General features: G+C 41.9%; 1 long non-coding RNA gene across 1 annotated transcript; it reads left to right on the top strand.

Moving 5' to 3' along the window:
- The first annotated feature begins 18,919 nt into the window (after positions 1 to 18,919).
- LOC138759918 (uncharacterized) lies at positions 18,920 to 57,400 on the top strand. Its single transcript, XR_011355224.1, has 3 exons — positions 18,920 to 19,094; positions 42,487 to 42,624; positions 56,500 to 57,400. It is a non-coding gene; the product is annotated as an uncharacterized lncRNA (long non-coding RNA).
- Positions 57,401 to 72,089: the final 14,689 nt, after the last annotated feature.

Below are 72,089 nucleotides of genomic sequence, written 5' to 3'. Positions count from 1 at the left end.
TGCTGTTGTGCTGTGGTGGGTGCTCCTGCTGGTGGCAGGTCCCTGGTTGAGATGGTGTCCACCCTGCCGCTGCTGAACCTAACATAGTCATAGTTATAGATTGTGAGTAGGAGGAACACCTGCTTGACCAGGGGTTCAGCCTTGTGGGCCTGCGTGTGTCTACGCAGGAGCACCGGTCCCGGGGACGCGAGCCATGCTGGGAGTGATGTTCCCATCGCCGATCCGTGCACAGGAGTGACCTGATGGCATGGAGCACCTTGGGAAGGGCACCTACCAGTACTCTACGGACCACCCCATAGACTTAAAGGCCAGGAGGACTGCCTTCCAGATTACCCTGTTTTTGCACTCCACCTGTCCATTACCTCGTGTGACTAGTTACAATGCCCCTTGCTGTAAGGTTCTGGTGCAGTTCCTCACGAAGCTAGACCCCCCGGTCACTCTGGATGTATGCAGGTTAGCCGAACATGGTGAATATCTGCGTCAGTGCCCTGATGACGGTGGCCTTGGAGGTGACTGGGCATGGGATAGTGAAAGGGAAGTGGGAGAACTTGTCTATGACCATGAGGAAATAGACATTCTGATTTGTGGAAGGCAGGGGGCCCTTGAAGTCTATGCTGAGGTGCTCGAAGGGTCGAGTGGCCTTTATGACATGGTCCTGTGGCGGGCAGAAGAAGCGCGGCCTGCATTCCGTGTAGACATGCCTCGGCCATGGTCTTGACATCCCTGACAGTGTACGGGAGGTTTTGAGACTTGATAAAGTGGTATAAGCGGGTGACGCCCTGGTGGCAGAGGGACTCATGCAATGCCTGCAGCTGGTCATCGTGGAGCAATGTGCAGGTCCGGGAGAGGGCATCAGGGGAGTCATTAAAGTTCCCCGGACAGTACTGGATGTCGTAGGTGTAATTGCCATCTTGACTCTCCAGTCCAAGATCTTATCGTTCTTGATTTTGCCTTTGTGGGTGGTGTTGAACATGAATGCCACTGCACGCTGGTAAGGAGGGTGTATCTCCTGCCGGCAAGGTAGTGGCTCGCTTCCACGATCACCTGGGCCTTCTTTTCAATGCCAGAGTGGCCTAGCTCGGATATTTGGAGGGTCCTGGAGAAGAAGACTGGTTAAGGGTAGCTGCAAGCGCCACATCGGAGGCATTGCTCTCCACATGGAAGGGGGAGTCCTTGTCCACGGGATTCATTGTGGTGTCTGTGATATCCTGTCTGATGTGTGTGAAGGCTGCCTGTGCCTTGGGTAGGAGAGGAAAAGTTGTGGCCTGGGCAAATGGGTGACCTTGTTCGAGAAGCGGGGAACCCACTGTGAGTAGTAGAAGAAAAGGCCAAGGCATGTGTAGAGGGCCTTGAGCATGTGGTGAAAGGGCAGCTCCATTAATGGGCGCATCCAATCCGGGCCGATGACACCATGTGCTAAGATGTATCCAAGGATACAACTTCTCTGTTGTAAGTGAAGTTCAGCTCCTCGGCCATCAGAGAAATTTCTCTAGGTTGGCATCATGGTCCTACTGGTTGTGGCCACAGATGGTGACATTATCCAGGTACGGGAAAGTCACCTTTAGCTTGTGCAGGTCTACTATGTGATCCATCTCCTGCTGGAAGACAGAGACCCCGTTTGTGACCCCAAATAGAATTTGGTAGAACTGGTAGAGTTGCCCGTCCACCTCAAAGGCAGTGTAAGGCTTGTCCTGTGGGTGGATGGGGTGTTGGTGATAGGTGGTCAATCGTGGAGAAGACCTGGTAGCGTGCTATCTCGTTAACCATGTTGGTTATCCTCAGTAAGGGGTAGGTGTCCAGCTGGGTGTACCAGTTGATGGTCTGGCTGTAATCCATGACCATCCTTGGCTTGCTTCCCCCCTTGACCACCAGGACCTGGGCTCTCCATGGGCTGTTGCTGGGTTCTATGACACTTTCTGCCAGAAGCCGCTGCACCTCTGCCCTGATGAAGTCTCTGTCTGTGGTGCAATAGCGCCTACGTATGGTGGCTATCAGCTTGCAGTCTGGCATGAGGTGTGAGAAGAGGGTGGGAGGGGTGATGCGCAGCATGGAGAGGCCACAGGTTGGCCGGGGCTTGATGGACAGTGCACTGTGGGAGTAGGAGCCCTGAAGGCGAGGGTGATGCTCTGCAGGTGAAATTGGAAGTCTAAGCCCAGGAGGACTGGGGAGCAGAGTTTGGGCATGACCAGGAGCCTGAACCCAGTGTACGTCTCTCCCTCCCCCACAGTCAGATCAGCAGAGCAGCGCCCGAGGGTATTAATAGTCCAGTCCTGGGCGGTGAAGGCGATAGAGAAGGTGCTGGGGTGGATTTTGAGTTTTAGGGAACAGGCCACGCTTAGGTGAATAAAGCTCTCAGTGCTGCTACTGTTGATTAGGCACTTTGTTACATGCGCATTGGTTTTGATGTCCATCATGGAGTGCCCAAGGCCACAAGGGATGCCCCTGGTCAGTATGGTGGCCGCTAGGACCATCTCGGGGTCCGAGTCATCATTCCCCAACAGCGAAGTCGAGTTGCAGCAGGCAGCATCCTCTGTAGGCGTGGGATGCAGCGTGAGAGGTGAGTGTTGGCTGGTGCCATGGAGTGCGGTGGACGGCGATCAGCTGTGTCCGGAGCTATGGGATGCATCGGGTGGTGATTGGCGGCATCTGGAGGTATGAGGTGCATTGATAGGGTGGTCTGGTCAGCGCCCGTGTTGACTACATCATCGTCGTCGTCGGTGCTGTTCTCGTTGTAGGCCTGGGAGGGCCCGGGTGGCTGTGGCACCCGCACCTTCCTCCCCAGCTGAGCCGGTTGCACCGGGGGAAGTGACGACTTGCTGTTGGTCATCGGTGCTGGTGACGACATCATGGGCTGCAGAAGTGACGCCACTCTGTGGACCAGAAGTGACATCATTGTAGTCTGCGGACATAGACCAGAAGTGACATCCTTGCAGTCCGTGGGCATGGCGTCTTAGCGGGGTGGCGATGGCGAGGGTAAGGGCTGGTCCGGGCGCATGGCGTGCATGAGGCGATCATTGCCTGCGGGGCTGGAAGTAGGTCTGCCGATGTTGGGGAGGTCAGAAGTAGCTGCAGGGGCAATGGCGTCACCTGGCAATCACATGTGGCCGTGACTGGGTGGGAGGGGGGCTGGTTGGAGAGGGCTGCTGAGCTGCCGGCACGCTTTGAAAGGCATACTTTAGCGAAATGGCCTTTCTTGCCACATTTTGAACAGTACCGGTATCTGGCTGGACAGTTTTGGCACAATCGTCGATCTGACCCACACCAGATCCCACAGTACTTACAAGGGTGTGGGGCACCCGCAGCAGCGATGTTCTCATCCACCGTCTAGTTTTGGGCCACAGCTGCGGTCTGTGTTAACCACGTGGAGACCTGGAGAAGGCTGGAGTCGAAGGCTTCAGTGTGTAGGGCTGCTGCCTCCAGGGTTTGGACTACCTCCACTGTTTTGGCCAGGGAGTAGATATTGTCCTCCAGCAGCTTCTACCTGACGGCTCTCGAGTGTAGTCCCCAGATGTAGGCGTCCCCGATCAACCTTTTGACCTCCCTTTCATTCACCCCGGGTGCTGCCAGGCACACTCGGGCTAACTCACGTAGGAATCCCAGGTAGGACTCGGCTGTCTCTCCGGACAGCTGGGCACAAATACTCAGAACGCACCTTATGCAGACCACATTTGTGGGAGGGTTGTACATGGTTTCTAGGGTGTTCATTGCTTCAGAGTTCCCGGTGCAGTCATTGAGGGCCTGGAAAGCTCAGGGACCCAGGTTCGAGTGGAGCAGGAACGTCGGCGTGTGCCTCGATGATTGCTTCGACTGTGTGCTTCCAAATTTCGAAGTGTGCCTGTGCTCCTGGATGGCGTGGGTCGACTTCAAGGCTCCCGGCTCTCAGGAGCTTCTCCATTCAGCTTCAAAATTTTATGTAGAATAAATCCAGCAGAAAGCAGACAGAAAACATAAAGTCTGCTCAACAGGCTTTATTCTACATGAACTTCCACAGAACTGGCTGTGAGAGTGCTGTGCAAAGCTCTGAGACTGACCTCGAGGGGCCGAATCATACTTATATCCCGGAGGGTGATTGGTAGCCAACCAGGTGGGCCTTGGTCCATTCAGGTCGGCAGATTGACAGCCGGCCAGGTGTTGCCTTGTCCTCCAGTGCTCTTCTGCAGGTACACAGGTTGCCCCCTGCAGTAGGCTAGTGGTGTATCACCACAATGTTCTCCCATGCCTGCATGAGTTTGACCCAATTTTCTCCCACCCTTCAAAATGAACCGGGGTTGTCAATCAATTGGGTGTAATTCAAAGACCCAGGCTCATGGGCTAGAAGGGCCTGTTACCGTGCTGTATGTCTAAATTTAAAAAAAAATTAAGACCTAGATATTGATCTACAAAGAGAAGCAAATATTTTGTTCACAGCTCTAGAGCGCAACAGTGAATGTCATGTTGAAAAATGAAGTTAATCTCTGTTTGACTCAATTGCTTGGATAGACTGATTGTCCAACAGGGTTTATTAGATAGCAATCAAGAGAAGGCACACTTACCAACATTCTTTATAGACATACAGCCCGGTAACAGACTATTTTGGCCCATAAGCCCGTGCTGCTCAATTACACCCAATTAAACTACAACCCCCGGTATGTCTTGAGGGCGGGGGGTGGGTGAGGAGTGAAACCAGTGTCCCCAGAGGAGGAAACGCACGCAGACAGGGGTAGAACATACAGACAACATGGGATTCGAACCTCATTCCCGATCACTGGTACTGTAACAGCATTGCACTAACTGCTACCTTATCCATGCTGCCCCTAACTTCTTAGCCAAGAGTGCTAAGGCCAATTGCATTACTCTCATCACCACCTCAGCTAGGATATGCTAAATCAGCACCATTAGGGACAATCAGTCCTGGGGCCTTTTCTCTGTTAAGCCGATTAAAATATCTAGGCATGACGATGCTTCAAGTGTTTTGTTACACATTTTTACCATTTTCCTTGAAAAAGATATTACCAGAAAGTCAAGCAATCAGAGCATTTACATTGTCAAGTCAAGACTATTGCCATCTGTTTGCATAAGTACAACCCGACAGAACAGCGTTCTCTGGTCTTTCATACAAAACACAGACACACATCCAGACAAACAATACATATGCAGGACAAGTATTCATACATACAGATAAATGAATAGATATTGTTTTGTAAATATGAGTGTTTCAGATAGTTAGTGTGATCAGTTCCTGTACAATGTATATGACAATAACTCATTATCATTAATGAGACAGAGATTTCTCTCAGCAAGTGAATTAGACAGTAAATCTGTTGCAGGATGAGCTCAAGACAATATTGATGCCAATGTATTGAGGGCAGAATAATGCTCACAAAGAACTTTTTGTTGCATGGGAGTGTGTGGCAAGAACACAGCAAATAAATTATGTTTTGGTCTTTAACTTAATACAGAAGTAATCAGCTTTCGAAGTGAGAAAGCACGTTGATGAAGTAAGACTACATGTCGTATTGCACCTGCCTCAATAGGACAAAATACATTTCCTTCAGTATATATTTCTCCAGGACTTATTTTTTTCCTCTATCGCTGCCAAAAGTTTAAATCTAAAATTATTTCTACATTTATAAAATGCTTTTGATCTATCAGTTAAGGTATTTAGTGGGAGGGAGGGATGAGTTAACTGTATTATAAGAGGGTGTTGGGAGAAAACATCATACCAACGACTAAACAGCAGATATATGGCACAGATAGAAACAGGAATGGAGAGCAAAAATCAGGAAGACACCACAGAGAAAAGAAGGGCCTGCACCTGGCTTATCTTAAAAGCCATACTCAAATATTATTTCACATTTTATAGACTTCGCATCTGCTTCTTGATTTTTAATGATGTTGATTAACTTGTTATCTTTTGCAAGTTATAAAACTGTTACAAACCTAAACCAAGATGCTAAAAGTCGCAAATGGATTTCTAAAACCATACCTTGAAAAGATTAATAAAGCGTTGACTTCTGCCTACCTAGTAGTTCTGGTGAAAATGACAGCATCAATTATTTAAAGAAAATATCAAGAACAAATGTATGAAGGCTCAGAAAAGTTAAAATACAATTATTGCCCCAATTTCTGAGAGCACATATTTACATTTTTTTAAATGTAGATTTGCAGCACAATAACAGACCCTTCCAAGCCCAAGCCCACGCCGCCCAAATGCCTGAATTAATCTTCAACATCTGTATGCTTTGAAGCGTGGGAGGAAACAAGAGCACCTGGAAGAAACACGTGCAGGCACAGGGAGAATGTACAAACTCGTTACAGACAGCGTCAGATTTGATCCCTGATCAACTTTGCGTTGAACACTATGCTAACTGTGATACCCTGGAATAGCTCGTGATGAAGAGTCTGCTCTCAAATTGGCATGATCAGGAATTTGACCTTCTTTTCAGACACTGGAGTGTGAGGTTTCACAATATTTTCTGGTCAAAAATAAAATAAAAGTCGGAACAAATTTAATCCTAGCTACAGTCTATAAAACTGATCCCATCAAAGTGCCTTTCATTTGTTTACTGACCTAGCAGGTGGTTTATAAAGGTGTATCACCTGCCTGATGGAATACTGGAATCATTAACTCCTGTGGTACGCCTAGTGGAGTGGCTCATTGTATTCTTCCAAATGCATTATCAATAGCTCTTTGGGTGGCATGGTTAGGGCAATGCTACTACACCATCAACAACCAGGAGTTTGTACGTTCTCCAGTATCTGCGTGGGTTTTCCCCAGGTGATCTAGTTTCCTCCTACCCTACAAAAGTTGTAGGTAGATTGGTAGTATTTGGGCAAAATGGGCTCATTGGCTGGAAGGACCTGTAACAGTGCTGTACATCTAATTTTAAATTTTGAAACCGTCTGCAGCATAGGTACATGCAAGGGTTTCTTCAAGGGTCCTTGACAGGCCAATGCCCAACCTCGGACGCATCTCTGACATTGATTCGGCTCCATTCTTCAAAGAGAGTCTGATTTCAATTTCATCTTCAAATAGTGAGATGATTTGGCTCGATGACTTGGTGGGGTGTTAGTGAAGAGAGTTTGGGGGGTGACTGGTGGGAGTGGCACGTCACAGGTATTGGAAAGTCAGTAATTATCCAGTGTAAATTTGAAACAATCTGTCATGAATTGGCAGCCTACTTTGCTCCATAATTTGTGGTAGCTTTCCTCAAGACCATACCCCAGATTTTGGATCCAGGAAGGGAGGGACAGGGAAAGCCCACCCCTTAAAATATCTTGAGTACTGCGGTGAGTGGTAGGCCCTGAGGTGTCAAAGGGGTGAGCAACTGTTCAGTTCCATAAAGAAGGGCCATGAGGTAATTTCCACAATTTCAGGTCCCTGATATTGAAGGAGGTGCAGGATAACCTTTAGGGTTTTTTGGCTTGAAAGAGACTTAACTGTGGATGTGAATCCAGTCCCGACTGAAAGAGGTCAAAGGCTTGCACTCATATAATTGTCTTTCATAACTTCAGATTTGAGAGCACTTTTATCATGTACAACAGAAAAATAATATTTACACTGAAGTCACTGTTAAGGAATAGGAAATGAGATGACAGTTGAATGTACAGAAATTCTTGTTGCAGCCAAATAGTTATGCAAATAGTCCAACTTCAATAGTATAAATTAAATTACCATAATATGTCAAGGCAGAAAACAAGATACTGGATAAAACAAAATGAATAAATGTTGACAGTTTCAAGAAAAGTAATATTTCATTCATGGAGGCAGATCTCTTGGTGGTCTTGGAGTCATTTGTAGTTAGATTCAAGAGCCTAATAGCTGCTGGAAAAGAAATATAGTTAAACATGGAGGTCATTTATTTTTTAAATTTTCATTTAATTTAGAGTTTCAGCATGGTTGCGGGCTCTTCTGGCCCATGAGCACGTGCAGACTTCAGGCTAAATGCTAAATGCAGCAACTAACTTGTACCAAGCAAGCAGATAAACAGTTTTAGTGATGTTGATTGAGGGATAAATATTGGCAAGGATTCTCAGAAATACTACGGTGGATTCTCCTCTATCCATCCGTGCAAGCAAATGGAGCTGTGGTTTCTAACCTCTGATCTGAACGACAGCAAAAACATCTGCAATAATAGACCCAAGCATGGCTTAAACCCACAATCTCTGTCTTGGAGGCACGTTGCGTGCCATCTTAAAAGGGCACTGAGCTGCAGAAATTGTTCCGCTCTACATTTCAGTTCTGCAAAGTGTTTTCCTTAATAACAAAAGGCATCTTTAGATAATGACAAAGGACTAAATACCTGTGTTACACAATTACTCAAGATAGAACGGGTATAAATTTGGGAGTTTTTGCTCCATTCTCTGTATGCTACCATACCACTATTATAATATATCATAATTAAAGCATCTGCCCAGCAGAAGCTCATAAAGGTTTCACAACTCAACCATGGTGAATTATTAACTTTTATTCCACCCAAAGCAACCTGGAAAAGGCCAAGATTACCAATTAAATACGAGTGGAAATTCTCTCCATTTTCAACTGGCAATCATATAATTTTATAACCGGTAAAGCACAGAGAACAATCTACTAATAAAACCTGACACATACACATGGGCACACTGTCCATTTACTTCCAAGCTGTTAAAAGCTGGAGGTGCTCAGCAGAGACAAAGGGCACTAAAATATGCAGTCACACTGAGGTAAGGAAGAGATAAGATAGAGAAAAAGAGAGCTGGACCGAATTAGCAAATAGGTATACAGCACAAGGTCCTTGTTTCTACTTGCTATGACCGCTAAATGGCATCAAGCAAGTATGTTGGCAATGTTTAACAAGCCATTCATCTCTTGCCTGTTCCCATTAAACAGGATCCCTTGTTTGAGCCACGGACCCATTAGGCTTATTTGCAGACTGTTATCAGAGAGATTAATCTCCTTATCAGAACCATATTAAATTCATAATAAAGACTATTTTATATTTACATTTAAAACGAAAGTCTGAAGCCAGGTGAGGTTATCTTGATCTGAAACAATTTAACCTGAATTATTTTTCAGCACAGTTTTTACTTATTCATGGACTGATTTGGTTGATTGTGCAAATATGCTTCCTCAGAATGATAATACAGTTGAAACCACTGGGATGTTGCTTTCAGGTTATACCACATGAAAAGTTAGTTATAACAAATTTTCTGTGGATTGTAGCCGAAATACATAATCCATTAAAAATTAACATCCCTAATTAGCAAGTCAAAGTTAATGTCTAAAGAACCAACCAGTGATCAAAACTTAAGAAAAAGGTTAAGGTAAATGGCTTGCATAAATAGAAATATTAATGTATAGCAAGGGACTTCATGAGAACATAATCAGGCAAAATCTGGCACTGAGCCACACAAACAGATAAAGGCACAGTTCAGTCAAAGACAGACACCGGGAATTAATGTGGCAAAGAAAAATTGGGTGCATCATCAAGTTTCATGGCATCTAGAATGCTTTGTCCTTTGGGAATGAACTGAGGGGATATTTTTTTATCAGGACATAAGAACAGATAAGAGGAAAATACACCGGTGGTTTTCACTCTGGCCATGATCAGAACCACATTGGAGATTGCATGGACTTGTGCATAAAGACACATGCATGCATTCTTTTGTGATGTGATTGCTTCACCAGTCAAAATTCAGTCTTGCTCCATCTTAAAGGCATGCAGAAAGAAAACACCCACCACTCCACCAAAATAAACTCTCCTGTCAGTGAAAAGTAAATCCTGGAGTGCTTTGATGGACAAGGAATCAGACGAAGGAAAGGTCAAAAAGAAAGCAAAGGAAACCTTGCGTACCTGCTCTGCAAATGGCCTGTAAAACCCTGTGCCATTAAATTCTCTTCGAGGTGTCCCAAGGTGCTTTTCAGCAGGCATTCTCAACGGGGGCCTACAGGCTCCCTGGGGGGCACAGCATATTTAAGTAACAGCCTTGTTTATTTTTCCCCTCTCGTATCATAATTTTTAAAATGATTTTTATGTAATTGGTAGGAGAGAAGTACAGAAGAAACTCAAACCTGACATCTTCGCAGGGAAGGGAGCCCGTAAACGTTGACCAGAATCTTAAGGAGGCCATACCCACAAAAAAAATGTCTGTTTTAGAGCCACTGAATCTCTTTTGAAATTTAGCCGCAGTTGTGATGCAAGGAATTGAGTTTGGGAAGGATGAAGCTGAGAAAGAATTTGAACTGCAATAGGAGAATTAAAAGGTGGAAGCATCTCTAGAACAAAGTCTGAAGATAATTAATGCTGATTAGGTCTCATGACAATTTAAGAGAGAAACATGATGATGACCCACTAATATGCCACTAGTTGACAAGTTGACATAGAAAGGTCTTTGGGGTGCCTACTATTGTCAATGTTGCTATATAAATACATTACCAAATTAGATTTCTCCACCACCATTTTGGTTATTTTACTGATATTGCTTCCAGCAGATTGCTTTTTGCCTCACCTCTGATTTCAATACCTGCACTTTAATTGAATTTCCTTTGTTCATTGCCACCCCACTTTGTTTAAAAGTCTAATTAATTTTAGAATGATCTGTTGTCATTGTACCATCTCTCATCCAAATCTTATCATCCGTAATTTGTTCTTTTAACTGCCATGCCTTTCAATTGACCTGCAGGTAACAACACATTTTTCACTATGAATTTAAAAGTGACTCTTATACTTATCCACAATTGTTGTTCAATAAGGTATATGTAGAGAGAAGATCAAATTTGGTTTTAAGTTCAACTCTTCTTTTGTAAAGCTCTGGATCTTTAATTTGAGCAAATGGTGTATCAATTTGTTTAATCTGGTTAATTAATTCCAACCTTTCTTTATTAGACTTTTTCTCAATATTATCTGTTAACAATGTGTTGATCTCACATTGATCAGGACCAGTCTAATGCCAAAGCAAAGGCTTTGTGGGAAAGGAATACAGTCTAGGGTCCATCGGCAATTGGGCTTTGATGGGTCTGAGACCAGTGGGATACCCCTCAATAAACTGAAGGGGTGCAAACATTTTTCACCGTTTCCTTTGTAAATATTTTCATTGTGAATAAAGTTTATTTTTGGAAAAAAAAAATTAGTGAACCATTGCTTGGTGATTAAGCATACAGTGTGATAGTTACACAGATAGGGTAAGTGTGAACCAGGATTGATATTTGGTGTGTTCTGAGTTTGTCAATCTAACCAGAGAGTAGCAGGAGTGCTAAACCAAACTTTAATCAGCACAGAAACACATGGTGTCCCTCTCCAAGTGACCTCCTGTTGGAATATTTTGTGAATGCGAGTGGATTGATGAAAGAATAAATCTCAAGACTAATGCCCCTCAATGGATTGATAGGGAATAGAATCAATAATTTGTGTTATAAAATATATTTCACAATAAAAGAACAAGTTGTGTTGGAAAATAACGCCATTCAATATTAAAATACAACTTGGCCAACTAGTTCGGTGAAGGAGATCTGTGACATGAATTGTAAACCTCCAAATCCTACTGATGGGGGCATTTCACACAAATGTTATTCCAAGATTCAAGATTCAAGATTCAATTTATTATCATAGTAATAAAACAGTGTCCTATTACATGAAATTTCTTTATCCCTGCTGTAAGGCAGACAGATTCGTCACTGGCAGGAATTGCCTAAGCGCCTCTTACAGTCAGAGAGAAAGAAGCAAAAAGGAAACCCTCCAGAGTCACCGAGAGTCCGTAGATTCGTCTCCTGTGCCTCTGCAGTCCATCCAGCCACACAGAGTCCAATCCAAACCACTGGTAACCCGAGCTCCAGATCTGAACCTCCGACACGGTCAGGAACTCTTCAGTGCCTTTGGCATTTCCTCGCATCTCAGTTTCAATACCTGATACCCCTCCAGTCAGTTTAAGCCAGCCTCCAGCAGTCCACAGGCCAGCGTGAGTCTCCTGACAGCGGTCTTCAGTTACCCACAGCTTCCATAGATTCCTTGCCCCGAGTCTCAACCAGCCCACCACATGCACTGGTCTTTCAGATCCAGATCCCCATCACTGGTTCATCACTGTGGTTACCATCCCTGCAGGTCATCTCCTCCAGTTCTCCTTCTCAGATGGGGCATAATTTTACTGCCCTCTGCTGCCCTGCTCTAGTCCTCTGCTTCCCCGGAGTCATAAGAACATAAGAAATAGGAGCAAGAATAGGCCATCCGGCCTGTTGATCCTGATTCACCATTCAATAAGATTATGTTGATCTGATCATTGATTCAACCCCACCTACCTGGCTTTTCCCCATATCACTTAAGTCCTTTTGTTTATAAATAAAAATATATCTAACTGATGCTTAAATATGTTTAATGAAGTAGTCTCAACTGCTTCCCTCGATAGAGAATTCCACAGATTCACTATTCTCTGGGAAAAACTGTTTTTCCTCATCTCGGTCTTAAATCTACTCCCCTGAATCTTGAGGCTGTGTCCCCTAGTTCTGGTCTCACCTACCAGTGAAAACAATTTTCCTACCTCTATCTTATCTATCCTGTTCATAAATTTATGTTTCTATAAGATTTCCTCTCATTCTTGTGAATTTGAGTGAGTATAATCACAGACAATTTAGTCTCTCCTCATAGGTCAACCCCCCTCATCTTCAGGATCAACCTGATGAACCTCCTCTGGACGGTCTCCAAGGATAGTATATCTTTGTTGCAGTATGGAGACCAGAACTGTGCACAGTACTCCAGGAGCAGCCTCACCAGTACCTTGTATAGTTGCAGCATGACCTCTTCGCTCTAGAATTCAATTCCTCTAGCAATAAAGGACACCATTCCATTTTCCTTCTTAATAACCTGTTGTACCTGCAACCCAACCTTTTGCAATACATGCCAACCACTCCTAAGTCCTTCTGCACTACAACATGCTCCAGTTTTTCATCATTTAAATAATAATCTGCTCTTCTATATTTCCTACCAAAGTGGATGACCTTATATTTACTAACATGGTACTCCATCTGCCAGTCCTTTGCCCGCTCACTAACTTAACTATATCCTTCTGCAGCCTCTCCACATCCTCTGTACAATTTGCTTTTCCACTCAATTTAGTATCATCCACAAAGTTGGCTACACTACACCCTGTTCCCTCTTCCAAATCGTCAATGCAAAAGGTGAATAGCTGTGGGCCCAGCACTGACCCATGCAGCATCCCACTTACCACTGTCTGACAATCAGAAAAACACCCATTTATCCCAACTCTCTGCCTTCTGTCAGTTAACCAATCCTCAGTTGATGCCAATATACTTCCCCCGACTCCATTCATCTGTATCTTATTGATAGGTCTCTTGTGCAGCACCTTATCAAACTCCTCCTGGAAATCTGTTCCCCTCTATCTACTCCACCCATTATATCATCAAAGAACTCCAGCAAGATTGTCAAACAAGACCTGGCCTTTCTGAGCCTATGCTGCATCTGCCTGATGGAACTCCTTCGTTCTGAATGTCTCACTATTTAATGAATAGCTTCAAGCATTTTCCCGACTTCAGATGGCTGATAGCTACCTGGCTTCTGTTTGCATCCCTTTTTAAAAAGTGTTGTGACATTTGCTGTCTTCCAATCTGCCAGGACCTGCCCAGAATCCAGAGTATTTTGTTAAATGATGACTATAACTCCGACCATTTTCTTCAGTACCTTGGGATGCCTCCCATCGGGACCTGGGGATTTGTCCAACTTCAATCCCATTACTTTGCTCATCACTCTCTCTCTTGTAACAATTATTTTATCGAGGCCTTCACTTCCCTTTGCATCCCTATCACCACTCTTTGGAGTGCTGGATGTGTCTACAACTGACACAAAATATTTGTTCAATACCTGGGCCATTTCCTCATTACTCAATATCAATCTCCCTTTCTCATCTTCCAAGGGACCTACGCTAACTCTAGCCACCCTCTTCAATGTTGTATATATTTTTGCTATCTGTTTTTCTATTTTGTGCTAACTTACCTTCATAATCCTTCTTCCCTTTCCTTATTTCTTGTTTACTTGTCCATTGTTGCCTTTTAAAGTTTTCGCTATTCTTCAGTTTCCCACTACTCCTGATGACTTTGTACATGAGCTTTAAATTTTATACTTCCCTTTATTTCCTTAGTTAACTAAGGCTGACTCTTCCCTCTCTTTCTGCCCTCATTTTTAATGGGAATATATTTTTGTTCAGAACTGTGAAATGTCTTTGAAAGTCTTCCACCGTTCCTCATCTGTTCTGCCAACTATTATGAACTCCCAGTCCAGGCTGACCAATTCCTCCCACATCCTGTTGTAGTTGCCCCTGTTCAAGCATTATTCATTAGTTTTAGATCTAACTATTGCACCCTCCATCTGTATGAGAAATTCAATCATACTATGATCATTTTATCCAAGAGGGTCCCTAACTATTAAATTGTTAATTTTACCTGTCTTATTGCACAATATTAGATCTTAAATTGGATTCTCCCTTGTTGGTTTTTTAACATGTGGCATAAGAAAGCTATCACAGATGCATTCTATCAAGTCATCCTCTAGACTCCCTCAACCAACCTGATTTTCCCAATCTATGTGGAAGTTAAAGTCCCCCACGACCCTGCCATTCCGTTCTTCAGCTTTCTCTTGGTTATTTGCCTGAACCACTGTGCTATTGATATTTGGTGAGTGTTAGACAACTCCCACCAGTGATTTTTTTTCTCCCTTTTTCTATTCATCATCTCTACCCAGATGGACTCAAAATTTTGCGCCTCGGATCTTATAATGTCTCTCACTATTGCCCTGATCTCATTATTCCACTACCCCACCACATTTACCATCCTGTCTATCTTTTTGTACTGCCTGATACATTGAAAGTTTAATTCTCAATCATGCCCATCTTGCAACCATGTTTCTGTGATGGCCACTAAATCATATGCCTGGGTATTGATTTGCATCTCAGGTTCACTAACCTTGTTTCTAATACAATGGGCATTCAGATAATGTGCCCTTATGCTCATTGTCCTTTAAAAATCTAGTGACCTCGGCATCCTTTGTTTTTGACTTTTATACCCTCTATTTTTCCTTTTCTCTTTTCTAACTCTAGCTTTGGTTTCTGTACCACCTTCCTCACTCTTTGTAGGTTCCCATCCCCCTGCCATATGAGTTTAACCTTTTTCCAACAGCACTGGCAAACAATATCCCTAAAAGATTGATCCCGGCCCTGCCCAGACATAGACCGGGCAGTTTGTACTGGGCGCATCTGCCCCAGAACCAGTTCCAATGTCCCAAGAAACTGAAACATTCCTTCTTGCACCACCCAAGCCACATATTCATTCTAATTATTGTGCTATTTCTACTCTGGCTAGCTCGTGACACCAGTAATAATCCTGAGATTATTACTTTTGAGGGCCTACTCCTTAATTTATCTCCTAGCTCCCTAAATTCAGCTTGTAGGACCTCATCCTGTTTTTTTCCTATATCGTTGTTACCAATATGGACCATGGCAGCTGGCTGTTCACCCTCCCCTTTCAGAATGTCCTGCAGCTGCTCCGAGACATCCCTGACCCTTACACCCATGTGGCAACACACCATTTGGGAGTCCTGTGTGTGGCCATAGAAGCTCCTGCCTGTTCCCCTTACTATAGAATCTCCTCTACCTATTGCTCTACCACTCTTCCTCCCTCCCTCTTGCACAGCAGAGACACTCATGGTGGCATGATCTTGACTTCTGCTGCCTTCTCCTGATGGGCCATCTCCCCCAACAAAATCCAAAGCGGTATATCTGGAGAGTGATGACCGCAGGAGACTCCTGCACTACCTTCCTTTTTCTGCTCTTGCTGTTGGTCACCCAGTCCCTCTCTTTCTCTACTCTCTTAAGCTGCGGTGTGACCAGCTCACTAAAAGTGCTATCCACCACATTCTCTGGATCCTGGATGCTCCAAAGTGAGTCCACGCACAGCTTCAGTGCCATCATGTGGTCTATCAGGAGTTGCAGCTGGACACACTTCCTGCACATGTAGTTCTCAGGGACTCTGTCAGCCTCCCTGAGTTCTCACATGGCACAGGTGGAGCATGACATGGTCGGAGTTCACCTGCCATACCTGAAATTAACTCAGTGATTATATTAAATGAAAAAAAAAGTACCTATTTTATCCGTGCCTTAGCCTCTCTGCACCGAAGCCTCTCAAGCCAAAGCCTCAATGCTCTACTCTTTCTCTGTGCCACTCACTCGTTGGGTTGCTCCTTGCTTGCTGCTCCTTGACCTTCCCCTCCTTTTATTGGCCCTTACCAATTAATCCTGTTGCCCTCGCTCCTTCTCCTCTCTGCTCCTTTGTCTCTTGCCTGAGCTAAGCCTGAGACTGGTAAATACGCCCTTTTTACCTGTCATCCCTGTCGCTCGGTCCTCAATCCTCCTCCTTGCTGCTCCTTCTCCTCTCGCCCGAACTAGGCCCAAGATCAGTGAGTATGCTCCTTTTACCTACCGGCCCTGTTTCTTGCTCCTCACTCCTCCTCCTCACTACTCCTTTGCCTCTCGCCTCTCATCTGAACTAGGCCCGGGAGCGGTAAGTGTGGCCTTTTACCTACCAGACCTATCGCTCGCCCTCGCTCCTCCTCCTCACTGGTCCTTCGACTCTCGCTTCTTGGCTGAACCCGGGAGTGATGGACTAGAATCTACAGCTCATGGCTGCTGCTGATTGATAGGCGCCGCCATCTTGGGCGTAGACCCACGATCTAAAAACTCCCGTTGGCTCCCTTAATTTTAATTTAGAGATACAGCATGGTAACGAGCCCCTCTGGCCCACGAGTCCATGCCACACAAATACAGCCATGTAACCGATTAACCTATTGACCCTGTATGTCGTTGGAAAGTGGGAAGGAAATCCACATGGACACAGTGAGAACATGCAAATTACACATAGATTTGAACAAAGGTTCTGACACTGAAGTGACATTGTCCATTCAGTAAATTATGACTGAGTAATATTGTCCACAATGTAATCATAGGAGCATTGTAAGCAGTTTGGGCTCCTCGTTTAGGAAAGAATGTACTGCCGTCGGAGATAGTACAGAAAAGATTTACAGGGATGATTCCAAGAATAAAAGGGATATCATATGAGCAACATTTGATGGCTCTTCGCCTGTACCCAATGGAATTTAAGAGAATGGGAGGGGATCTCATGGACAGAGAGGATGTAGAAAGGTTGTTTCCCATGGTGGGAGAGTCTACGACAAGAGGGCAGAACAGGATGAAGGGAGTTCACTTAGAACAGAGATGGAGAGAAATTTATTTGGCCAGAGGGTGGTGAAACTGCAGAATTTGTTGCCACAGGCAGTTGTGGAGACCAGGTCATTTGGTGTATTTAAGGCAGAGGTTAATATGTTCTTGATTAGCCAGGGCATCAAAGGTTATAGGGAGAAAGCTTTGGATGTGGGGCTGAGTGGGAGAATGGATCAGCTCAGGATTGAATGGTGGGGCAGACTTGATAGGCTGAATGGCTTATTTCTACTCCTTTGCCTAAGGTCTTGTTGCTCTTGTTAATACAATTCTGATCAGCTTCTAACATGAGAAACAAAACCATTTCGATCATCAAATCTCAGTCTGTCTGACTGAGATGAGATGAGATTTTATTGTAACATTTCATGAGTACTACAAATAAACACACTGGCATTCTTGTTTGCTGCAGCCAAACAACTACTTCAAGAAAAAAACAACCACAATAGCATAATTAAATTCAATTAAATTATAAAGAGATAATAAATGCAGAAGATAGGTAATAAATGTTCAAAGTAACAATCAGTGCAGGTAAAAATAAAAGTGGTGTTACAATAGTACAGACAATCCTTCTGTGGTATAGGACCAGTCCATGATCAGTGTAACAAGTGGTGATGTCCTGCTACAGTAAATTTTCAATTTTACATTAATTCATATTTTTCATTTCATAAATCTTGGCCCTCCCGTCGTTCTCTTGGTGACTGTGTACAAACAAGACCAGGAGCAAGCTGACACGATTGTCATGTGTCAAATATTGATTCAGAAAGCATCTTCTTGCTTGGGAGGTGAAGATGAATCAAAACCAGTGGATTAGAGCAACCAATGGCTCCTATTGGAAAGGTTAAGTACAGAATTTCAAGAGTCTGACAGCCTTTGGGTAGACAAAGAGATAATAAATGTAAAAAGGTTGAATGAAGAAATAATTATTCACAGTTGCATTTATTGCAGTGGTTCTCAACCTTTTTCTTTCCACTCACATACCGCTTTAAGTAATCCCTAAGCCATCCGTGCTCTGTGATTAGTAAGGTATTGCTTAAGGTGGTATGCGAGTGGGAAGGGAAGATTGAGAATCATTGCTCTAGACTCAATTGTTACTGAAATATTGTGCTTGAGAAAAATTGTCATTGGCCCATTTCCTTTGGAGTTATGAAACCGTACACATAACGAGTCAATTAGGTACAATTAAAACAGTGGTTTTCAAACCTTCTTCTTTTCACACACATACCACCTTAAGTAATCTCTTACTAATCACAGAGCATTTATGGCATAGGGAATATGTAAAGTGGGATGTGAATGGAAAGAAGAAGGTTGGGAATCACTGATTTAGTGCAAAAAATGTAGAATTCCTGTGGTGTGGAGAGATCTTTTAGTGGTTCTGGAGTAGGTTACATTAGTTGGGGGAGGTTCTGGAAAATGACAGCTGTTGAAAAGAAACTGTTCTTGAACCTGGCAGTGAATTGTGAGAACATAAAAAATTGAAAACAAAGTTACATGGTTCTTTTTTTTTAAACTATACCTGCCATTTCTTGATCGTTATAAAACATTTCTCTCCATTTTGTTATTCTGTCACTACCCTTGACAATGATTTCATTTCTCCATTCTTCATTTTCATTTGTTGAGAGGATGTGCCCTTTGTCCTGCATTTAATGATTGATATATTCACATTGCAATGGAAATTTACAATGTAACTTGCCATGTTTTAAAGACATTTCAATATGGATGGGACACGTTCAGATGGATATGGGCCAAATGCAGGGAAATGGGACGAGCTTTGGCAGAGTATTTGGACAGGTTGGAACAAAGGGTCCGTTTCCATTTGTAAAACTCCATAACTGCGTTGCTGGTGCTTCAAGAACATGCACTGGAAGGTACGTGCAAAAACATTATGACATGTTTACATAGACATTTTCTATTGCTAATCTGGATGTTACAATGGAATTAATTACTTGGAAGACACATGTTTCAAAATAATAACATTAAATATTAAAATATAAAAACCATGGCAATATTACATCTCTATGTTTTCAATTTTCCATTATTTCATATTTTTCATTCCAACAATCTTGGTCTTTTTGTGGATCTCTTGACTGTGTATACACAAGAACAAGAATGAGCTGACACCATTGTCACCAAACTCAAATTTTGATTCCAAACACACCTTCTTGTCTGAATGGTGAAGATGAAACAAAGCCAATCGATTACAGCATCCAATAGGTCCTTTTGGAAAGCAAGGATGCATTCCTTAGGATGTGCTTTACTGACTATGGTTCAGCATGTAACATCGTCATCCTCTCAAAACTGATCAGCAAACTCCAAGACCTGGGACTCAACACCCCACTGTGTAATTGGATCCTGGATTTCCTCATCTCCAGACCACAATCAGTGAGGACTGGCAAGAACATCTCCTCCACAATCTCCATCAGCACTGGAGCACCACAAGGCTGCGTTTTTAGCCCCCTGCTCTACTTACTCTACACATACGACTGTGTGGCTCAGTATGACAATAGCACCATCTACAAATTCACTGATGATACCACAGCAGTGGGTTGTACAAAGGTACAACATACAGGAGGGAGATTGAAAATTTGGCTGAATGGTGCACCGACAAAAACCTTGCACTCAACATCGCCAAAACTAAGGAGCTGATTTTGACTTCAGGAAGGGAAAGCCAGAGGTAATCAATCCAGTATTCATTGGGGGATCAGAGATGGAGAGGGTAAGCAAATTTAAGTTCTTGGGAGGATCTCAGAGGATCTTTCCTGTACCCCACAAACTGATGGCATCGTGAAGAAAGCACATCAGTGCCACTACTTCTTCAGGAGTTTGCAGAGGTTTGGTATGACATCAGAAACCTCCTAAAATTTCTTCAGATGTGTGGTGAAAAGTGTGCTGACCAGCTGCATCATGGTCTGATATAGGAACACCAATACCTCTCAGCGTAAAATCCTGCAAAGGTAGTGGACAAAGCCCAGGACATCACATGCAAAACCCTCCCCACTAATGAGAACATGGAAGGGGAACACTGCTGTCAGAGAGCAGCAGCAATGATCAAGTATCAATACCACCAAGTACATGCTCTGTTCTTGCTGCTGACATCAGGAAAGAGTCTAGGTGCCACAAGACTTGCATGACCAGGTTCAGGAACAGCTGCTACCCCTCCACCATCAGAGTCCTCAACAACACACTCAATCAGGGACTCATTTAAGGACTCTTACTTGTGGACTTTATTTATTTTTAGAAATTCTCTCTATATTGCACAGTCAATTTGTTTGCATTTGTTATCTGTTTACAGTTCTTTATTTGTTTACATGTACAGTATATGCTGTGTACAGTTTCTTTTGAACTACCAATTAGTGGTAATTCTGCCTCATCTACAGAAAAAGGAATCTCAGGGTTGTATGTAATATCATATATGTATTCTGACAATAAATCTGAATTCTGAAGTACAGGATTAACTGACTGTGATTCGTGACTCATGACTTGGTTAATAGCACTCTTACGTCTGATCCAGATGGTTGCTGGTTCAAATCTACTCCAGAGATCTGGGCCCAAAATTCTAGACTGCAGTTCGGTATAGTACAGAGAAAGTGGCAAAAATGTTAAGTGTGGCACTATCAACGTTGATAAAAATAATGTTACCGCATTATTTTAAGAGCAGGAGAATTCAAAACATCAGCATGTGTGTTCCTTAACTAGGATCATCAACTTCAAAGCAGCTGCTTTGTTATTAATATTACTTTAATGACTAAAAAAATAGCTCATTGCCTATAATCCTAAGTGTCAACATCTCCAAGGATCTGTCCTGGAGTCTCCACATTGATGCACTCACAAAGAAGGCTTGCCAGCGGCTATACTTTGTGAGTTGTCTGAGGAAACTCTCGTAAACTTCTACAGGTGTACCGCGGAGAGCATTCTGGCTGGTTGAATGACTGCCTGGTATGGAGGCACCTGCCCTCAGGACAAGAATAAACTCAAGAGGGATGATAACTCAGCCTGCGACATCACAGGCACCAGACTTCACTCCATCGAGGACATTTACATGAGGCGGTGTCTTAAAAAAGCCACCTTTATCCTCAAAGGCCCCCACCACCCAGACTATGCCCTCTTCACTCTGCTACCACTGGGGAAAAGGTACAGGAGGCTAAAGGTGAACACTCCGCAGCACAAGGACAGCTTCTTCCTCGCTGCCACCAAATTCCTGAATAATCAATGAACTTTTCCTTACTTTTTGTGCACTTTTTAAAAAATTTATGTTGTCATAAGATGGTTATAATATGAATGTTTACATTATGATACTGCCACAAAACTCTGAATTTCATGACTTGTTCATGACAATAAATTCTGATTCTGATAATCTCTTTTGGAAAACATATAATGTCTTACCTTGATGACAGATGAATATCACTAAAGATATGTCCGATTCAATCCATTTTTATGCTTATAGTTTATTTTTGAAATGAAAATAATTACCTCTTTTATTACAATGAAAAGCAGTTAATAAATGCCAGTGTTTTGTTTCAATAACAGTATTTAATACACTATATTCAGTGCTTAATGAAAGCATTGTTTACTTGGGTATTGCATGTGGGATTATTATGAGCAATGAAAATGCACGTGCAAGTCTGGGGCAGGGGAGAGATGGGGTGGTTGGAAGAGTCGAGAGCTTAGAAGATGATCTAGTGGGAGAAGGGAGTGGGAATGAGAAGTGATGAGGACCATGGGAGGACAGGGCAGCAGGAAAGGAAGGGTGGGGGGAGGTTGATGGGAAGAAGAGAAAGGGGATGAAGGGAAAGAGGACAGGAAAGATGACAAAGGAGTAGAGGGTGTTGAGAAGGGCAAAAAGAGAACTGAAAAGAGAGGAGGCAGAGAAAAGACATGAGGAGAGGAGAGGCCAGGTGGGAGCATGTGGGCAGACAGTGGGGAGAAGAAAGGAGGCCAGGAGTGAGGAGGTGAAGCAAGAGGAGAACACAGAAGCAGGCAGAGAAATGGAAAAGGGTGATGAAAATTAGAGGAAAAAAATATTTAAATTTGTACAGAGTGACTGAACTGGCCCCTATAATCTAACAATGGGAACACTGCCTGTTCGAAATGTGAACACTTGCTTTCTCCATGACCTTTGTACCAGTTATCTTGATGCTACATCATTAATGGCAAACTGGAGGTGGGTAAAATAAATGAGAATATTGAATAAAAGGCCCTTGGATTACAACTTCTTAAAATATTTCCAGGTATGTGTAGCTTTTATCTTAAAATATTCTGCATCTGGAAAACACAGTCAATCCTAGCAGCATAAGAGGTCATAATCTACATGCTCAGAGACGACCTGTTCAATCGTACCTGCTTCTAACTGCAACTGACCTGATGGCAAATATGAAATATCAAAGCGCCTGTCAGCACTACTGAATGGGACAAAGAAAGTCAGCGTTAATGATTAACTGTGCTAAAAGCCCAAGCTTTTGTATTCCCATGGTGCATGGACTATCTCGCTGCCATGTGACATGCTGAGGCCATTTTTAAGCAGATTGAGGAAAGCTAGTGAGCAAACACAGGTGCTTTGGAGTCAGCATGGCTGTCAGGGACAACCGCAAACAACACCAGCTATGCCTGACTAAATTAGCTTCACTGTTTGCCTCCCTTTCTGCTTCCTGGTGATCGTACATTTCAAGTCCAACGCCTCTAACCCACACAGTCCACATAACACGAACACTGCCCCCCCCCCCCCCCCACTTTCAATCACAAGGCATTTATATGCACAGAGCTACAAAGAACAAAAAAAAAATTGTTCTCTTTTTGCCAAAAGTCAGGCAGAAACAAAGGTTCCTTTGACATAGCAACATTTGGTGATCAAATGCCCAGGCTTGAGGGAACTGGTTTAAGTGCCTTTCTGTATTCATCTTGGGAAGGAAAACAAATTTATTTTTCTCAAGTAGGACCACTTTTTGGCGACCCCAACCAAAAATTTGAAAGCAGTAACTGAGCCATAATGAGTGCTGGCGATTTTAAACTGGGACGCCCTGGAGGCAGCAGACGCTGGAATCTGGAGCAACAAACAATCTGCTGGAGGAGCTCAGCAGGTCAAGCAGCATCAGGAACAGTTGACGTTTCAGCCGAGAGCTGTCTTGATGAAGGATTCTGGCCTGAAATGTCAGCCATTCTAATTTTTTTCTCCTGCTGATGCTGTTCGACCTGTTGAGTCCCTCCAGCAGGTCACTTGCAATGGGTGATTTTAAATCCTGGTGCACTCTTTGCTCATTATATTTTTTAAGGGTCACAGGGAACAGTGAAACCAAATAGTGGCAGCTTTGCCTTGTGTAGGCCTTAGCTACAACCCTCAAATGCACTTTTATCTGCCACAGGGACAGGGCACGATATTGCTCCCATAATTTTCCATGGCTCACAGCGGATCACTCTAGTCCCCCTGGCGGCACTCTCCAAATTTATTCCTTGCTCTGGTTGCAACTAGATTACAGACTGTTATATACTGTTCAAATATTTATATTTGTACATTACTGCACCGTGTTCAAATTCAAAACCTTTGCAATTAAATTGGCCAATAAACTACAGTCTATCAGTAAAAGATGATAAAAGAGTTTTAAGTAAACACCAAAAAACCAACAGGAAAAGGAGTAAAGATATTAAAAAAGTTGCAGGAGGATAGAATTGACTGAGAATAATCAGCCTATTACAAAATAGGTACACAAACAACAAGCGACAACAGGAGCTTAATTATATCTAAATAACATCATTTAAATGATCTGGTGAGCTAAGTTGCTTAAAACATAAACATGCCACTAAATTTTTAATAGGTAAATAAAACGTTGCACTCATTGTACTGGGGAAGGCACAATAGTTCAACAAACCTCTGGTCAACGTGCTATTAAGAACAGAGGGGAAGAGATGCATTTTTATCATCTGACGTGCTCCTTCTGAGCCCACTGTTGGTAGATAGGTTTAACTTAAATGTTCCATGATTACAAAATCAGTCTAAAGACTTTTATGCTTAAACTAAATAATTGGAGCAACTTTCAGAAAAAAAATCATATGCTCGCAGATCTTGGGATGAAAGAGAAATTTATTTGAAAAGTAAAGCTGCTTCGAAGATAACATGTAACCTTGCTTGCAGGTGAATTCAAACTGAACCCTGCATGTATGATTAGAGAATCTGCAGTTTATTAATTATTAATCCCATTTGACAACTGTGCAAAAATAACCAAAGAACATTTTACAAGTTTTTGAAAGTGGAAAGAGAATTTAAACATTACTTTTAAAAGGACATCAAAAATATTTGAAGGAACTTGATTTTTTTACTTTGTAGCATAGAGTGCCAGAATGTCGGATATGGTACTATTTGAAGAAGCAAGGTAATAAATTGTAAAAGAACCATATGTGTTTTTCAAAATCAGTAGAAGGCAATCCAGGTTCATGTGGAATACTTGGTCAAAAATGTTTGCTCAATCGAATTCAGGAGATGAGATGAGATGAAAGTTTATTGTCATATACATGAGTACAAAGTGCAGCTGCAGCCAAATAAATAAGATACACGAAGCATAAATTAAATCACTACTGTATAGCAAGACAGAAAAAGAGATCATGACTCTCAAAAGATAAATAAATAAAATTCACAGTTGCAGTCCATACAAGAAAAAAAACTTTCAGCAATGTGGACAAATCTTCAGTTGCCCCAGAGTAGCTTCTAGTTCGAATGAGGGTGGTATGGAGATTTTCAAGAGCTTGATAGCTGTTGAAGAAAAATGAGCCAAAAGGTGCTGGACTTCTGGCTCCAGTACTTTCTGCCCTAAGGTAGCAGTGAGAAGATATAGTGACCAGGGTGATAGGGGACACTTTGTGATGTTGGCTGCCTTCTTGAGGCAGTGTCCCACATAGATGTTTTCAGTAGATTGGAGGTTGGTCTCTATGATGGACTTGGCCAGGTCTCTCATTCTCTGCTGCTTTCTACGTTGCTGGGCACTCGAGTTTCTAAACCAGGCCATGATGCAACCAACCAGTTGCAAAGGCCTTAAATTCCTAGAGGTGTGAGTCTAATCTCTGTGTCTCCAAATACTTTACCTTCTTTGATTCGGTTGTGGAATGAAACTCCCCTCTTTAACTGAGTTCCTGAATATCTCTCTTATTTCTCAGTCTTTGGTTGAGAATTCACATCTTGTTTGATAGTATCCCAGAATAGCCTCTTGAGGTCTTTATCTTTGTAAAAGATACAAGATAAATGCAAGTTCTCATTGCATTATTTTCCAAACAATAATCCTTTGCAAAATTCAACATGGATGGTTCATGCCTCACTCACAGTATTTGAAAAGGAAGGGAGTCTCGACTAAGATTCTTGGAAACTCAATGAAACATAAGTGCAGCATAGATGATGCATGCTCTAATTCTGTGGTAAAAGTCGCAGGAAGTATAGAAATAACTCATTTTTGTACCTTGCATTAATTTTCTGGGAAGTTTAGGCTATTCTGTCCTTAAGCTTTCATCACCTAGAAAATCTTCAGGCGATCTCAAGTTTATTGAGCTTATAACATTCTTTCACCAAAACTGGTTCAAATTTCAAGTTTCAGATTTATTGCAAAGGTTCCATTATTGTCAGGTAATACAACATTTAGAATGTAACATACATGAAACTCTTTAACTTTTGCCTGTGATAAGGCAAATGGAGAGGTCACTTTGTCCAGCACCCTCACAGATACCCACAACTCCTGGTGTTCCTTTACCATCTCCCCTCCACGTACTGACCAGTCCTGTACCTGATTAGCTTCCGAGATCAGACAATCCCAGGCAAATTCATGCTATTTGATGCTGTCAGAGTCCATACATGGCATCACATAAAACCCTGAGATTCCTTTTTCCTGGGGTATGGCAGAATTATAACTAATTGGTAGTACAAAAAATAAACTGTACACAATGTAAACATGTACACAAACAAAAGAACTGTAAACAGATAATGACTTTAAACAAACTGATTGCAATATTGAGAGTACCAAAAAAAATCAATAAAGTGCACAAGTACGAGTCCTTAAATGAGTCTTTGAGTTTGTCATTGAGGAGTCTGATAGTGGAGGGGTAGCAGTTTTTCCTGAACCTGGTGGTGTGAATCTTATGGCACCTATACCTCTTTCCTGAAGGCAGGAGGGAGAACAGAGCGTGTTCTGGGTGGTGTAGGTCTTTGATGATTTCTGTTACCCTTCGACAGCAGCGTTCCTGTAGATGTACTCAATTATGGGGAGGGTTTTCCCTGTGATTGCCTGGGGTGAATCCACTACTTTTGGAGGGCTTTATGCTTATGGATATTGGTGTTCCCATTGCAGCCGGTCAGCATACTTTCCACCATACCTCAGTAGAAATTTTCCAGGGTTTCTGGTGTTATACCAAACCTCCGCAAACTCCTAAGGAAGTAGAGTGCTAATGTGCTTTCTTCACAATGCCATTGGTGTGTTGGGTCCAGGGGTGCAGTGCTGCTGGAGCTGACCGGAACACCCATCTGGTATCTCTGTAAAACAAGGATCAACTTCTCCATGAATGAGGGGGGTGTGATTATAGATTTGAGAACATTCTTCTCCCACCAAATTTTATTATTTAAGTTGGAATATTGTATGCTCCGCAACTTTTCATTTGGCACAGAGGCTTTAGTGAATCAGGAATGGTGGCGAGGCCAGACAGCAAGTTGAGGGAATGATTGCCAGATACTCTCTCCTCCCCCTGTACTCCAATGTGCATGAGGACACTGCGGTCCCACTACACGGAGAGAGATATTGTCATCTAGTTGCGGCTGAACGGTAAGGTCTTGGCAGTTGAGACTCCATTATCCTGTCTCACCCACATTTATTCCACCTCTATCAATTCAGCTGTGCTCACCACTTACAGAATGGATCAAACCAATAACAGTATTCCATTCAAAATTAGCTCTCAAGTGGAAATTATATTTTTTTATTTCTCGGCCTTTGGCTGGAGTCAAAGCTGTACCAGTGAGTTTAGAAAGAGAAAGACCAGGGAAAATGAGAGCCATAGGATGGGATGGGAGGGGGGGGGGGAGTATAAGGAATGAACTGGATAGAGAGGGGGAGAGAAAGAAGTGTGGGATAGATAGAAGCATGAGATGGAGGGAGAGAGACTTGGAATACAGAGAGAGACCTTAGATTTATTTGTGTGTGTGTGTGTGGGGGGGGGGGGGGGGGGTGGGGGAGGTGGGATCAGAAACCTGGGAGATAGATCCAGGATTGAGAAGGAGATAGAAAAAGACCTAGGAGAGTAAATGCTGTGATAAGGAGATCCAGGAGAGAAAGAAAGACCCAGGATACTGAGAGAGATAAATCAACAAGCAGATTAGGGACAGTGAAAGAGGAGGGTTGGGATAGAGCGATGCAGTACCGAGGGTGGAACTCCAAGAGAGAGAAATATGAGATAGAAGGAAACTGAGGAGATAGATCAACAGACCTTGAATAGTGTAAGACTTGGGTTAGAGGAGAATATCAGAGAGGGAAATACATGGGATGAAGTGGGATCCAGGATAAGGATAGAGTGAGTTTTGGATCAAGGAAGATAGAGAGAAGGACCTAGGATAGATCGGGAGAGGGATATTTCTAGAAAGTCCCAAATTAGGTGGGAAGAATGAACAAAGGAATGTCATAGTGAGAGAGAGGGACAAATTCAGGTTGGAGGGAGACCAGCCTAGATAGATGCAGGTGATGTAGGAAAGAACATGAGAGACATGGAATAGGAACAATGAAATTTGTGACCTGAGGGTTTGGGTGGAGGAAGAAAGAATGACCAGGAAAGCAAGAGGAAGGAACAAAACAAAACAGAGTTCCAAGAAGAAATCCCCACTGAGAGAAAGAATGACCAGGACAGATGGACATAGAGAGAGAGAAACTCATCATGTGGAGAGAAAGGATGAACTCAAGGTAAATACAGAAAGAGAGAAACAAGGGAGAGACCTGAGAAAGCAAGGACCAGACACATTTTGATGATTAGACAATCCTTTCCTTTCTGGAATGAATCTACCAGACCTCTGCAGTTAATTAGTGAATTCAACCGTGCAATCCTTTGTCATACTTAATTAGGTATTATATATTTAATTGTACCAGTTATACACTGAAATGTAGTGATAGGTTATAATCTTGTTAATGTCTTAACTATCACTATATTTCTGTTGAGCTCTGGAATTCATATATTTCTTTCTTCATCGTTTAGTGCTTGAAGCCATATATATGAGTAATGGGCCACTTCTTTGCCCCATTCATAAAATGAGCAGATACAAAAATTGGATATGGCATATGTAGAGAGGGGATATAGGAAATGGCAGGCATTTTGTCAGCTCAGGAACCTAAAAAAATTAGCATTGCTCCTTTGGCTGGGTCCAGGAAAGATCCTTTGAGATAGTGACTCCCAAGAACTTGAATTTGCTCACCCTCTCCACCTGCGATCTCTCAATGATCATTAGATTGTACACATCTGGGTTTCCTTTCCTGAAGTCAACAATCAGAGCCATGCTTTCAATCTCCATCCTGCATGCTGACTCATCCCCTTCCTTTATACAATCCACTACTGTGATATAATTGGCAAATTTGTAGATGGTGTTATTGACTTACCAAGTAGCATAGTCATAGGTCTAAAGTGAGCAGAGCAGGGGCCTAAGAACACAGCCCTGTGATGCTCCAGTACTGATGAAGATTGTGGAGAAGTTCTGGAATGAAAACAACTTTGCAGATAACCTGAGCTTGACCTGATGTTTGATTCCTGTCCAATTCTATATAAGAGGTGTGACCAAATGATAAACTTCAGATGTTTGAGAGTCGCAACAATCATGTGATCCCAGCCACACCCACTAAAATACCATTGTGAGCAATGGCTCATACCATTCCTGTCACAGCCAACATACTGTATGTGCAATTGTATAAGTGACTTTCGTTAGGACAACCCCAGAATTTTCATCTAAAATGGTGGTTTTGAGCGATATCCTTTGTATAAGATGACACCCCCCCCCCCAAAAAAATCTGGCACTTACTGCTGTCCAGTTGATGCTGTTAAAAGCAAATCACAATATTTTAATAACAAATGATCATTTAAAGGTTTAAAGTTTAGTTTGATAGTTTAAAATAAACCGCTACTGGCTCCTGTAACAGGCCGCTTAAAAGCTGCCTGTACAAAGCTGACAGCGGTTGGTCCAGGTGGATAGACCATGCAGAGGAGTGCTGAGACTTCACAAATAACTAAAGGGACATGCGCGAGATTACATCGGAGCCGGCAGGGCGATGGCGGGGTGTTGCGACTTTGTCAAGGTAAGAATTTTAGACCCTTGGTATAGGACGACCCGATTTGAAGGTGAAAAATGTAAGTTTTGGATTGTAAGTTTTGTAAGTTATGGTATTTGATGCAGCATCAACAACTCCAAAAGACTGAAGTTATGTAAAACTGATGGGCTTTTATTGACAATAGAATGGAGTTGTGTCCATGTTGGTCCACTGTCCTGAACTGGAGGGGGGGGGTCTGTGGAACAGTCACCTTTATTCAGGAGTCTGTGGGAGGAGCCACAGGTACAGTCAGCCAATGGGAGTGCCCAGACAGCTAAATATACAAACAGTGGTTTACCACATTCACCTCTTGTTTTATTTTTTTTAAAACGTTTGGTGGGGTGAAGTGCATCAGAAGTTATCATAAATTAAGTCTATCGGGTGGCCTGATCTGTCCCTGTGACTGTCGGGGGTGCCTGTATGCAGTCATCAGTGTTGGTTTGATGGATGTATGGTAACGAGTCTGGAAGGCCCTTCGTTGGGGCTGGGACAACATGCCATGGATCTAATGGGTGAAGATAGGAGAAGGGGGGGTGCGGGGTGTTCAGTCATGGTCTCCGGAACCCCTGAGGGCACTATGTCCCTAGCAGAGACGTCTTCTTACCCATCAGGAGATGCCACATCGGCATGTTGGCATGGAGGAGGTGGACACATTTGACCAGTGGGTCGGACTTATGGCTCCTTGTGTGCTTCCCTGAGGATGTCAGCCAGGCCAGCAGCATGGTCAATGTTGCAGACTTTCTGTGGGAGGAAAACATTCTTTCATGTGGAGTGGCACTGGTGGTGGTACAGAGGAGTGATCTGATCGAGTGGAGTGCCTCGAGGAGGACATCTTGCAAGTGGGAGACTGGAAGGCCTCGAGACTGCAGGGCAAGGATGATGGCCTTCCAGACCGTGGTGTTCTTCTTTTCCACCTGTCCCTTCCCTCAGGGGTTGTAGCTGGTGGTTCTGCTCATGGTATACCTCTGGCCAGCAGGTACTGGTGCAGCTCATCACTCATAAAGGAAGGTCCCCGTTACTATGGATATAGCAGGGGAACCCATACAGAGTGAAGAGGCTGCATAAAGCCTTGAAGACAGTGGCAGTTGTCATGTCCAGACAGGGGATAGTGAACGGAAAATGTGAATACTCATCAATGATGTTGAGGAAGTACACATTGCGGTCAGAGGAGGTCCTTTGAAATCGATGTTCAGGTGTTCAAAGGGGCGGGTAGCCTTTATCATTCTGTGCAAACCTGGCAGCTCCTGGTCATAGTCTTGATCTCCTCACTGGAGTAAAGCAGATTGTGGTCTTTGAGAAAATGAAAGAATCTGACTAGTTACCATGCATCCATCAAACCAACACTGATGAGTGCATACAGGCACCCCCAACTGTCCAGGACCCCATTGCTGTGATGTGCCGCAGCCAGCACCACGACAGTCGCAGGGACAGATCAGACCACCCGATAGACTTAATTTATGATAATTGCGGAGGGCTTGAAATCGGTCTATTTGTGTGCTGTCACACATTCTGTGGATAATGCATCTGGGGACTTATTGAATTTCCCAGCCAGTTCAAGATATCATAATTTAAGGTGGGAAATTCATTCTCCACCTCAATAACTTGTCGTTCTTGATTTTACCCTTCTGTTGGTTAGTGAACATGAAAGCAACTGCTGGTTGTTGAACATGAAAGCCACTGCCTGTTGGTCAGTCAGCAAGGTAAATCGTTTGCTGGCTAGGTAGTGTGTCTAGTGCCATACTGCCTCGACAATAGCTTGGTCCTCCTTCTCGATGGATTTCGGGGCCCTGGAGGGTGTTGGAAAAGAAAGCAATAGGTCAGCCTGCCTAGTTAAGTGAGGCAGCCAGAACGAAGTCAGACGCATCGCTCTCTACCTAAAACAGGATGGATTCATCCACGGCATGCATCGTAGCCTTGGCAATGCCTGCTTTAATGAGGCTGCAAGCTGCATTGGCCTCTGGTACCAGGGGAAAGGAGGTCGATTTAATGAGGGGCCAAGTCTTGTCTGCATAACTGGGGACCCACTGGGCTTAGTAGGAAAAGAATCCCAGGCATTTTTTCAGGGCTTTGAGGCTGTGGGGAAGAGGGAGTTCCTAAAGCGAGTGCATGCAATCGGGGTTGGGACCAATGATTCCATTCTCCATGACACAGCCAATCATGGCAAGGCGAGTTGTGCAAAATATGCATTTAGTCTTATTGTATATGAGGTTTAAGGAGTTTTCCAGTCTGAAGAAATTTTTTGGAGGTTGGCGTCATGGTGCTGCAGGTCATGGCTGCAAATAGTGACGTTGTCCAGATACAGCAATGTGGCCTGCAGCTCATACTGGTCTACCACTCGGCCCATCTCCCACTGGAAGACTGAAACTCTGTTGGTGATGCCGAAGGGAACCCTCAGGAAATTGTAGAGGTGGCCATCTGCCTTGAAACCAGTATATTGGCAGTCCTCTGGGCAGATAAGGAGCTGGTGATATGCTGACTTTATGTCAATGGTGGAGAAATCCCGATATTATGCTATTTGGTTTCCCATATCGGATATTTGGGGTGGAGGGTACATCCAGCTGTATCTGTTAATGGTCTGACTATAGTCAATGACCATCCTGTTTTTCTCCCTGTTCCTCACTACTGTACGTTCAGTCGCAAGATGGTGCCCCCACCCCCCCCCCCCCAAGCTCACATGCAGTGCTTCTGGGTTTTGAAGATGGCAGCATCCAAAATGCCGGCCTTCACACATGGTGCTGCTGGGTTGGGGTAACTTGGACTTGCACACTTCTGTGTAATGCCCTTTCTTCCTGCAGTTGGAGCAGTCTGCCTCTTTTGCCAGGCAGTGTTTCCTCAGCTGCTTGACCAGGCCAGAGAAGCAGCACTTTGGGTGCTCACAGAGTACAGTGGTTGAGGTGGTGGTTGCAGTCCATCCCAAGATGGCGGTACCCGGGGCAACCATGAGGCGGCAGCATTGTTGGCTGAGAAGGTTCCATATTCTGGAGGGCAACCTCCAGCATGCCTGCCAATTCAACCGCCCTCTGCAAGTTGAGCTCACCTTGCTCCAACAGTCTCTGATGGCTGTAGCTGGACCAGAAGACTCTGACATATGTGTTTTCTGTGGCTGTCATGGCCTTGCAGTCATAGGACCGTCTAAGAGTTCATAAGGCCTGGAGGTATTCAGCTGTTTTCAGGTGGCCAGGATGTGTCTCAGTGTCTCGCGTAAACCTTGTTTACCGTTTACAGGTTCTGTCCCTTCAGAATGTCTATCATCTCCGTGTACAATGTAACATCCCTGATCATTGAGTATATCAGGGGCCCAACCTGGGAGTGTAATACCTGCAGCTTGTCGTTCTCTGATCAAACGATGGTGGATGATGCCTGCAGGGATTTAGGAGTAATGGTAAATAGTACCCTCAAGGCTGATACTCAGGTAAATGGTGTGGTGAAGAAGACATTTGGAATGTTGGCCTTCATAAATCGGAGTATTGAATTCAAGAGTAGGGAGGTTATGATGAAATTGTACAAGGCATTGGTGAGGCCAAATTTGGAGTACTGTGTACAGTTTTGGTCACCAAATTATAGGAAAGATATAAACAAAATAGAGAGAGTGCAGAGAAGGTTCATGAGAATGTTGACAGGATTTCAAGGTTTGAGTTACAGGGAAAGGTTGTGGAGACTGGGGCTTTTTTCTCTGGAGCGTAGAAGATTGAGAGGGGACTTGATAGAGGTGTTTAAGATTTTAAAAGGGACAGACAGAGTAAATGTGGATAGGCTTTTTCAATTAAGAGTGGGGGAGATTCAAACTAGAGGGCATGGTTTAAGATTGAAGGGGGAAAATTATAAGGGGAACATGAGGGGAAATTTCTTTAGTCAAAGGGTGGTGGGGATGTGGAATGAGCTTCCGACAGACGTGGTTGAGGCGGGATCATTGGTTACATTTAAGGATAGACTGGATAGATACATGGAGAGGAGAGGACTGGAGGGGTATGGACTGGGTGCTGGTCAGTGGGACTAGGAGGGTGGGAATTTGTTACGGCATGGACTAGTAGGGCCGAACTGGCCTGTTCTGTGCTGTAAGTGGTTATATGGTTATATGGAAATCTTCAAAGCAAAACACAGCCTGAGTTCGAAATTGGTGGAGGCTTCAGGTGATTGACAATAGACAATAGCCAATAGACAATAGGAGCTGGAGTAGGCCATTTGGCCCGTCGGGCCAGCACCGCCATTTTAGATCATGGCTGATCATTACCATCAGTACCCCTTTCCAGCCTTATCCCCATAACCCTTAACTCCGTTACCCACAAGAGTCTTATCTAACTCTCTTTGAGGATCAATTTCCAACTTCTCAAGCTTCAGGATCTGCTCCATTGTGAAAATATATTGTGAAAAAATCAATGAACCATCAATAACTCCAAAAGACGGGAAGTTGTGTAAAAATGATAAGATTTTATTCACAATAGAACGGAGACCATGTCCAAGCTGGATTGACTCTCCTGAACTGGGGAGGAGGCTGTGGAACAGTCACCTTATTTAGGAGTCTGTGGGAGGGGCCACAGGTACAATCAGCCAATGGGCATGCTCCGACAGTTAAATATACAAATATACAAACAGTATATTTAACAGTATTTCTGCAAGCCGCACATGATACGTCAAAGAACCGCATGTGGCTCACAAGCCATGCTTTGACCACCCATTATATAATAAAGGTACAATTAAAGCCACTGATTCCAGGCCTGCTGATCTTCTTATTCTCTTGGAGTTGGCATTGGTTGTCTTTCTAGATTTGCCATGCATAGCCTGGGGTCTCTGTATTTGAGAAGCCTCTTCCTTCAATGTACGTTGAGAAGGTAAAAAAAAATATGATGGGAGTGTACTCATTAGTTTGAATGATCACTGTTACCCATTACTTTGGCTCTCATTGTCGAGGAGAAAGGGACAGGATGTGGCACCTGCTTCGTGGCTGAGGAATGCAGAAAGCTCTCATTACCAGTCTACTGCGGATACTGCTTTGGGCAGAATATAACCTAAATCCCCAGTGCTGGAGTTGCGTGGACTGAGGCTCTGTTGTACCAATTGGCCATTTCCGTGAAATGATGCAGGAGGTCCACTTACAGGTGCACCCCTGAACGTATCCTTCATGGGACAAGAACTGCAAGATCAGAAGAAACTGCAGAGGGTTTCACACACACACACACACACACACACACACACACACACACACACACACACACACACACACACACACACACACACACACACACACACACACACACACACACACACACACACACACACACACACACCACCTCACCTCCTTTGACTCCATCGTAATTCCAGAGTACTATCAATAACTCCCGCTGCCTTGGAACTGCAACCAACATGTCCCACCCTGGCCTTCCTCCCCCTCCCATCAGGAAGAAAGTGTGAGTTCACACGCCACCAGATAATTTCTTTATTGAACTCCTGAATGAACCTCAAAATAGTTAAATCATACCAACTGATCTCTGAAATTCTGCACTTCTGTACAGTCTCTTTTTGTATGAAGTTTGAGATATCTAACTGGTCTACTCGCAAAACAACCACTGCCACTGCACCTTTGTACATGTGAGAATAAACTTGGACTTGAACATCCCACAGGGCATAATCAATAACAATAGAGATGACCATCCCACTTGATTTCCATTCACTCTGCAAGTGGAAATAACTGTATCACTGGGGTTGTTGAGATTGTTCTTCTCTAATTGATGGATATCTTCTCTGTACCTCTCATCTGCATTTTGTTGCATCAACCAGAGCTTGTATAGCTTAGACACTATATCCTGTCACTATATCTCATCCAGACTTCCCAGTGTCTTTGCAAAGGTGAATGAACGGACAGGGCATTCATCCTCCTCTGATGTGGGACAAGAATAGTGAATGCCAAGAATATCGATACCAGAGGATTCTGACCCACATCATCTGTGTCTGAAGTCTCAATCAGAATTATGGCCAGTGTTCTCACCTTCTTCCAGTGTCACATTTTCAGCGGTGAGTCTCTGGAGCCTCTTCAAACAAAAAAGTAGCTGATTGGCTTGCTGTGAATTGGCTGAGCTGACTTTCCAGTGAAAATAAAATGCAAGAATATTCCCCACAGCTGCACTGTCAGATTTGCATTGTCCAATAAATGGACTCAGAATGTTACAGGGCATTCCTTACTGTGAAAGGAATGTACTTTCTCAGATGTTATTTTCCAGATGAGGTGGGGACCATCATTCACTAAGTCTGGTGTTGATACTCTGACTGCTAATCCTTCAGCAGATAAAAGATAAACTCTATGGAATTGTCTAATCATAGAAATTTGCAACAAGGAAGGAAACATTAATGGAGTAGGTGCTGAGAGATTGTTTCCTCTGGCTGGAGAACCCGGAATTACGGTATGTTGTGTAAAGAGCAACAGAACAATATTTTAAGCCTGAGATGAAGCGAGAATATCTTTCTTTTCTTCAAGGGTGGTAAATCATTGAGATCCTCTATCTCGGAAAGATATGGATGTTATGTTCAGGGCTAAGATCAATATCTTTTTTGGATGCAATTATGATCTGGAAATATTTAATGGGCAATAATCAGGGAAGGAATTGAACATTCACATAACAAAACCCATCTGATTGTGATTTCTTTGAAAGACTTGTGAACATTCAAAATGTTCTTCCAAGAAGCGCTATTAACCTGGTCCTCATCTGAGAAAGAAGATTTGAAAAAGAAAATAGTATTTTTCTTAGGTGGTCAAATGAACATTTTCAAATTTCTCTCCGGGGTGATTACACTTGAAAAGCATTTTAGAACCATAGAAAACTGCAACACAGAAAACAGACCATTTGACCCTTCTAGTCTGTGCTGAGACATCACTCCTCTAGTCCCACTGACCTGCACCCATTTCATAACCCTCCAGACCTCTCCCATCCATGTATCTATCCAGTTTTGTTGGATTAAAAATAATGCTGAATGTTATGAAAGGTGTTCTTAAAATGCAGTTCATTTTAACATGTGCAACATTGGAATCAACAGTGAAGTCTGTATGTGTTTTGTATGTCTACATGTTTTGCACTGAGGACCAGAAAATGCTGTTTCATCAGGTTGCATTGGTGCAATCGACATTAATAAACTTGAAATATAGCATCATAGAGCAATTTTAAAAGATTGTCTTTCATCCCTGTCACAGTAGAAACTCTAATTATATTGTCTTTGTGTTTCTCAAGCTTCCAACCAACATGTCTGTATCTAGCTTGTGGTTGATATAGTTAATGTAGGAGCTGCCAACAACTGTATATATTCAAAATCAATACTGGCTTTTTAGTCATAAACTCATAGAGTTTTATAGCATCAAAACGGTCCTTTTGGCTCAACTTAGAACTGTTGAACATTGAAGCACTTCTAGTCTGTTCTGAATTGTTATTTTGCCAAGTCCCATTGACCTGCCCTCAGTCCATATCTTTCTGTATCTATTCATAATTTCTTAAGAGATCAATCATCCATATGAATTACTTGTTGCAATGGTGGACTTTTTTTTTGCTAAAGCAAATCAAGTCAAGTTTATTGTCCATCTGATTGCACAATACAACCCAACACAATGGCGTTCTCTGGTCCTTGGTGCAAAACACGCAGACACACAATTAGATGTTACACACATACAGAAAACCAATGCATATTCAGCATTCCTATATACAAACAAATAAATAAATATTGTTTCAGAAATGTGAGAATCTCGGACAATTAGTGTGAACAATTCCTTTGGTTGTTCCACATTTTCACTTCCCATGGAAATAATCTGTTTCTTCGCCTGGTGGTACTGGATCTTATATTCCAGAATCTTTTCCCTGATGGAAGCAGCTGAAAGGTGCTATGTGTAAGGTGGAAGGGGTCCTCAATAATTTTGCCTATCCTCTTCAGACAATGATCTTGGTAGATCATGTCTCTGCCACTCTTATGGTCCTGGATTGAGTTCCGATTCATTTCTCTGCAGCAACCACACCACACTATGATGCAGCCGGCCAGGATGTTCTTAATTAAGCTCCTGTAGAAGGTTGACATAATAATGGCCATTAGCCTTGCCTGCTTCAGTCTTCTCAGTAAATGGAGTTGCTGTTGCGTCTTCCTGACAAGTGAGATGATGTTGTTTGTCCATGAAAGGTCACTTCTGTTACCTCTACTGAAGCATCGTGACTCATGTCATATTGTTTGTCCAACTGTGAAGGAAATGACACACATTGACCATCTTGTGCAACCTCTGGAGAGCCACATGACAGCAAAGTGTCAAGTCTGTGTGGGTTACAGACTCAGAAATGGCATGGATCAAACACCGTTTTACTCACTGATCTAGTGCCTAGATGAACTTCATGATGAATGTGTTCTGCCAAAGCATCGGTTTCATCAGCTGTAACCTTGTTCCATGTCCATTCGGCTTGAAGCCTGTCCATTCTCCTGAAATACTTGTTGGAATGATCAATTGGTTTGTAATGAGAGTGATAGAGAAACCCATTGGGGGAATGAAAGGGCTGGACAAATCAAACACTGAGTTCCAAACCCTCTGAGGCAACTGAGAAATTTATATTCAAGTTCCCAAGTAAAATTGAAATAAAAAGCCAGTATTTCTAGATGAACATGGAACTAACCAACAATTGTAAACACCCAGTGGGTTCTTTAATGTCTTTGAATCTTCCATGCTCCACTAGTGTGTCTCCAAATTCATCAACGTTTGTCAATTAATTATGGTGTGAAATGGTTGAGGAAACTGCTTGGTTGAATGGTCAATCATGGATATAAATCATGGATCTTGACGGTGACATCTATATCTCATTGGTGGCTCATTGTTAGGGCTTCAACCTCCCAGCACCTGAGGCCCAGACTCAATCTTGACCTCAGGTGGTGTTTATGGGGAGTCTGTACCTTCTCCCTGTGACTCTGTGTTTACCTGGGTATTCTGGTTTCCTCCCACATCCTTAAGATATGCAGACTGGCAGGTTAATTGGCCACTCCACAGTGCCCCTTATATGTAGGTAAGTGGTACATGTTAGGATGAGTTGAAGAGTTATCAGACTCATTGGCATGGACTGATGTCTTTGCAAACATTCCTACTTGACCCTCTCATGTGAAGAACAACCATTCATCCTTTTCTTGTTCAATGAAACTGAGAAGGTGGTTACTTCATAAGAGGGTGCTGTGGAATCTCACTCCACTGAGTCTGCTGAATCAGCTTAGAGGTCATTACTTTTAAATTTCTTGACACAGTACAGTAACAGGGCCATCCAGCATGTTAGCCTGTTCTGCCCAAATGCACTTGTGACAAATTAACCATCTAACCCCATATATCTTTGGAAGGTGGAAGGAAATCTGAGCACTTGAAGGAAATACATGCGGTAACAGAGAGAATGTCAGACAGTGGCAGACTGGAACTTGATAGCTGGTGCTATGATAACATGGCACTAACCTTGCTGCTCAAAGACCTTTGCTGTCTATTGAATAATGAACCCTCAAATTCATAGAGATTACTTTTGTGGCTAAATCAATTATAAGTCATATGCTAATGTGGAATTTAATCTCAGAAATGAAGTTTCTGACTTCCTGGTATTACCTAATGGCCATACATACACATATTCTTCCAGTTATCATTAATATTATTTTGTCTCTCTCGACAGGCATTGTCCGTTCTACTATGTATTCCTTACATTGATGCTTCAACAGGCTTTTTTTTTGTTTTCCTTGTCTATCACTGTGCTCCTAATCTATCAATCATGTCTTAATTGTGGAAAGTAGACTGACTGGTTGCATCATAGCCTGGTTCAGGAATTTGACTGCCCAGGAACACAGAAGGCTTCAGAAAGTAACAAATCAAGACAAGTCCTTCCCAGCCTCTGACCTCCCATCCACTGAAGATGCTGTCACCCTAATCACAATGTCTTCTCACTGCCAGTTTCAGGCAGAAGATACAGAGCCCGAAGTCCAGCACCTTCAGGTTCAAGAACAGTTTCCTACCAACAACTATCAGGCTCTTGAATGTCCCCTTGTAACACTAATTACAAAAGGACAGTCTAGCCCAATGCTAAGTCACTTTATGTTGCATTGGGATAACTGTGAATATCTAATATCTATTTATTGTGTGTATTTGTTTTCTTTTTTATTCAATTAAGTATTTAGCATGTGATTGTGTTTTAGTTGTTTTGCACTTTTCTTTCTTTCTTTGACTTGGCTTCGCGGACGAAGATTTATGGAGGGGTAATGTCCACGTCAGCTGCAGGCTCGTTTGTGGCTGACAAGTCCGAAGCGGGACAGGCAGACATGGTTGCAGCGGTTGCAAGGGAAAATTGGTTGGTTGGGATTGGGTGTTGGGTTTTTCCTCCTTTGTCTTTTGTCAGTGAGGTGGGCTCTGCGGTCTTCTTCAAAGGAGGTTGCTGCCCGCTGAACTATGAGGCGCCAAGATGCATGGTTTGAGGCGATATCAGCCCACTGGTAGTGGTCAATGTGGCAGGCACCAAGAGCTTACTTTAGGCAGTCCTTGTACCTCTTCTTTGGTGCACCTCTAACTCGGTGGCCAGTGGAGAGCTCACCATATAACACGATCTTGTTTTCTTTAAACAACATGTTCATCTGCAGCAAGTAAGAACTTTTTGGCATATGAACATTGTGCAATGACTATGACCATAAACTTTACACTGACAACAAATCTTTTCAAAAGGTTTTCTTCCTGAAAAGGAAATTGGGGATTATGATAGGCAACTTTAAGCTGAACATAAAGATAATTTCATATTTGCTGTATCACATGGGAAGTTGGAGAAACATTGAATTAACTTTTATTGAATTTAGCATATTCAATCACATAATGATGCTGACAGAGTACATTAGTTCAATTGACCTAAAAATATTTTGCCGCTGATTTTCATTTGTACTCAGTATCTGATGCTTCTCGTGTCCATGTCCAAAAATAGTTGACCAACAATGATGGATTCCAGTTGCCCTGATACAGCTTTTCCATGGTGATAATGTCCTAGTGAAACCTTTCACCATGTTCGTCACTGACTGCACCAAGAAGTCCAAGTGCGAATGCAGAAAATGAATTTTTAATGACATTTTGCTCTTTATAGTTTTTATGTTTGAGGTAGACTTAAATATAATAGGAAATCACAAAAATAGGTTATATCTAAAAATGGTATGTTAGAGGAAGATTTTAAGGTGATTTTTGTGATCAGCAGCCCCCAAACCCTAAAATACACCCAAAACTGTTCATGAGGCAAAATCTTCGTTGTCCTGTGTTATCATTCATCGACAAGTCACCATGGCAACACCCCCATCCAATGCAAGATTTTCCATTTGCCATATTTCCCCTAAACCCTGCTGAAACTGAAAGTAAACCAGTTGTTTTTCCTTCTTACTGATGTCAGTCCTGAAATGTTAACTGATTCTCTTTCCACAGATGCTACCTGACTTGCTATGAGTTGCCATCATTTTCTACTTTAAATTACAGATTTAAAGCACCTGCGTTTTTTTAACTGTTCATTTTAAAAATGCTTGGCTTACCTTCCTCATGTTTTAAAATCTATGGTCGTCATTTCCAAAACTGCAAAGTACCATAGTTTGTGCACCAACCAATGGAGCAACCTATTGCACAGGAGGCTATCTAGTTTGAGCTGTGTATGTCGAGATTGCTGTGGGGAAGGAACACACCTAATTCAGAGGGGAGAGCATGAACAAAAGTTCCCAAGCCAGTTTTGTTCTATTATTAGGAGGGTACTAGTTTCCAATAAACCCGAGCTTAACATGAGACAGCATGTTCAATGGAAGAGAGATAAATTTATAAAGTGAGGGTGACTTTAAATTAGTTACAATTGTATCAAGGTGTGGTCCTGTACAATCAACAAATCTTTCTGATATTTCTCATTCTCCTGTCATAGAAAATAAAGGACTTCTGTTTGCGCGGCACCCTTCACAATCTCAAGGTGTTCCATTGCACCACTGAAGTTGTTATTATAGTCACGTAGGCAATACAGCATCCAATTGGCACATGGGAGGCTCCCACAATGAGGTAATGACCTGATAACTCATGTTTTTTTTTTCTGTGGCATGAAAGAGAGATAATGTTAATCAGGTCATGGGCAAGGGGGTGGGAGGGGAAGGAGGGTTCAAAGAAACTTTCATGGTCATTTGAAAGGGAAGGCATCTCATCTGAAAGAAAAAGCATCTCAAATGGCACTCTCTCACTGTACTACACTGGAATACAACCTGGATATTTTACACAAGTAGTTAGAATTAAGGTTAACTCATAAACTTCTTGACTCAGTGGCGAGAGCAGTTAACAAAGATGCTAAACCATTTTAAATAACTGGGTTTGTAACCCCACTCAGGTAGCCAAACAAAAAAAAAATGAATGGGTTGTGCTTTATATTGCATAATTACATGGTCAAAAATGTATATGAATATTGATATCTATATCTGTACCTTTCACCGAAATTTAGCTTTTGTTTCAATGTCAGTCGTTTAAAAATTCTATGTTTGCCCAGCGAAGTTCTTCCGCCCATGGTGTAATCTGTCATGCAAATAATTTTATCTGCAAATAACAGGTGGCTGGCTCTTTGTTTAGGTCATACTAACCTCCATGTTTACACTGAAGAGGAGTGGGCAAATTAAAAAAGAAATTGAGCCAATTTGCAATGTGGCTTTTCTCAATGTAAGTTGGGAAACCAAGAACAGCAAAGATAAAATTGAGAGTAGGAGAAACAGGATGCTGAGATCCTGTTAAATCCAAGACATTTCAATGAGTCACATATCACACTGGGATGATGTTAGCCAGTGTTAATGTATAAACATTTTGTACTTTCACCTCTTCAATTTAGTCCAAATGCATAAGGTGGAAGAGTTCCTTGATGTTGCTGATAAATCATGGAGCCTCATCATTTTTAGCACTTTTGTGCCACTTATTCTGCAGTAACATGTCTTTCTTACAATTAAATAGGGAAGCTCATGGATGCAGTTGAAGAACTGGCTTATGAACCACAGAATCCAAAGTTTAAAAGGCATTGAATGCAAACAGCTTAAGCATGGTGTTGGAATTGGCTTACTCCCACACTTTGCACAGGCAGGCTGTTAAGAGGTTTGCACATTATTTATTATTAATATTTTTTCTACATTTTCAGTGTGTTTGTTTGCATTTCTTTATTTGTTTACTTTTTTTGTATTACCGATAAGTAGAAATTCTGCCTGGCCCACAGGAAAAAGAATCTCAGGATTGTAAGTGATGTCATGCATTGTCTCTGACAATAAATCTGAACTTTGACTTTGAACTTTGGGTGAGGCTGGGACACAACAGAAGATGCAACTTGGGGGGACTTGCTCCTCATGATGGTCAAATAACTTATAAAAGATGTTCTAGTCCCATCACTGAGCTCCCTTAAATTCGTCTGAATCAGCAAAACCAAAATGCAATGTTTTTATGTGCATGTTCAGAGTTTCAGATTTCCAACATTAGTTTTAGTTTGAAGTCCTGGTTATGATTTGTTGTATATTTTTAAAAGTTTAATTTAATTTAAAAATACAGCATGGTAACAGGCCCTTCCGGCCGAGCAGCTTGTGCCACCCAACTACAATCGCTGGACCAATTAACCTGATAATCCCGTATGACTTTGAAAACCGAAGTACCCAAAGGAAACCCATGTGGTCACGGGGAGAAAGTATGAATTTCTTACAGATAATGGTGGATTTTAATACTGGTCACTGGTGCTGTAATAGTGTTGTTCTAACCACTACACTATCTGTGCCACCCACACTAATCATGCCTGATCTAACTAATTTCTATGGATGCAAAAATATTTTGTGATGAATTCATAAGGACAAAAATATAAAGCCTGCAACTGGACATTATAAAATCCTCCATTCATCACTGGTAATCAAGTCTCAGAAAGATAGCATGGAACAGACCCAATGCGTCCACACAAGGCATTAACCACCAACATTACCCTACATTACTCACTCATTCATTCAATAAAATGACTTTTATCAGAGAGTGGGAGTTACCTTTGAAATCTCATATGACCATAGTTATAGGAAGAATATTGAGGTGCATGCATGGTATCAGCATCTGAAGCATTTAAAGAATGTTTCACCATCCATAGTTTCAACAAAGAAACTTAATTGTTTTAAAAGAAACAAGTTAAGGTGGTTGTTAATGTCGATTTTCAAGTCAAGTTTATTGTCAACTGATTGTACAAGAACAACCTGATGAAAGAGCATTCACCCCTCCTCAGTGTAAAAATATGCAGACATACAACCAGATGTAACACACATACAGACAAATAATACATATGCAGGACAAATATTATATCTATAAATATAAATACAAAAATATTGTTTGGTACAAATGAGAGTTTTCGATGGTTAGTGTGAGCAGTTCATTTGGTTGTTCAACATTCTCACTTCCTACGGGAAGAAGCTGTTCCTCAGTCTGGTGGAGCTGGCTTTTATACTCCTGTATCTCTTCCCAAAAGGAGGCAGCTGAAAGATGTTGTGTGCCGGGTGGAAGGGATCCTCAATGACTTTGCACATCCTCTTCAGACAACAATCCCAGTACATCACATCACTGGGGGAAGGAGACTCCTGTGATCCTCTCTGCCACTCTTATGGTCCTGAGGATTGACACCCAATCCATTTCATATCAGCAACCACACCACATTGTGATGCAGCCGACCAGGATGCTCTCGATAGAGGTCCTATGGAAGGTTGATATAATGGTGGCCAGTAGTCTTGCCTGTTTCAGTCTACTCAGAATGTGCAATTGCTGTAGCACCTTCCTGACAGTGAGAAGATGTTGAGCATCCACAATAGGTCACTAGTTAAATGAACTCCAAGGAACATGCTGCTCTCCACTCTCTCTACTACAGAATTGTTGATGTGTAATGGATGATGGTCATCCCTCGTCCACCTGAAGTCCACAATTATCTCCTTCACCATTACCATGTTAAGACTCAGGTGGCTACTCTTGCACCATATCACAAGATTTTCTTTTTTTTTAAACTTTATTTATTTAAAGAATCATTAATAGTAATACAAAATACATTCCATAAAGAAAATTTTATGAGTATATATTTTTTTAAAAATTAAAAAATAAATCAATAAACAAATCAAGTCCCCACTCCCCCCCACCCCATCAGCGAACTCTCTTAAAGAGAGCTAAAAATATATAAACAGGAACTAAAAGCATATAATAAATCAAAATATATCTAAATGCATATATTCCAAATATGGTAACTACTTATTAACAAAAAAGGAATAATTGTCAGGTAAATTATACGTATTTTTTTCCATAACAATACAAGCTTTCAATTCATTATGCCATCGCATTATATTAATCACTATATTATCTTTCCATGTACTTGCTACACATTTTGAGCTACAGACAATGCTAAATATATAAATGCAATTTGAAATTTATCCAACCCTAATCCCCTTAAAGGAATCATATAACCCATTAAAAAAATAGATGGATCTAATGGTAACCTAAAATTATATAATTTTTCCAAAATTAACTTAATTTCATCCCAGAATGGTTGTACATGCACACAAGACGAAACAGCATGTAAAAAAGTTCCACTACATACATCACATCTAAAACAAGAATCCAAATTACTAAAACCATACTTTTTCAATTTCTCTGGTGTTAAATACAACTGACATAGAAAGTTATAATTAACCATTCCATACCGCACATTCGTCAATTTAGTAACACTGTCATGACACATATCTGCCCATTAGTCTTCAGAAAAAAAACAAAACCTAAATAATTTTCCCATTTAAGCTTAGATTTCTCCAATTCAAACTTATCCAAACTGTCTTGTAATACTTGGTTTGTAACAGAAATATAACTCCTTTTTGGTATAGAAGAAATCAAAGACTGGAATTCTGTCAATACAGGTAAAATCATCTCTCTACCATACATATTTTTCACGAGATTTTCCATCCCTCCTCCATAGTGTGACTCACCATTGTTGCTGAAGAGGCCGACTACTGTCGTGCCATCTGTAATCTTGTTGACACTGTTGGGGCTGGTTCTGGTGATACAGTTGTGGGTCAGTAGCACGATCAAGAAAATGATGAACACACAGCCCTGAGGTGCGTCAGAGCTCAGCGTGACAGTGCTCAACATTCTGCTACCGACCCCGACGGACTGTGATCTTTCTTAGGAAGTTGAGATTCCAATTACAGAGAGGGGTGTTGGGAGGACAGCGAGGACGGCTTCTCCACCAGCCTTTGGGGAATGATCAATTTTGATAAAGTGGCATGCAATTAAAGGTTGTGCTGAATGGACTGCAGAATCGTGCATCAGTGTTTGAGCCATTGTTTTCTTTTACCTTTTAGAATGACCTAGGGTAATCCATAACTTCTAAACTAAACAAGAGTGTGATACCTTGTCAAAGGCCTCAGGTCCGAAACTTAGGTTACCCCTTGTTTCCTATAATGCTGCATGACCTGTGAGTCATGTTGGGACACACGCTGCTGTCGCTATTGCGAAAATTAATGTCAAATATATTTAGAGTCATACGGTTAGGGTCACTATAGAAAACGAACATTTCTGATGAGAGTGAAAATGGCCCAAAGCATGTTTTATTTAGCCTTTGGGTGAAATGTTGTACCGAGACAAGCATGGACACAAAAACACCACAAGTAATGTTAGAAGATAAATCTCACAATTAATATCATAAGATAAATCCTGTCATCAACATCCAATTGTTAAGGGTTAACATGAGCTTAGATCAAAGTAATCCATGCAGTAATTTTTAAAAATCCTTCCACAAAGTGACTCATCTTTATACTCTGTTTATGTATTGTGAGTACATGGTGTCTTATTACAATTCAATTCATTTTAAATCAGCTGCAAAATACTGATCCCCTTAATCAATTGAATCAGATATATTGCCCAGCTATTTTTCTTTTGATCTCATTTAATTTTTGTTTACATCATTCAGCTGCACTTTACAATATTTTGAAAAGAGCTCATGGCCCACATTAACTCTAGCCTCTCTTAATTGACTACAATTTCCACCCCTCCCTCTCCTGCCACCCCCCCCCCCCCCACCACCCCATTTCAAGAGGTCCACAGCAGGTGTCATCTCCCTGGATCTACACCAGACTTAACCTTCTGTAACCTCATGACCTGGCTGATCTCCCAGGATCATGGCTATCAAGTCAATATTTCGTGAGTGCCGCAGAAGGGGTGTACGGGACCTGGCATGAGCCAGGCTTACCAAAAACTGAGGTCACACAGGATGCCGCAGATGCAGAAATCTAGAGCAAAAAAAAACAATTTGCTGGAGGAACTCAATAGATGGAGCATTGGATAATGATTCTCCTCTCATTTTTTTTCCAAGCTACTTCTGTACTTCTCCCTCCTCACCATTTTTGCCCTCATTCCCACTCACTCCCACTGAGCCCCCACCTACTCTTACTCTCATCTCCCTTCCAGCTATGTTGAATCAACAGCATTCTCCCACTCCTTCCCCCTCCCCCCCTCCGTTCACCTCTCCCCAATATTTCTATTATATCACCATTATTCCCTTCTCTAGTCATCAGATTCTAGCATCAGTTGCCTTTGTTTCCATTTAACAACTCCATTCTACCATGCTGCAAACCCAATCCTGTTTCACTCATTTTCCTTCACCTCACCCCTGCTTTTCCCTTTGCCTCTCTCTCCCTTTGCCTGGGACCTGCCAATTAAATGCCTCCATCTCCCCATCTGTGTCACTCTTCACCGCTCCCTGGATCAGCAAATCCCTCCTGGCCTCTATCTTACCCCTCCCACCCTGTCCTCATTGCATTGGCTATCGTCCCCCTTCACCTTCAGTTCTGATGAAGTGTTCCGGCCTGAAACATCGAGCATTCTTTATCTCCCATTGAAGTCGGTCGACCCACTGAGTTTCTCCAGCAGATGGTTCCCTCCTTTTCCTGCAAAGTCCCATGTCTATCTGGAAGCATATTGAATGCTACAATTGTGTCTGCTTCCATCACTTTTCCTGGCAGCCCGTTCCAGGCACCTACTGTGTACAATGAAAAAAACAAATGACAATTCATCTCCCTTAAACTTCCTCCCATTCATTTAAAAATGTCTTCCAGTGTGTTATACTTCTACCTTGGAAAAATGATTCTGACTGTGCATGCTATCAATGCTTATCATGATCATATAAAATTATTTTATCAAGTGGCCACATTGGACAACAATTTGTTTCAAAAGGTTTGCTTCCTGAAATAAAATTGAATCAGCCAGCATTGATGGATTCAAGTTGCCCTGATGCCGCATGCTTTTCCATGGTTGCAATGTCCTGGTGAAACCTTTCACCATGTTCATCACTGACTGCACCAAGATTAGCAGGGAAGAATTCCAAGTGTGAAAGCAGAAAATGAATTTTCAAAGACATTACACTTCATGAAAAATATAACAAGAAATCACAAAAACAGGTTATATCTATGAAAAAGTACATGATAGGAAAGGTTTCAGGTAATTTTTGTGATCAGAAGCCCAAAGTACATAATACAATCATTTAATACAATCATTCCCCAAAGTCTTGTCCAGTGAGATCAGAAGTTGTTTCTATCATTGTTCTTCTATCTACTCTTGTCTAAATCCTGGAATACCTTCTGCAGTTGCACCGTGAGAGTGCCTCAACTCGGGATACTGCAATGATTCAACAAATTGTCTCTCCAGCACTTTTTTAAGTTCAATGAGGGATGAGCAATAAATGTTGGCCTTCTAAGTGGCACACAGAGCTTGTAAGAAATTATGAACTAGTAAACTTAACCACAGCAACAGCAAGTGAACACCTGCTCCATTGCACCAAGTAGTAGTGGAATACATCAAAGCACACGTCCCAGAGAGTCTGGATCCATTTCAATTTTCCTATAGAAGAAACAATTCCACAGATGATGCTATAGCCTTGTCACTTCACTGCATCCAAGCCACCTGGAGAACGACACCTCATAGCCAGGCTGCTGTTCATTGACTTCAGGTTCGCGTTTAATACAATCATTCCCCAAAGGCTGGTGGAGAAGCTGTCCTCTCTGGGACTCAACACTCCTCTCTGTAATTAGATCCTGGACTCCGTAACGGAAAGACTGCAGTTTGTTTAGGTCGGTAGCAGAGTACTGAGCACCGTCACGCTGAGCACCAGCGCACCTCAGGGTTGTGTGCTCAGCCCAATCCTGTTCATGAGACTGACCCACGACTGCATCACCAAATCTGTCTCCAACAATGTCATCAAGTTTGCAGATGACACAATGGTAGTTGGCCTTTCAGCAACAAAGATGAGTCGCACAACAGAGGAGAGGTGGAAAATCTTGCAAAATGGTGCGAAAGTAACAATTTGAGTCTCAACATGGACAAGAAAATGGAGATGATTGTAGACTTCAGGAGGACCAAGAATGACCACCCTTTACTACACATCAACAACTCTGTGGTAGGGAGAGTGGAGAACAGCAAGTTCCTTGGCATTCACTTAACTAGTGACCTATCATGAATACTCAACATCTTCTCACTTGTCAGGAAGATGCAACAGTCTGAGAAGACTGAAGCAGACAATGCTATTGGCCACCATTATGTTAACCTTCTATAGGAGCTCTATCAAAGGTGTCCTGGCCAGCTGCATCACAGTGTGTTACAGTTGCTGCAGATAACTGGATCAAGGGTCAATCCACATGACCATAAGAGTGTCAGAGATGATCATTGGAGTCTCCCTCCCACACTGACATGATCTACCAGGATTGTTGTCTGAAGAAGGTATGCAAAAGCACTGAGGACCCCTTCCACCCCACACACAGCATCTTTCAGCTGCTCCTGTCAGACCCATTCCATTAGCCTCTTCCCATGGGCAGTGAGAATGCTGAATAACCAAAGAAACTACTTACACCAAACATCCGAGACTCTCATATGTACAAGACAATATTTATTTATCTATTTGTATGTCCTGCATATGTATTATTTGTCTGTACATGCATTATGTCTGGTAGTGTGTCTGCATGTTTTGCACTGAGGACTAGAGGAAGCCTTTTTGTTGGGTTGTACTTTTACAATCAAATGACAATCAACTTGACTTGACTTAACCAACTTTATATCCATGCCAACAATGCCCATTTTTGCCATGTAGTTTAATTTATTGAGAAGCATTTTACAGTATATAAGCCTTATCTTAAGCCTTCTGTGAGTCCATGTACTCCATATCAAATGCTTTATGCTCATCAGGATTTGTTTCCACTGTGATATTGGTCAGACATGATCTGCCCTTGATAAGGTTGAGCTGGTTTACCCCAATTAATCCATTTTTCTCCAGGTGACCATTAATCCTGTTATGTTGTTCCCTTCACCATAAGTGAAAATCCTATTGGATTTTGTTGACCCTGCACTGTATATAATCTGGGATAGTGTTGGATAGGTTTCATGCTGGTCAATCCCATCAAAAGCAGGATTTGTCAGTGGACCTTACAAAGAGTTTACATGGAGCACAATGACAGATGTTGCAAAATCAGACTTTCAATTAGTCTCTGTGTTCAGAAATATTTTTAAGGGGATAAATTGATTTCCAACCACAAAAAGGCATCAATATGCATGGGGAGTGTATGATACTGAGGAGAATTAGGATTATATTTGACAGTGGGCTATAAATATCTATTCTTGCTTCTATTTTTCTACTCTTCTATGCCTCTACTGTGATCTACCCCTTGATCTTATTTCTGTTCAAGTATCCGAACCTCTACCAATTCTTTAGTGTTGCTGGTCACAATCCGCAAGATTTTGCTGGATTTTTTGACATTTTTATGGCTGATAATGGTGCAAATTATACAGAGGGATTAAAGGCTGTCAGGGAATATCTGGAAATATCACTGAATTTGCATTTTTCAAATGCGACTTTAATGAAGGTGAATGCATTTTTTCTTTTCCAAAGCCCTATAATTCTCAATTCTTTCACCATGTACTGTGATAAAGACAATGAGTTTGTTATCATACACACTGTACAATGTACATTCTGTATGCATACTGCAGGCTACTTATATAACCATATAACCATTTATGGAGCAGAAACAGGCCATGTCAGCCTTTCGAGTCCGCACCAGTTCACTCGAACAACTCCACTAGCTCAAACCTCCCACTCTCTGCCAATAACCCTCCAACCCCCTCACCTCCATGTACACATCCAACCTTCTCTTAAATGACTAGTTATTCATTTTTTTAAGGAATTGTAATTTATAGCAATTTTGCACTTCTAATGCACAATCCTGCAGCCATAAAACAACAAATTTGATGACACATGTTCCTTGAGCAAATAATGAGGATTGTTGTTACTTTTTCAGACAAACTGACACAGTACACTTAATTGAATTAAATCGAAAGAAGCAATTAATATGCAAAATAGATAATGTATTTTCATGAATCCTGGTGCCACATGTGACTTGCAATAGGTGCAGATCAGTGTTAAAAGGGAAGATTCAAGAGCCTGATAACTGTTGGAAAGAACCTGGAGGTGCTGGTCTTCAGGCTTCTGTACCTTCTGCCTAAAGGTAATGGCGAGGAGAGTCTGTGACCAGGGCGATGGGTTCCTTTACGATGTTTTGAGAGAGGGCCTCACCAAGATGTCTCCAGGTCGGAGTCTGTGATGGACCCATGATGCTGTAATATGAAATGAGAGTTTATTGACATATATTGTACATACAGGAAGTACAATGTACAGATACACTGAAATTCCTACTTGGTGCAGCAAAAAGGTACATATGATACACTAACTATAATAGTATAACCTAATTTACCACAATATGCCAAGATAGAAAAATAATAAGCATAAAGGGATAGATACAGTCAACAAATCTTCAGTTACCATTAATATAAAACAAAGAATGGTTTTATTAGGGGAGACAGATCTTTTGTGGGTCCTGCAGTAACTTATAATGAGTATTGGGGAGGACGGGAAGGTAACAGTGAGAAGAAGATAAGATATAGGAGCAGGAGCAGGTTGTTCAGCCTGTCCAATCTAACCTGTCATGATCTGGCTGTGAAATCAGCTCCACCAAGCTCCGTTATCCTTAATTCCCAAATATACAAAAATCTATCTAACTATAAATTAAATAAATTTAATGTGGCAGCGTCTACTGCCTCCTTGGGAGGGGAATTCCATAGATTCACTGCTCATTAGGAAAATCAATACCTCCTCATCACTGCCCTACCTACTCCCTTGAATCTTAAGGCAATGTCCCTACCATTGAAAACAAAATGTCTTATCTATCTCTTTTACAATTTCATATTTCCATAAGATCCCCTCTCTCTCTCTCTCTCTCTCTCTTCAGAATTTCAGTGAATATTGTCACAGGTGACTCAATCTCCCCGTTTAGGCTCACCCCCTCCTCTCCATTATCAAACTGCTCTGCACCTATTTCGAAAAGATAACCTATAATTTACATAATAATTATTCCTTTTTTATTAAAAGATGGACTCCATATTTGAAATATATGGGCTTGGATATATCTTAGATTTTTTTTTAAAAGATGTTAAAGGTTTGGCACACTCCACAGCAATGGATAATTAATCATTATATGTTTTTGGCTCTTTTGTAGTGATAATTTGGGGTGGGATGTAGCGGGGAGGGTGGGAGGGGGTGAATAGAAGGGGGAATATTATGTATTTAGTAGGATTTTAGTTTTATTTGTATTTTATAAATAAAGTTTAAAAAAAACTCATCTGCACCACACATTAACCACATATCATTTCTGAAGTAAGATCGGAACTACATGTAGTTCTACAGGTGCAACCTCACCAGTACCCTGTACAATTGCAGCGGAACCTTATTCTTCTCAACTTCAACATAAATTAGATTTCAGGTTTATTGTCAGAATACATACATGACATCACATACAACTTTGAGATTCTTTTTTACTGTGGGTGAGGCAGAATTACCACTCAATGGCAGTGCAATAACAACGGCCTCAACGTACACATGTAAACAAACAAAGAACTATAAACAAACTGACTGCAATACACAGAGAGAGAGATGAAAACATTTAAGTGCAAAAGTAAGAGTCCTTAAATGTCCTTGATGAAGACTCTGATGGTGGAGGGCTAGCAGCTGTACCTGGGGATGTGAGTTCGGTGGCACCTTTCCCTCTTTTTTTAAGGTAGTATGAGAACAGAGCACAATGATTTCATTTGCCTTCTTGATTACCTTCTTTCTTTCTTTTTCTTTGGCTTGGCTTCGCGGACGAAGATTTATGGAGGGGGATATGTCCACGTCAGCTACAGGCTCGTTTGTGGCTGACAAGTCCGATGCGGGACAGGCAGACACGGTTGCAGGGGAAAATTGGTGGGGTTGGGTGTTGGGTTTTTCCTCCTTTGTCTTTTGTCAGTGAGGTGGGCTCTGTGGTCTTCTTCAAAGGAGGTTGCTGCCCGCTGAACTATGAGGCGCCAAGATGCACGGTTTGAGGCAATATCAGCCCACTGGCGGTGGTCAATGTGGCAGGCACCAAGAGATTTCTTTAATGAAGATGCTGTTTACATCCGGTACCGCACGGATGGCAGTCTCTTCAATCTGAGGTGCCTGCAAGCTCACACCAAGACACAAGAGCAACTTGTCCATGAACTACTCTTTGCAGACGATGCCGCTTTAGTTGCCCATTCAGAGCCAGCTCTTCAGCGCTTGACGTCCTGTTTTGCGGAAACTGCCAAAATGTTTGGCCTGGAAGTCAGCCTGAAGAAAACTGAGGTCCTCCATCAGCCAGCTCCCCACCATGACTACCATCTCCATCGGGCACACAAAACTCAAAACATCTCCATCGGGCACACAAAACTCAAAACGGTCAACCAGTTTACCTATCTTGGCTGCACCATTTCATTGGATGCAAGGATCGACAACGAGATAGACAACAGACTCGCCGAGGCAAATAGTGCCTTTGGAAGACTACACAAAAGAGTCTGGAAAAACAACCAAGTAAAAAACCTCACAAAGATTAGCGTATACAGAGCCGTTGTCATACCCACACTCCTGTTCGGCTCCGAATCAAGGGTCCTCCAACGGCATCACCTACGGCTCCTAGAATGCTTCCACCAGCGTTGTCTCCGCTCCATCCTCAACATTCATTGGTGCGACTTCATCCCTAACATCGAAGTACTCAAGATGGCAGAGGCCGACAGCATCGAATCCACACTGCTGAAGATCCAACTGCGCTGGGTAGGTCATGTCTCCAGAATGGAGGACCATCGCCTTCCCAAAATCGTGTTATATGGCGAGCTCTCCACTGGCCACCGTGACAGAGATCCACCAAAGAAGAGGTACAAGGACTACCTAAAGAAATCTTGATTCCCTGCTGCACCTACAAACCAACCTTTTGTGATTCATGCATAAACAGCATGCTGCAAGAGATTGTGGCCAGGGTGAAAGTGATCCTTTATGAAATTGGCTGCCTTTTTAATAGAGCATGTCACATACAATAACCTGTTTCAACTCCCACTCCTGATGGCTTCGAATAATTTTAATTTGCATTTCATGCTTCTGTATCCCTGTTATAACTATAATCAATAAATATTTCCTTTTTCCCTACTTGCCATGTAAGCCAGATCAATAGTTCTTGTTGAAGACAGTAGCAATCTCTGACATTCTGTTGAATTTCCAAAATTAGAGAGATATTATCTTAATGATCAATTTTTTAAATGTTTTTTTTTAAACACAACCACTGCATTCTGGGAAATTATTCCCAAATTCCCAGAACGCAGTCGGTGTAAAAAGATCGGAACGGAAATGAGTGACTCATTCCCGTTCAGAAATTTTACCTACGGCACCTCTAGACATTATTGTGGACTGCCTGCAGTCTAAACTGAACTGCAGGTGGTCCGCAACCATGGGAAAATAAATACGACTCGATGATGAGGCGCGATGACGGGTTAAGTTCGCGTCCAGCACCTCAGGTATGTAGTCTAAACATGCAGCAACATCCGTACACAGATCGCTCTGTGTGAACAGCCACTCCAGAAGGTAAGCGTGAAAATTGATGATGGAAAAATAATGTTATTTATATGTGAATAAACATATTTGAAAAGGACCTTCAAAGACAGCAGGGAAACATTTTTGCACATACTGATTGCAGTGATCTGTGATCTCTCCCTGTGTGATTACCAATGATTGCATGGTAAGCTGCAGCCCACAGGGAGCCAGATTGGGAATGCCTAACTACATTAACAGTCAGCAAATAGAGAATACTTTTCATCCCATCAGCCTGGGCTAGATTATGAAGCCAGATCCCAGAGGCAAAAGGACAGTGACTAACCAATCCTACACTCCATTTATTTTATATATGATGTTCTATAAATTGGAGTTACAAATATCAATTTTCATGTCGCTCTTTCTCTCACTCCATTTCAAAAAAAAATTCTGCTGTTTAATACCCATTTGTCCATTCCCATAAAGTAAATTTTCGCAATGTTTAAATGCACAATTTTAAGATGCAAAATAATGTATTGCATCAGGGAATTCTCCTGCGCAGGGGCACAGAGTGAACAGAATGAATTTCAGTCTGCTAATTAGGAAATTGATTGAGGATACGTCTGCACAGTAAGTTGGAACAAGAATTCTCGCCTGTATCTCGCAATCTTGGAAAACTACAAGATAAGGCAGGAATTTTGAGTGTGGCAATTTAGAATGTGGATTTGCAATCTGAATGAGCACCATTGTGAATAGAACACCCCACATTAAGGCATCATACAAATACAGAGATGATTGCATTGTCACGATAGCCTGGGAGTCATGATATGGTGTATTAGTTGAGCATAATTAGACATAATGCTGTCATCCAGTAAGAAAATGTTCCATCTGGCAAACTTTGGAGATTAGATTATTCATAATAATGTATTCTTGAACCATCAAAATTTAATTAAAAATAAAATGTACATTAAAAAAAAATTAGATATAGAGCATTGGAAACAAGCCATTTTGCCCATGAGTCCATGCTGACTATTTTACACCCACTTAACCTACACCTCCGGTACGTTTCGAATAGTGGGAGGAAACCAGAGCCCCGAGGAAAATCCATGCAGCCATGGGGAGAACGTACAAACTCTTTACAGACAGCGCGGGTCTCGGACCCCGGTCTCGATCACTGGTTTAAAGGTGATATGCTAACCGCTACGCCAACCGTGCGGCCCGCAAACTAAACTTGGTCCATCTGTTTCTCACTTGTTTAGAAGGAACATATTGTGTTCCATATTGTGAGACTATTGTGCTTCTCAGAGAGATAAAGAATAAATTCATGATCAGTTTTTACCCAATAGCTAAAGATTCTTGAACCCCATCCAAACTATTTTACCCATAAACTACTCAATGACCACCAAAAGATCAGTTACAATATTAAAATATTACTTTTACTTTGTCACTAACTGCAACTGTGACTATTTATCTGTGTATCTTTTTATATTCAACCCTTGTTTCACTTTTCACATCTTGAGGTAATTACATTTTTACTCTTGCTTTTGATGCATCCTCTATTCCTGAAAGGCTGCAGCAAGTAAGAATTTTGGTACATTTGTAATATATGCCAATAAACTTTCATTAATCATTGACGAGAGAGTGGGACAATTTTAAGTTTTGACAATATCACATGCAGACCTTTCTTCCTTTTGATATTATACCCATTGTGTCCTTTTACATTTGATTGACCCTCTACAATGGGCACATTGAGAGTTCTGGTGCCTCCTGGTGGGCTGTCACAGGATGTATTAACTGTAACCTAAGTTGCAGGAATGACAAGGAAAATTGATAGAGCAAACTAGGCTTTTCCATAAAATGTCAATCAAAGGAGAATTGGGAAAAATGCAAAAGTGAGTCAAATTCTGACCATTTAACTCAGGACATTGGCAAAATAACCAAGTAAATATTTTAAAAATGGATGCAACATTAAAAGGACAGTTCAATGTGAATAAACGAGGGCATGAGATTTGTCATTGTTTGTGTCTTCTCAGGAAACAACCTTCAAACAGTCTCCAGGATACAACAGTGAAAACACAGAGGAAAACACTGAGGAAAGTTAATCTCCCGCCCACCATCCCCACTACATTCTACAGAGGACGTATCGAGAGCATCCTGCGCAACTGAATAACCACCTGGTACCTCCAAGAGACCCTGCAGAGGGTAGTGAAATGAACGGAAAAGATCATTGGGGGTTCTCTTCCTACCATGAAGGACATCTACAACACTCGATGGGGGTGAAAGGCAATAAACATTGTAAAAGACTCCACACATCCCTCATGTAAACTGTTCTTTCTGCCATCCAGTGGGAGGTACAGTAGCACTCGGGCCCTTTTGTCCAGATTAGCCAACAGCTTTCCCCCCTCCCTCCCCCAAACCATTAGATTCCATAGGGCACCATGGACTGTTACTTTATATGCCTTAATATTTTAATGTTTTTAACTTCTAGTCTAACTTATATTTATGTAAATATGGTCCGTGGTCCTGGAGACACACTATCTTGTCTTTACAGTAAGAGCATGGTATAAACAATAAATAAAGGTGACTTGACTTGACATTCCCAGAGCATTCTGGATATCACTGGATGGGTTCCTCACACCAAATCATGGGATGTGATATTCAGCAAAAATTCCAGCCATCCATTGAGGTGCATAGGAAAGATCATTTCAATATAATGAAGAAAAGCCAGAATCCTGGCTAATATTTATTCCTCAACCAACAAAAATAATAAACAGACAATCTGATGACTGTAAAGCTTGTAAATTGGTGGTTGTGCTTTCAACTTTATGACAGTGACCACTTTAATTAACTGCAAAGCAGTTTGGGAAATTCTAACATCATGAAAGACATGAACCAACCACAAGTCTTTCTTTCTTTTCATATATGATCATCAATGAAAACAATAAAAAGTGATGAGCTCTTTTTGACTGCCTGTCATGATTTATTATGAATAGTAGGTGCAGAAAATTTCAATAGGTGTATTAACAAAGGAACATTTTGATGTTATAAAAGGGTGCATGATAAATTTAAAAAAGGTCCTTGGTACAATTTGGAAGGAGAGTAAAGACTGATGTACAATGCCCCATTTAGGGTTTATGTTTGGCACTGATTTGACATAATCTTTTGTATTCCATCAGTGCCAGGTGCACCATATAATGGGGCACATTTTATAGAACTGCAGGTATGGGAAATAAGATGATCCAGGTGATTCTTTCATTGAAATTAATTGATACACCTGTGTGGTGGAGCTGTGACTGGCTCTTTTAGGCCTTATATTTCTTATAATAGTCAAACTGTCGGCTTTCCAATAATGATGATCTGAGGAAGGAGCTGGTCATAGACTTCCAGGAGAGGAGTGGAGCTCACTCTCTGGTCCAGATCAACGGTGCTGAAGTGGATCTAGCTTAAAATTGTTGTGGGTAGGGATCTGCATGAGCCAGACCTGGTCCAGCTATGTCATCAAGAAAGCACACCAGCACTTCTACTTGTTCAGAAGACTGAGGAAATTCAGTAGGTCACTTGCATCCTGCAATAACTTCCACAGATGTATCATCAAAGGGATTCTGTCAGGATGCCTGCTGCGCGATATGAGGACTGTTCCACCCAAGATTCCAAACAATGCTGGAGGGTTGTGAACACAGTTCAAAAGATCACACAAATCACCTTCCCCTCCATTGACTCTATCTACACTTCCTATTGCCTCGGAAAAGCAGCCAGCATATTAAAAGACTCATCTCACCCTGACCACTTTCTTCATCCTTCTCCCATCAGGAAGAAGATTCACGACTGTGAGATCAGACTCCAGGACAGTTTCTTTCCCACTTTTATCAGACTCCTGAATACATCTCATAAAATAATGCTTCCTTTGCTCTCTTTGAACTGATCTCTCTCTGTAAACATACACTTCTCTATTGTGTCGACTTGCTGAACTGTGTATGAGATATTCAGCTGGACTGCTTGCTAAACAAACTTTCTCGCTCCACCTCAGCACAGGTAACAATAAACTTGAGCTTCCAGCTTCAGGAGATTCACCAACCACAGCAGCCCGCAGAGCACTACTTGGTCCGTGTGATATCAGTCAAGATTAGGTTGTCTTGTTGATGGTTCTTCAGAATTAAGATTCAAGATTTAATCTTTTAACGCCATGTAATAATACAGAAATTGTAACATTATGTTAAATTTCCTTTTACCTGCCATAAGCCAAAGGGTCACCATTAGCATGCCCACCACCCCTTATAATAAGAAAAGAAAAGGAAAAGAGTCACTTCAGAGACATTGAATGTCCATGGATTAATCTTCAGTACTCCTGCAGCCAAACAGACTCCTGTTCAAACCAGTAGCTGCCCAAGCTCCAGGCTCTGAGTGATTTTGCAAAGACAATGGAATTGATTTGGAAAGAACTTCAAAAGGAGGTGCAAATTGGAACAGAGTCCAGGGCTCAAGTGCTGATAAGATCTTTAAAAGATTGGGTTTGGAGCCTTGGGAGAGGTATTTGTTTTTTTTACAAGAGAGAGGAAAAAACAAACAGGATCTCAGAGAGAGAGAGAGAGAGAGAGAGAGAGAGACTAGTTGGAGTTGAGGCTGCAAAATGCAAGCTGGCAAGCTTGATGAAAATCCAATTTTGAAGATGGGCTGTGAGTTCTGAGTTCAGCCTGTTCAAACCCCTTGTAGCTTTATTGGAGGAAATGACTGGTTAGAATGTTTCTCTGAAATAGAGGAAACAAGAGGAAATCTGTGATGATCTGGAAGAAGAGGTTATCATTTGGAAAACCCATGATGGGACAAATTTCTTCATCAAGATAATGAAGTGACTGATTGGAGGAAATCAGTCTGCGTGCGTCCAACGAGCAACAAATTTCTCTCTGAAATCATCAAGAACCTTCCTGAGCAGTAACCATTCAACTTTAAGCACCAGAGCCTGGTGAAGATTCATAAATGTTAAATTCTGTGCACGGTATAAGAATTGCCTGATACCAATGATCTTGGAGAAGTGAGAAGTGAGATTGGACGGTGAAACAATGAACTTTCCTGAACATATACATATTACATAGATGTGCACTTAGAATTAGAAGGGGGTTAAGTTTGGTTAAGTTAATAGTAATAAATTAAAGTTTGATCCTGTTTTTATGTTTAAAGAAAATCAAAAGCAACTTTTGTTTAATTAAAAATAGTGTTGGTGACTTTCTGTTGCTGCTGGGTTTTGGAGTCCTCTAGGCTCATAATACTACATTTAGAAAGTAACATACATGAAATTCTTTAACTTTGTCTACTGTAAGGAAGACAGAGAGTCACCACTTTGTCAAGAGCCCCTCACAGAAATGAGGCCCCAGCGAGGAACAGACACACAACTCCTGGTTTACAAGATCTGTGCTCTAACCACTGAGCTATTGGTGCCTCACATCCTCTTCACTGACCATCAGTACAAGAGCTCATTAGGGCTGTGTGCCCCACTTCATTCCATGTACAAATATGACTGCACAGCTAAATTCAGTGCCAACTCAGTTGAATGTTTACTATCTATCTTTCTTAGGTATTTATTATCTTTTTTATCCAATTAAGTTTACTATGATAGTTTTCCTTTCCAAATACCTGAAGCAAATAAGAATTTTGGTGCATATGTACATTGTATAATGTACAAAACAATAACTACATCATCATTATGGCAGCCATTGACAGGGACAGTGATGTGAGAGGTACAATATTTCCATAGAGATGCCAGTCCAGGGCCCAGCTGAATCAAGCAGAAATGAAAAAAATACCTAGTGCTGTTTTAAAGAACAAAAAATATTTCCCAGCATTACATAGATTTTTCTGCAGTGCTGTGTGGAAACTTGATCTATATAATTAGATTCCTAAATTTCATTCCATCACAAGCATGCTGGCATTTTAAAATCCTCTATTTGGAAATTGAATTCAACAATTGAAGAAAGGACCAGTTTGATTGGGCAATCAAATTCAACAATTGAAGACAGGAGCAGTTTGATTGGGCAATCGAGTTTAACAGTTGAAGACAGAGGAGCAGTTCGATTGGGCAATTGAGTTCTTGTTCAAGACAAAAAGGTTGAAAAAAGAGAGACTCAACAGATTGGGCAATTAAGTCCAAAAGTTGAAGGGCAATTGAGGTCAGGTGACCCAAACATCACTAAATAAAAGTGAGTAATTGTGTAGTGGTCATTTTTGGAGTGGGATGTATCAGAGTATTGGAGAATAATGACTGAGGTGGTGGTGAGGCAAGAGCTGAGGTAAGAAAGGGCCACCCTATTTGAGGAATAAAATGGATTCAGCAGGGAGTCACAGATAAGAGTAGGTTATAGATAGCCTATTTTTCCCTAGTCATAAACCGAGGGAATGCCAGCCAAGGCAGGGGGTCTCTTGCAAAATGTAGGTTATCAGGGAGGCCAGCAGTATCCCTGATGAATTCATCAATGAGAAGTAACCTGAAACCTGAAGCTCTTGACAAGCTGAGTTAAGGAATTAAAGTTGGAGTTAGATGAACTCTGGATCATTGAGGAGGCTGAGGGGGTGATGGACACTATCACACCCAGGAGGCATAAGGAGGGTAGATGGGTGACAGTCAGGAGCGGGAAACAGACAGGAAGTGTAAGGTGCCCCTGTTGTTGTTCCCCTCAAAAACGAGTATATTTTTTTGGATACTGTTGGGGAATGATCCACCAGAATAAGCCTTGGTGATCAGGTCTCTGGCATGGAGTCTGGTTCTATGGCTAAAAGGAAAGGGAGGAGAAGAGGTGAGCTGTAACGATGGAAGATACCATTACTAGGTTGATAGATAACCGGTTCTGTGGAAGAGACTGAATATCCCAAATGGCATGTTGCCTCCCTGGTGCCAGGGTCTGAGAGATCCTGCATTTTCAGGAGGGTGGGTGAGCAGCCCAGATGTTGTGGTCCATATAGGGGCCAATAGGTCCTTCAAGGAGAGTTCAGGGAGTTGAATGCTAGATTGAAGGACAGGTCCTCCAGGGTTGAAATTTAAGGATTTCTACCTGTGCCATTTGATAATGAGATTAGAAACATGTGGCTAAAGACATGGTGCAGGAGGGAGGGCTTCAGGTTTCTGGATCATTGGGCTCTCTTCCAGGGAAGGTGGGACCTGTTCTAATGGGTTGTATCTAAACTGAAGGGAGACTAATATCCATTTGGGAAAGTTAGCTAGGGCTGCTCCATGGTATTTAAACTAGATTTGCAGGGGATGGAAATCAGTGCGCAAGTGCCAGAGTGTAGGAGGGAAAGATGATGTGAAAAATTGCATACACCATTAGAAGCCAACAGGTTGTACATGATGGAAATGTTCTTGTGCGCAAGGAACATTGTAGGAAAGGCAGAAAAGCTTAGAATTGACAGGTGGAATTATGATATTGTGGCCATTAGTGAAGCTTAGTTGCAGGAGGGACAGGGCTGATAGTTAAATGTTCTGGGCTTCTGTGCTTTAGATGCAATAGAATGGGGGGATAAAATGGGGAGGAGTGGCATTCTTCATCAGGGAAAATATCACAGCTGTGCTCAGGCAGAACAGACCAGAGGGCTCATCTGCTGAGGATATAAGAGTGGAGCTGAGGAATGGGAAAGGCATCACCACTCTCATAGGGTTGTATTATGCATTGCCCAATATTCAATGAGAATTGGAGGAGTAAATCTGTAAAGAGATAGCTGCAGGATTTTAACTTTCTATATATTGACTGGGAGAATCATGGCTTTGAGAGATATTGGGGATCTGCTTCAAAGGAAGAGAGGGGTGTATAACAGACATGGGCAACATTAAGCAAATGAGGTACTTAAAGTATATAAAGAAAAGATGCAAGAAAAACATCAAGAAGGAAATCAGGAGGTTAAAAGAAGACACAAGGCTGCTTTGACCGACTATCTGAAGGAAAATCGTTAAGGTTTTTTACAAGAAAAAGGAATGTAAGGGCAAAATTGATCCCCTTGAAGATCAGAGTGGTTGGCTTCACATGGAACCAAAAGAGATGGGGGAGATCTTAAATGTTTTCTTTTCATCAGTATTCACTCAGGAAAATGGCACAGTATTGAGGGAAGTAAGGAAAACAAGCAGTGAGGTCATGAAACCTATACAGATCAAACAGGAGAAAGTACTTGTTGACTTAATGCAAATAAGGGTGGATAAATCTTCAGGGCCTGACAAGATATTCCCTTGGACGTTGAGAGAAGCTAGTGTGGAAATTGCAGGGGCTCTGGCAAAATATTTTAAAAGCCCCAAGCCATGGATATGGTGCCAGAGAATTGGAGGGTAGCTTGTGTTGTTTTCTTTTAAAAAAAGGCTCCAAAAGTAATCCTGGAAAATATTGACCAATGAGCTTGGCATCTGTAGTAGTTGGAAAGTGTTCAAAAGCATCAGATATACAATTATTTTGATGGCCAGAAACTGCTCAAGTATAGTCAACATGACTTTGCATGTTGTAGGTCACATTTAATTAATCTTAGATTCTTCTGAGGAGATTACCAGTTAAATTGATGAAAAAAAGGTTGTGGATGTTGTCTACATGGATTTTAGAAAGGCTTTATACAAGGTCCCATATGGGAGGTTAGTCAGGAAGGTTCATGCACTAGGTATTCATGGTGAAGTCGTGAACTGCATCAACAATAGCTGGACAGGAGAAGCCAGAGTAGTGGTGGATGATTGCTTCTCAGACTCGAGGCCTGTGGATCATGGTGTTCATCAGGGATCGGTGCTGGGACCATTGTTGTTTGTCATTTATATCAATGTTCTGGATGATAATGTGGTAAATTAGATCACCAAGTATGCAGATGGCACTAAGATTGGAGGTGTTGTTGACAGTGAAGAAAGTTTTTCAAAGCTTGCAGTGGGATCTGGACCAGCTGGAAAAGAGGGCTGAAAAATGGCAGATGGAATTTATGCAGATAAATGTGAAGTTTTGCATTTTGGAAGGACAAACTAAGAAAGGACATGCACAGGAAATAGGAGGACACTGAGGAGTGTGGTAGAACAGAGGATCTGGAAATACAGATACATAATTCCCTGAAATTGGCATCACACTTGGATAGGGTTGTAAAGAGAGCTTTAGGCATATTGACCTTCATAAATCTAAGTATTGAGTACAGTGCAGGATTTGGAAAGTTATGGTGAAGTTGTGTAAGACATTGGTGAAGTTCTGTAAGACATTGGTGAAGTTGTGTAAGACATTGGTGAAGTTGTGTAAGACATTGGTGAAGTTGTGTAAGACATTGGTGAAGTTGTGTAAGACATTGGTGAAGTTGTGTAAGACATTGGTGAAGTTGTGTAAGACATTGGTGAAGCTAAATTCAGAGTATTATGTGCAGATTTGGTCACCTAACTACAGTAAAGATGTCAAGAAAAAGAGTGCAGAGAAGACTTACTAGGATATTGCCTGGACTGTAGGAACTGAGTTACAAGGAAAGGTTAAATGGTGCATAGATGAATAATGGGGGTGGGGGGTGGTGGGGGGGGGGGGGGAAGGTTTGAAGGAGGTATTTAAAATTGAGGGGTATAGACTGAATAAATGTAGATAGGCTTTTTCCATAGAATGTAGGTGAGATACAAACTGGAGGACATGGGTAAGAGTGAAAGGGAAAAAGTTTAGGGGGTACATGAGCGGGAACTTGTTCACACAGAGTGCTGGGAGTGGTGAATGTGGACTCAATTATAACATTTAAAAAGAATTTGGACAGGTACATGAATGGGAGAGGTATAGAGGGCTATGGACTAGGTGCAGGTCAGTAGAACTAGGCAAAAAAAAAATGTTTTGGCACTGACTAGAAGGCTGAAGGGGCCTAGTTCTGTAATGTAATAGTCTATGGTTCTATGAGAAACTCTGGGAGATCTTCAGTTTAGGAAGAGCATTGTGGTCAATACACTATTAATTTTCTGATAAAGGTTGTCATGTATGATTGAAGTAGGATAAATGGCACTGGAAGGCAATTCAGTCCATTTAATTCCTGCCCAAATTTATGTTCATGAGAACATAGAAGCTTAGGAAATAGGAGCAGAAGGAGGCCATGTGGCCCATGGAGCCTTCTCCATCAATCAAAATGATAATGGCTGATCTGGCCATGAACTCTGCTCCACCTACTGCCCGTTCCACACATAACTCTCCTGTTCTTCAACATTTCACTTTTGAATCTTCAGGGATCATCTACTGCATCCATTGCTCCTGCTGTGGTCTCCTTTACATCAGAGAGTCTGGGAGATCACTTTGTTGAGCACCTTGGTTCTGTCTGCCACAATAGCATGGATATCCCAATGGCCACCAATTTCAATTCTCCATCCTATTCCATTGCCAACATGTCTGTCCATGGTCTTGTGTTCTGCCTCATTGTAAATTGGAAGAATACCACATCTTCTGACTGGGCACTCTCTAACCAGATGGCATTAATATCAACTTCTCCAGCTTTCATCAAGACCCTCCCCTTCCCCCACCCCCTTGCTTCCCCATTACATCTTCATGCCCTGTCTCCTTTTGCACAGACATAATAAATTCTACCGAGACCCTTATTACATCCAATTAACACCTTTTGTTGGTCTGGATTCCTCCCTCATTGTTTGAATTCTGAGTCTTTCTGATATATTCAGCTTCTGCCTTTTCTTCCCCCCCCCCCACCCCATTGAAGGAAATGTCAGCAATATATCTTTGTCTCCTATAGATGCTGAATAGACCAGCTGAGTTGCTCCAGCATTTCAGTACTTTTAGTACAGCATCTGCAGCCCTATTGTGTTTCTTTCAAAAATCTATTGATTGATCTGTCCCTTAAACACAGTACAGGGTATAGCTAATGAAGCAGCCTCTACTGCTTTCTTGGGCAGAGAATTCCACTAATCTCTGGGAGAAGCACCATGCTTATCTCTGCCTTAAATCTTCTCCCCAAATCCTGAGGCTATGTCCCTTCATTCTACTCACATCTAATAATGGAAATAACATGCCTGTTTCTATCTTATCTATTCCTTTCATAATTGTATATGCCTCTACGTGATTTTATGCAGCCAACATGAGAGCTTTGTGGGGATGGACCACAGACTCAAATCCATCTGCCACTGGACATTGAGGGGCTGAGATGGAAGGGGAAGCTTGGCTCCTCAAACAAAAGATGGGCAGTAATTTAGCAAATCAGAGGATGAATGCAACAATATACAGTAATAGAATCTATGAAAATTACACTAAGGATGAGAAAAGACTGCATAGTTTTCTTTTTTATGTATTTTTTCCAAATATAATTTTTTTTTACAAAACTATCTATATAAAATTCCACTCATCCTTCAACGAGTACAGATCTGGACTATTCAATCTTTCATCATCAGCTAACTCCTTTGTTTCCACTCAAGGTTTTTCAAATCCTTCCTTATCTAAACCTGTCAGCATGACCCTACGTTTCCTTCTCCCTCATAGGATGGTTGCTCTAAATGCAATGTAACCCAACCACCTCACCTCATTTCTGTGGTTACTCACTCTGTGCGTAAATAACTTTGTTTTAATTGCCTATTCATCTCTTGGTTAATATCATGAGTTGTGTTCCTCTCCACATGGATGCCTTTCGTCTGAATCCTTTTCATCAGATTCTTTATCAATTTACATGAAAAAATTTAAAATTTAGACATAGAGCATGGTTACAGGCCATTTCAGCCCAAAAGTCCGTGCCGCACAATTGACCTACTCCCCTGTACATTTTGAACGGTGGGAGGAAATTGGAGCCCCCAGAGAAATCCCTTGCAGACACAGGAAGAACGTTCATACTCCTTAGAGACAGTGTGGGATTCAAACCCCAGTCCTGATTGTTTGCACTGTAAAGGCATTGTGCTAACTGCTATGCTAAACTTGTCGCCAAGACTAATATTTCAGGTCAAAAGCTCTTTATCAGAAATGGGAAAGGAAAAAGAGATAGTTTTCCAGAGAAGGTAAGAGTGGTGCAGTGGCGGGACTGTCTCATATATCCAGCAAGCTGAGTTTAATCCTGGCCTCGTGTGCTCTCCTTGAGGATATTCTTCCTGTGACTACATGAGTACTTTCTCCCACAATGATGGAGGTACGTAGTTTAATTGGCCATGATGAATTTTCCTTTGTGCACTGTTGAGAAATAGAATCTGAGGAGATTTCATGAGAATGAAGTGGAAAAAATTAGATTAATGCAACTGGCCGTCTGATGGTTAGTCAGGCCAAGCGACCTGTTTCTGTGTTGTATGACTGACTTGCAGCAACTATGATACATTTTTTAATCTCTTTCTGGGTCTGATGGATGTTCTATGGCCTGAAACGTGCTCGAATGTAACAAAATGGTTTTCTCGTGGAGTGAAGCACAACTAGAGGCCTGCAGTGTGAGATGGTCACTAAGAGATGTGAAATGGAATGCAGAAGATACTTGATTCTTTCTCTTTCCTCACATGCTGCCTGCCTGCTGAATACAGGGTCCTCTTCACCTCTGCCGTGGCTATGCGGGGTGGGGGCGGGGGGTGTTGCTGTTGATCAGGGGGACATGGAGCTTTCTTTGGCATCATCCTGTTCTTATTAGCAAACTGCGCATAGAAGGTACTCAGTGAAGAGTGAAGAGTGAAGAGTGGAGATGTGAGTGTGATAGTGAAATGATAACATTAATGACCTAAATACAAAATGTAGCCCCACTATTTTGAACATGTGCAATCATTATATCGCTGTGGTTCTCTACACACCACGTTCCTTCATGTGTTAGTGAGAAGGAGACATAGGACCGATCACCATGGCTCCTTTTTAGGCACCTTTGGTCCACACACCTGCTCCCCTGCCACACCTTGCTGAAGTTTTAACCAGCACTTTCTCTCTGTTTTTCTGCTTCTAGTCTGTGCAAAGTGCATTTTCGCAAATTCATGCTCTCAACGTTAACTAAATATTGAAGCCAACTTGTAAACCAACACGGGCCCAGCTAAACAGTATTATTATGAAAAATAGAACAATCTTCACAGTTCACTTAATGTTAAAAAAAAAAGATCTGTACTTTGCGTTCAAGTCTTTATTAGGTTTCGTGTTTTCTCAGCAATACAATACAGCAGGATTTAACGTTGCAATTAAAACATAAAGTATATTCTAATAATTCCAGAATAATGCACATTCTACAAATTCAAAGGTGAAAGGATCAACAGACTTTGATCTATGAAATAAAATAGAAGTCCTCTTCATATATTTTGCACAAGGTTACAATGAAGCTGTTTGCACAGACAGACAAACCACAGGATATTAAATAAAAGAGTAAAAGACGGGTGATAAGCCCTGACCATTTATTGCTTTAAGCTGCTCGGCTATAAATGTTGGCTGGTCCTTTCAGTTTTCCTAATTGCTTTTATCTGACTTTTACAACAGGCGGTCTTGTAAATGTGTTTATTTTTTTAAACGTATGTGTATTTGTTAGTATCTGACGAGCTTCACTGGGTACAGAAGGCGGTCAACAGGTGTAAGTTCCTCACAGTGATAGCAGGTACAAACCTAGCCCCTAAGTGGGATTTTACTGTCTATCTGTCAGCTGTCTTAAGTCTCGTCCAAATTATCAATCAGATCTTAAAAGAGAATCTGTTTAATTTAGAGAATTAGGAACAGAGTAACGGCCCCTACCAGCCCTTCAGCCCAAATATACCCATACCACCAATTAATCCACCAACCCCGTATGTCTTCTGAATGTTGGAAGAAATCAGGGCAAACCAACGTGGACGTGGCGAGAATGTACAAACTCCATAAGGGCAGCGACAGGTTTGAACCAGAGTTTCTGGTGCTGATATAGTGTTGCTCTAATACTTTGCTAACTGCTCTGTACCAAACACATGAGAATAAGAAGCATTGTGTAGATCAGGCTGTGTGAAGGTGCGAGGGTTTAGATTCCATCTAATGAACATACATGAACCATAATTCAGAAACATATGTGAACATTATTAACATTTCACTAAATATTGAAGTGGTCATATTGTTATAAACCTTAAAAATACTGGTGGTATAATCTTTTGCATCATTGGCAGTTGAATTACCAAACAAAAATTGAAGTCTGGTAGGACTTGCATGTCAGGTGAAAACTATAAATGGAGTCAAATGATCTGTATGTTCACTATAATATTTACTGAAACCTCCTACCAATTTTGATAAAAGGTCTTGGGGACTAAATCACTTGAAGTACAATGTGCAGTTCTGGTTTCCCAGCTATAGGACAAACATCAAGAAGTTGGAGGTGGAGCAGAGCAGATTCACCAGGATGCTGCTGTGTCTGGAAGGCTTAAATTAGCAGGAGAGATTAAGTAAATTGATTCTTTATTCCTGAGAATAATTCCTTTATTCCTGAGGGGTGATATTATAGAGGCATGGACAAGGTGAAAGCACATTGCCTTTTTCCGAGGGTAGATGATTCTAGAACTAGGGACAAAGGTGAGAGGGTGTCAAATTTAAGAGGGACCTGAGGGGAAACTTTTTTTCCACCCACAGAGGAACGATCTGCCAGAGAAAGCTTTAGAAGTGGGCACAATTAGAATATATGAATGACATTTGGACAAATATATGCACTGGAAGGGTTTAGAATGATAGGCACCAAAATGCAGGCAAGTGGGACTAGCCCAGGATGCCAACCAGGTCAGCAAGGAGGAGTTGGGATGCAAGGCCTTTTCCCTGCTGTGTGACACTATCTGTTCTTAATGGTTGGCTATTATTAAAAGGTGGTACTTCCTGGAGAGCTGGCATAATGTATAGTAAGTTTCCAAGGACCAGCAAAGATGTACTTTTGGAGAGGCAGTCCTTCAGGATCAACGATGACTTCCTTCCACTGTGGTTGTGTCGGCTCTGAGTTCGTTTACTATCATCTGACCATATGTATACAACCCAACAAAACAGCGTTTTTTCCAGCCTTCGGTGAACACACATATGCACTAAACATTCAGTACATAATATTCATATTGATACATAAATATACAATTTAAAATAATGTATTTTTTGGAATGATCTACTCAGTATAGAATGCTGTTCATCAACCTCCCCGCCTGTAGGAAGTAGTTATTTCTCAGCCTGTGAATCTGGATTTTGATGCTCTTGAATCTTCTGCTTGATGGTAGTGGGGTTAAAGATACTGTCTGCTGGATGGAAAGGGTCTTCTATGATTTTTTTTTATGCAAGGCCAATGTGTGACTTTTCCCACAGATGGTGCAGGGTGACATGGCAGGACAGCAGGTAGTTTATGGGTGCGGTGTTTGATTTCTGGATGGCTTTTGTGCTCCCCTTCTAGGCTCTCAATACTCTCCAAAAACCTTCTCTGCTTTCAGTAGTTCTGGGCCAGATATTCCTGGGAGTCAGTGGGATTGTTGCAATTCCTCAGGAAGGCTCTAAGCATGTTTGAATCCTCCTCTGATTCCATCTAGTTATCTTGCCCCAAGAGAGAGTCTGATTCTGAAGACTAGCATTGGGAAAGTCAACAAAGAATCTTGTACAGGGTAGCCAAATGAGACAAAAGCTCTGTCCTTGGTACTGGGGATGCTGGCCTGCAGGAGGACAATGATTATTTTTCTAGAGACAAAATTGATGGTGTTTTTCCAATTCCCACATTCAATAATCTCCAATAATCTCAGGCATATCCAAGGACAGGGGTTCTTAAATGTCAAAATAACTAGGAATCTCAAAGTTGAAATCCTATAGGTAAAATGAATGTGAATATTTTGCATTTGATTGCTAAGAATGAAAAGTTTAGGGCAGATTGTGGGAATATGCAAGGGGCAATGGCAGATCAGTTGCAAATGCTTTCTTTCAATGACAGTGGAAAATACAAGGCACAGACAATGTCACACTCTTTTGTTATAGATTCTGTCACAGAGACACAGCACAGAATAGGCCCTTCAGCCCAACTCATCCACGCTGACCAAGTTGGCATTCTTGCGTCATCCCATTTGCCTGCACTTGATCCATATCCTTCTAAGCTTTTCCTGTCCAAATGCCTTTTGAACATCAACATTGTGCCCACTTCTACAATTTCCTCTGGCAGCTTGCCAGATTCGGATGACTCTGAGTGAAAACGTAGTCCCTCTTAAATTTCTCTCCTCTCATCTTAAATATATGCCCTCAAGTTCTAAAATCATATACACTGGGGGGGGGGGGGGGGTGGGGGGAGAGAGGAGAGAGGAGAGAGGAGAGAGCGTCTGTTTGGATTCATTTTATTCACGTCCTTCGTGACTACTTTGCTTCAATATTCACCAGAGAAAAGGACATGGGCAATTGTGAGTATGATTAAAGCAGACTGAAATGCTTGAGAAATTTACATTAAGGAAGAGGAATGTATTGGATCTTTGGAAAAGCATGAAATCATAGAAATGACCAGGTCAAGATAAGATTTACCCAAGGCTACTGTGGGAAGCAAAGCAGGAGGGAGATTGCTGAGCCAGAGGCAAAGACCTTGACATTGTCACCGGGGACAGGAGAAATATCAAAGGATTGGAGGTTTGCAAATGTTCCACTGTTCAAGAAAGGGAGTAGAGGTAACTCAAGAAATTGAGACCAGTGAGTCTCATTTCAGAGGTGACCTATTGAAGAACCTGAGACAGGATTTACAAGCAGTAACAGAGGCATAATCTGATAAGGGATAGTCAGCGTGGCTTCGTCAGGAGAAGTCAGGATAGTGTATCGTGAACCTGATAAAATTCTGAGGATGTAACAAAGCCCATTGAAGGTATAATTGTGGATGTAGTGTATATGGATGTCAATGAGGGTTTTGATAAGGTTCCCCATGCAAGGTTCATTCAGAAAATAAGGAGGCATGGAATCCAAGGAGGCCTTGCTTTGTGGTTACAGAATTGACTTGCTTACAGAAGGCAACAGTAGATGTATGGAGGTCGGTGACCAGAGATGTGTTGCGGAACTCTTTTTGGAGAAGCTTGTTGATGAGCCCATCAGCGGGTCAGCTGTTCCGGATTGGGTGCTGTGTAATGAACCAGAGGTGATTAGAGAGCTTAAGGTAAAGAAACCTGAAGAGGCAGCGATCACAATATGATTGAATTCATTTAGAAATTTGAAAAGGAGAGGCTAGAGTCTGATGTGTTGGTATTTCAGTGGGGTAAATGAAATTACAGTGACATGAGGGAGGAACTGGCCAAATTCAATTTGAAAAAAACACCCTAATTTGGAAGATGGCAGATCAGCAATGGCAGTGAGAAATGAGGAAAGTGCAGGACAGGAACATTCTAAAAGAAATTTGTGAATGGAAAAATAAGAAAATTGTAGCTGATGAGGAAAGTCAAAGCAAGCAAGGAAGTAAAAATAAGTGAGAATAGAGAGGAATGGAAAATGTTTAAAATCTTGGAGAAGAAACTAAAACGGTGATTAGGAATGAAGAGATGAATTATGTAAGGAGGTGAGCAAATATCAAAGAGGATATGCAAACTTGTTAAAATATATAGAGTAAAAGAATGACCAAACTAGACATAGAACCAATAGAACACAACACTGGAGAAATTGTAATGGGAGACAAGGAGATGGCAAAGGAACTGAATGAATATTTTGGATCACTCTTCATGGTGGAAGACATTAGTAGCATCCCAGACTCTCAGGAGTCTCTCAGAAGTGGATGCAGTCAAGATCACAAGAGTTAATGTACT

This window comes from Narcine bancroftii, chromosome 4, assembly GCF_036971445.1.
Source record: "Narcine bancroftii isolate sNarBan1 chromosome 4, sNarBan1.hap1, whole genome shotgun sequence".
NCBI lineage: Eukaryota > Metazoa > Chordata > Chondrichthyes > Torpediniformes > Narcinidae > Narcine > Narcine bancroftii.
This window is presented reverse-complemented; position numbering and strand designations above follow the sequence as displayed.